Source organism: Zea mays, chromosome 4, assembly GCF_902167145.1.
Source record: "Zea mays cultivar B73 chromosome 4, Zm-B73-REFERENCE-NAM-5.0, whole genome shotgun sequence".
NCBI classification, from domain to species: domain Eukaryota; kingdom Viridiplantae; phylum Streptophyta; class Magnoliopsida; order Poales; family Poaceae; genus Zea; species Zea mays.
Genome location: NC_050099.1, coordinates 85,728,216 through 85,800,304, shown reverse-complemented (window position 1 = coordinate 85,800,304; position 72,089 = coordinate 85,728,216).

Below are 72,089 nucleotides of genomic sequence, written 5' to 3'. Positions count from 1 at the left end.
TTGGTAGGAGGCATCTCATCGCATTGGCTTGCCCCACCATCATCATCGCCGTCATCGTCGCCACTGTCGTTGCTGTCCTCGTCACTTCTGTCGTAGTCACTGCTGCCGTCGTCGTTCTCGTCATCTTCGTTGTCGGAGGAGACCATGCCCATCCAATGTCCAGACATCGAGTCATCATCGTTGTCCAAGGACTCCACATCTTATGATTCTCCGTCGTACGTCCAAGACCACTCAGTGCTGGTGTCGGAGTTCAGCTCCCCGTCAATGAGGAACTAGAGGTCATCCCCATCGGTGAGGTCGCCGTCGAGTTACGATGCAACTACAAAGTCCCATCCATCTGCATCCCAGTGCAAAGATGCCTGTTTTTCATATGCCGCTATAGGATCCCACTCTGGGTTGGTTCACGCCTAGAGGAATTGGAGACAAAAGAAGCAGAGGAATCACTCGGTGATGTCGACATGGGTAAAGCTAGGCACCACAGTTTTTTCTGAGTTGCGATGAATGGAAATGTGGCCAATGACCATTTAAATATATTAAAATCGAGAACTGGATCGACGTTTACTCGAACTTTGAGGAGCAAAGAGGTGTCAAAAGTCGCCGCTTCGTGTTCGGCGACATAATTGCCATTTCAATTATACAAGGACAGTTGGAAAGACACAACTGTTCAACATGAAACGGTTTCCACAAGCGGCTGAGTTAAGGTGCCGCCAGTGGAAAGAAGATTTCCACTGGCGGTTCCGTAAGACAACCGCCAGTGATATTTTTTTCACTGACGGTTTCTTAAGCAAGCCGCCTGTGAACTTTGTATTATAAATACCCTTCACCCCCGACAAGAAAGGTTGGTTTTATGTTTCTTTGTCAATTTTTGTTCATATTATTTATCATTTTAGCCAAATTTTGTATCTAGGCTTTTATACCATGTGAGAGAGCAGTGTGTAGCCACGTTTCATGTCTAAGGTTACGTTTCACCATGTTTGGGATAGAGGGATAATGTTTGGTAAAATTACGCGTTATTAATTATTGGATATTAATAAGATTTTTTTGTTTATTAGTTGCTAGGAATTTATTACGTACGTTCGGCTTATGTTAGAAATATATGTCAATTTTAAGTTTCGTTCCTTGGTTGTTAGGAAATGTTAGCTTTTTTCTCTTGCCAATTTACAAGTGTTCTGGTGTGTTTTCTATTACTTTTTACCGGTAGTGACGGAGAGGACATCGTGGATGTATAACTTATCAAGGCTAGATCCGTCATACATATCCGAGGTCCATAGGTTTATTGATGTCGCTACGGAACATGCTTGGAGAACAAAGACAAAGCACATATATTGTCTATGCATGGAATGCAAAAATGTTGTTGTATTTGATGACACAAACCAAATCATATCTCATCTGGTATGCCGAGGATTTGTGAAGGATTACACGGTTTGGACAAAGCATGGAGAGGGTAGTGCGCCTTATACGACTGAAGCCGCTGAGGACAAAAGATTTCAGTTTGTTCACGGGACACACCAACCTCTTCCATAGAGCGAACATGTAATGCCAAATGTTACTGATCATGGTTATTGTGGAGGAAGTGAACATGATAGAACTCATGTTCTGTCGAATGTTATGGATGAGGAAGATGTAGAATTGTTAGAGGCAATGTTGCGTCGTCATACGGATCCATCGATGTTCTTCAAGAAAGGTATGGAGTCCCTGAAGAAGGCAACAGAAGAGCCTTTGTACGATGAGTCTAAGAGTTGTATCAAAGATTTCACGACGCTCCGGTCTGTGTTAAAGCTGTTGATGTTAAAAGCTAGATATGGTCTGTCTGATGCTGGCTTTGATGCGTTCTTGAATATCATCATAGACATGCTTCCAAAGGAGAACAAAGTGCCTGCTAACACATACTATGCAAAGAAACTAATCAGTCCACTCGCTATGGATGTGGAGAAGATCCACACGTGTAGAAATCGTTGTATCCTTTATCGAGGCGATGATTATAAGGACTTGGAGAGCTAGCCAAAGTGCAATGCAAGTAGGTACAAGACGAATAAAGACTATCGAGAGGATGAGTGTGTTGCATCTGTGTCTAAGGGCAAGAAACAAAAGAAAGCCCAAAAGAAGACTTCAAAATCCACGAGCAAAGAAAAAGAAGTAGACTATTATGCGCTTAAAAAGATTCCTACTTTGGTGATGTGGTACCTCCCCGTCGTCGATCGATTGAGGTGTTTGTTCGCTAACCCCGAGGATGCCAAACTTATGAGCTGGCATGCTTCTGATGAGCACAAAAACGATGGGAAGCTTCCACATCCACCCGATGGGAAGCAGTGGCAAGATTTCAATGACAACCATCGAGACTTTGCTGATGAACCAAGAAATGTTAGGTTCACACTAAGTACTGATGGAATGAATCCATTTGCTGAAAGGAGCAGTAAGCATAGCACATGGCCGGTGATCCTCACCGTATACAACCTTCCTCCATGGTTGATGCAGAAACGAAAGTACATTTTGCTAACCATTCTTATTTCTGGACCTACACAATCTGGAGTTGACATGGATGTATTTTTGGAGCCCTTAATGGAGGATATGAAAATACTGTGGGAAAAATGTGTTCAAATGTTGGATGAGTATCGTAAAGATTCGTTCACACTAAGAGCAATTATTTTTGTTACGATCAACGATTACCCTGCTCTCTTCACATTATCAGGCTAGTTTAAGGGTGTGGGAGACAGATATCCCCCGGGTCCACCAGAAGGATAAAAGACCTCACGAAAGGCCCGTGGGCCCAATAATTCGTGAGGTCATCCCTTCGTGGGCCTGGGAGGAACGTCCAATAAGGCGGATTGGCACAAGACTAGATCGACGCAGGCCCAGACGGCCCGATAGATTTGAGCAGTGATCGCAACAGTGACCCGACCTTCCCGCGCAGGGGCCCCGTACATCGGAACTGAGCGAGGATGAGTCGGCTAAATTATAGGAAGATAGACTCAGTTAGTTCACTATTACTTCGGCACATGTTGTTATCATATCCACATGTAATGCCCCACGGTCGAGTATATAAGGCCTAGGGGGCACCCCTTCAAGACGATCGACCTCATTACTTAGCCACCCACACCAGCTCTCTACGTTTCCAATACTAGAGAATCTCTTTGTAACCCACCACATAAAGTGCTCACACCAGGACATAGGGTATTACGCATCTCAAAGCGGCCAGAACCTGTACACAACTGTCCACTGTCTCTCGTGCATTTAGCACGAACCATTGAGCTACAGTTGATAACACCGTCCTACTCCAAAAAGCACCTCGAGGGGCAACCCCGGGTGCACGGTCGGACCCAAAACACCGACAGCTGGCGCGCCAGGTAGGGGGTGTGTCATCAATCCAAGCTAGCTCAATGGTCGTCACCTTCCAGCACAAGATCATCCTCTGTCCCGGGTCCGTGTTTTGCTTTGGAACTATCTCATCTGTAGCGGATGAGGAAGGAACTCTACATCGCATCGCGGATCCACCGGAGAGAAAGTCGTCCTCAAAGATCTCCGAGAAAATCGGAGCAAAGCAGGGAAAAGCGCAACCTCCAGCGCTCCGAGAAAAGATCACCTTCAACAAGCTAGGAGCCGAGGGTCTGTCTACATGGAGAACCCCACTGTCCACCTCTCTGACAGAAAAATGGACACGGATCGCAAGGAGGAAAGAAGCGAATGAAGCCAAGGGTCGTCAAGCTGCTCTTTCTGTGCCTCCGTCCTCAAAGGAGGACATAAAGAAGATCGTCGCGACAGCTGCTCCATTCTACCCCGACGTCCTCTTCATCGGGGGAAGAGTGGAATCGAATCCTATCTCCGACGATGAACCAACTGCACCAGGAGTGGAACCTCTTCATCGGAGTCTCGCCGACGGAGGAACCAACTGCGATACTTGATGAAGCCGTGGCACAATACCAAGACGCACCGGGGCTGAACCAAGACGAAGACACACCAGTACCGACCGATACAACCACCGAGAGATCAAGGAAAAGGACGCAGAGCGACCGGAAAAGAGGTGACAGTGGACTGAGCAAGTTTCCTGACAAAACATATGAAATCTCTGATGTGAGCCCGAAAGGTCAGTCCCTAGCTCCAGAAGAGGCACTCCCTAAGTTCTGGAATGCACTTGGGTTCTTAGTTAGGGATAATCTTGACATCACAATCCGATATTGGAAAGATGTGTCAGATGATGTCAAGAATCAAATATGGAATAAGCTATTAACGAGGTTTGTTCTACCTCGGGGTTCAGAAGAACTCGTGAAGGAATACACAATGAAACAGCTTGCAATCAATTTTCGAAACTGGAGGTCTGAGATGAATACAAAATTGGCAGAGAAAGGCCTAGACCCGACAAAAAATATAAAATCTCAGAAGGTCAGTGGGCAGTATTTCTAGAGCAGAGGAGCAACCCTGAATTCATATCTCTAAGCGAGGCAAATTCAGAACTATCTAAGAAGAACAAGTACCACCACCACTTAGGCACAGGTGGTTACAAGCGTCAAGTTTCTAAATGGAGACATGAAGACGCCGAGAAGAAGGCCACAGGTTTGCCGACGCTTTTCGAGCAACTTGGTGAAAGAACGGCTAATTGGATCCGTGCTAGAAAACCCAGGGAAACTGAGGCGGGTGTATCTTTTGATGATCCAAATGTCGAAGAAGTTGCGAAAAACATATATGCAATGGCAGCTAAGTAGAGCCAAGGATCATTTAAGCCACAAAGGGAGAGAGACATTCTAACGGCTGGTCTCGGTAACCCTGAGCATCCAGGCCGCTGTAACACTATAAAAATCATCAAATAAAAATAGTACAGTTAGTTTATTAATGGTAATTATGATAATAAAATTTCTTTTAAGTGTTTGATTTTTAATTACATTTAGAATAATTTTTGATCGCTCATGATTGATTTTTGGATATTTAATAACATTTCTTCTTAAATGAAATCCAAATAAATAATATAATAATTATTAGTCCAAAAATAAATATTTTATTTATAAATAATTTTGTTATAATTATTATAAATTTTAGGGTTATTTAAAAATATATGTTAAAATTAGAAAAAGGAAAAAAAAGAAAAAGAAAACCTAACTAAACCCTAAAAGCCCATTAGGCCCAACAAGGGCAGCCGCCACCGCCCTCTGCTTATCCTCACTTCTCTCCTTGCACAGCCGCTGCCGCCCCTCTGTTCTCTCCTCCCCTGCTCTCTCCCAACGCGCGCCGCCAGAAACTCTCCCTCGCGCCCTGAGCCAGCAGGACTGTGCCAAGGACTAGCACCGACCCTGGCCACCTCGGCGCCCACGCCAGCCACGCCCGAGGCCCACGCCCAGCTCCACCGTGCACCCGCGCCCCTGCACACGAGCAGACCGAGCACGCGCCCAGGCAACCAGCCGCGATCGCGTGACCCAGGCTATCGAGTGCCCAGCCGACCCCGACTCCAGCCAGCCAGACCCGACGCAGCCCACGACGCGCCGTGCCTAGCCGCGAACGTTTCTTCCCTCGGTGTAAAGAAACTTCAATGCTGCTATTTCTCCTCCCATTACCTCCCTCCATTGATGGCGCCTTGAAGCCATGGCCGACCGTTTCTCCCTCTCCCCGGCTCTCTCTCCCCCTCTCCCTTCCTATAAAGCCGAGGTCGGGCCCACGGAGCTCTCCCTCCCACATCCGAGCTTGCTCCCTCTTCTCGTGTTCTCTCTCCCTCGCCATTCGTCGCTGGAGGTCGTCGTCCGTCATCGGAACTCACCCCCGCCAGAGCCACCCGACATCGAGGACCCCTGCCCCGCTTCCCTGCTCGACCCAAAACCCCTGTCCCTTCCCTGCCCGGTCGAACCCCCCCCCCCCCCGTCGAGCTCCCCCTACACACGAGCAAGTCCAAGGTAGAAGAAGATGATTTTTCAGTTTAGTCCCTGTTTTGTAAATTGAATTAATTTTGGGATTTTTAGTTTATAGATTGTGAAAAGAAATTCCGATGTATACGTGTAGCCAAAATCGAACCCCACGACACCAACATCCTGCTCTGCTCACGCAGCCTCCTCGCCTTCGTCTCCGCTGAAGCTGCTGCCCTCATCATCATTCATCACTCGCGCGCATGTTATCCACATCGTCGTCGTGCTACACTCTGCTGCTGCCGCACCATCACCAGATCTTGAGCCGTTGTCATGCCACACCTCGCCGAGTGCCCCGTCGTTGCCATGGCATACTCGCCACTGCTGTTGTCGCACTCATCGTTGTTCTATGCCACGATGTCGTCTGTCCATGTTCACCGGTCGTCGTCTGTTTGTTGCCATTGACTTCGATGAAGCCCCATCGCCGGTGCCCAGCCGTCTCTGCTCTGTGACGACCAAAGGTAGAAGACGACGTCAAATTACTTGCTACTTTCTAGCTTCTACAAATAATAGTGTATATGACTCTGTGACCATTTTTCTATTTTGAAATGCATATTTGAGATCTAAATAAATTAAATAATAATTTGCTAGCTTTGTGTTAGTACGCTAAACAATTTAAATTTATAGTTGCAACAATTTACATGATTTTGAAAATTCATCTGTATTACGTTTGTTGTAATTTATAGTTTTCAAATTCTTAATCTACTTTTATTTATGTGTAGGTCCTTGTTACAATTTTTATTATAAAAAGTATATTAGAAACCCAAATAAAATAGAAACGGTTTTGTTAGTTTCACAATCATATGATAAGCAATTTTAATTAGTGTTTCCAACTGTTCACACGTTTTCATAATTTAAATCTGATTTGTGACTGTTATAGTAAATTTACGCATAGTTTCTAATTATGAAGTTAAAAATATTTGTAGATCACCTTTTCTTAATCAAATGTACTAAATAAACAACAATATGATTACCTTTTTATGATTTAGATTTATATTCAAGTATGTCATATTTAGATATGAATATGCCTGATAGGGATTTCTAATAATATTAATATAGCTTAATTCACCCACATAACGAAAATAACAGATTAAATTTTGTTGAACATAGTTTTTTAATGAATTGGACCAATTGTTCCTAATTTAGAACTAAATATAATTAATAGATTAATTATCCTTATCATAACTTATTAATCAAACCTATAGTCAATTTTTTCTTAACTAGATTTATGGCATGATTAATGATTTCATAGAATTTAGTCTACATTATATACGAATCACTTAGCTTTTCCTAAAGGATAAAATAAAGTAATAAGAGTTTAAGTTCTTTTATTACTTAAAATGTTACTTTATATATTGACTTCAAAAATAAGATTATAGGCTATGTGTTTTCTAATGACATTAAAAGATAGTTATTTGTTCATTTTCTCTTGCATGAAAATCCACTTAAAGGCCTATAACCTAGATTTTAATAAAATAGGTTTTTAATAATAATGATCTTTTCACATAAAGCCTATTTAGACTTATATCTTAGTTTAACATAAGTGAATGTTTAACAATGATTTATAATATGTTCCATAATGCTTCTAAAATTAATAACGTGTTTCGTAGCCCAATAACCTTAGATATATAACTTATAACTTTTCTAAAAGGTTAAAAATGTTTAATATTGTTATAACGTGTTTTATCATCTTATAAACCCTTAATCTTAGACATATCACATATGACATGTTATAAAATATTAAATGGGTGAACTTAATATTGGTAGGTTTTAATTAAGATATTTTTAAGCTCATGTCTTGTTTTATAAAATATAGATCATACATTTTTGAAAAGAATACCCTCTTATTATAGCCATTACTTGCGATGTTTCTGAAAAGAGAACGCTATTTTCGTTGGGCTTTCTTTTAGCTTTACGTATGGTGAATGTTGTATGTTATTGAGTGGTGTTTGTTCTTCTTGTTTGTTTGTGTGATATTTAGTGGTTGATCTAGTAGTTAAGAATCAAGATCTATTCCTATCCGTGGAAGAACCTCATGTTTTCAATAAGCAAGGCAAGTGGACTTCTCGCTCTGCATACTCTGTTTGATCCCAAACAATACATTTAATAAAGTTTATTCTTGGATATATATGCATAATTTGACGAGTTACCTATTCGGATACACCTAACCTTTTCTACCATATTTCTTGATCAAACTTGGGTATTATACTTTACCTTAGTAGCTATGCTATTGCTACAATTTAACTTTATGTAGTCACTCCGGTTTGTGATATTAATGTTCCAAATTGTAAGTTTACATTATTGTTGCTAATCCGACGATTAAGCAAGATCATATGATTTAATTGGAACATGGAGTGACCACGCGGGAAAACAGTGCTACCATGAGGGTGGTATGGGACGCCCTTGGCTAAATAACTAGGGAAGTCTTATGTTGGGTGCTGGTCGTGGTCGACCGGAACGGGGCATCTGGCAAGCGCTTGTAGTTCCGGCTCAGGCATATTGGATACGGGCATAGTTCCCATAGCTTTAGCCTACAGACAGGACTATAAGTTGGTTACGTTAGATGTGCTCTATTTAGTTTGACCATTTCCAGCATTTGCATAATGAGGACTCTCGGGAAAAGCCTCGTAGTGAGACCCTAGCCATTCACCTCGGAAGTGAATATGGGTCTAGCTAACCCGGGCTAGAAGGGAATCGTGACTCATGGGTAAAGATGCACCACCTCTGCAGAGTGTAAAATTGGTATATCAGCCGTGCTCACGGTTATGAGCAGCCTAGACTCCTCACATGATAATTGAACTTGAAGATGGAAATAAATCGAGATCTGATGATCTGTCAATGGTTTTCTTAAGTGGTTTCACTTAAGTGTTTTTATATACTCTTATACCTTTATTTAATGGGAATACTTAGGATTCACACTTATTAGAAAGACAGATGTTGTTAATAAAATGTTGACCAACTAAAATGCTTACTGCTCAACCTTGGCCTCACCTTGTCAAACTTGCATTAATTTCCCCCACTTGCTGAGCCCCGACCATAAGTGAGCTCACCCTTGCTTAAATTTTGATCTGAAGTTTGCAGATGAAGTTATGATGTTGAGCTCCATGGATGCTAGTCTAGTGATAACCCCGGTCATCAACCTGTGGATGGATGTCCATGTTTCGCTGTACTTTGATGAATAAAGGTTAAGACATTATGTCTGTTCGAAGTATAGTATGTTACTATAACCTTTATTACACTTTTTTGCATTGTTCTTTTGATATATTACCCTTGTGACGTCAACATATGTGTGGAAATAGATCTTGGCACACATATGCGATGCACCCGGCTCTGCCCCTTAGAAACGGGTGTGACAGAAGTGGTATCAAAGCAATGTGACCGTAGGTCGCTAGATTAGTTAGAAATAGAAAGCCCAGTCAGCCTTTCAAAACTTGACTTATTTGTCTCCATAGAAGCTTACTTTATATCAAAACTCGTCTCTTTTATCTTCAACTCTTCTAGTCTGAATTTTGGTCTATCAAAAGGTTCTAATGAGAAACATTGCAAGATGATCAAGTAAGATTATGGAACTTGAAGCGAAACTTGCCAGAAGTAACCCTTTTCAAGCTATTGAAGATGCCTCATTCTCTGTCTTATCCCCACCCTGCAAGAAGATTCGTTATGGATCCCTTGGATCTATTACCAGACTTCTTGGTTAGGTTGATAGGATAGTTCTATAGTGTTAAGTTTTCGTCTAGATCGGTAAGGACGATGTTATTTTGTAGTTGTTTTCTAATCCATAATATTGCTATATAACCCTTGACTTTATCTACTCTTGTTTTCTTACCAATGAATTGTCATCTTTGGGCAATATCTACCTTGATATATTAAACCTTTGCCTCTCTACTTTTCTCCTTGATAATGCTTTCTCCCTAACCCACTTCATATCCTTGGTTGTATCATTTATCCTCACTTTAATAGTTCATGGTTATCTTATTTCACTATTAGCCACAAACAAATATGTCTTGTCTAACTTCTTGATAATTCTTACCGAACTCCTTGATGTTATAATATCTTTCTTATTCCAAACCTTGTCTCACCGTTTGTTTTGGTTGAATGAGTAGAATTGGATTGTGTTGTGCTGGTATGCTTGAGTTCATTATCCTTTGTGTTCATGTTTGATTTGCTTCTTTGAAATGATTGTTGGTGTATTGTGTGACTTTTGTCCACAATGACATCAGTTAGCTAGGTAAAACCTTAGATAGATGGGTTTTCTCTGCTCTCTATAATCTGTCTGTGCTCAACCCTTTTGTCTCTTCCATTCTTCCACACCCATACAGATGTCAGACCTTGGAATGTCAACTACAAGTGATGTCACTAAATGCAAAGAATGTGGTGTGTTGGCAAGTCAAAACAACACTATAAATAAAACAGTTGATGAACAGACATTCAAGACACAAAAGAATGCACAACCAAACCAACCGACAAGTGACCTTGGAACATGTTGTTGTGAGTACTATGGAATTCCTTGTCGCCAGATCAGTACAAACGAAAGTGAAACTACAAAACAGAAGAACCAGATTTTATTTTCTGGCATTAAAAGACAGATGTCTCCCCCTGAACAACTAATAGCAGAGTCTCTCATACCTAATGCACTGTCATTCGATGAATTGCAAAGTATTCCAAAAAGGAAACATCACAAGGATGCCCAGCCCCATGAAGAAACACATGAGTGTTACATTGATGGATGGACTATTACTTGCACACAGTTTCAGCCTCGTCGTCGCATCAGGTCCAAGAAACAAAAAGGGAAACATGAAAAAAGTCAAGAAATAACTTCAAGAAAAGCTTGCTATCAATGTGGATGTGAAGGTCATTACTTCCGTAACTGTCCTGAGAAGAGTTCAATGTGAACTAAGAACCTACAAATAACCATGTATCTCCTTTGCTTTCGTGCTAGCCTTCCTTAATCTCGAGGACGAGATTCTTTTAAGAGGGGTAGGTTTGTAATACTATAAAAATCATCAAATAAAAATAATACAGTTAGTTTATTAATGGTAATTATGATAATAAATTTTCTTTTAAGTGTTTGATTTTTAATTGCATTTAGAATAATTTTTGATTGCTCATGATTGATTTTTGGATATTTAATAACATTTCTTCTTAAATGAAATCCAAATAAATAATATAATAATTATTAGTCCAAAAATAAATATTTTATTTATAAATAATTTTGTTATAATTATTATGAATTTTAGGGTTATTAAAAAATATATGTTGAATTTAGAAAAAGGAAAAAAAGAAAAAGAAAACCTAACTAAACCATAAAAGCCCATTAGGCCCAACAAGGGCAGCCGCCGCCGCCCTCTGCTCATCCTCCCTTCTCTCCTTGCACAACCGTCGCCGCCCCTCTGTTCTCTCCTCCCCTGCTCTCTCCCAACGCGCACCGCCAGGAACTCTCCCTCGCGCCTCCAGCCGACAGGACCGCGCCAAGGACCAGCACCAACCCCGGCCGCCTCGGCGCCCACACCAGCCGCGCCCGAGCCCCACGCCCAGCTCCACCCTACACCCGTGCCCCTGCACGCGAGCAGACCGAGCACGCGCCCAGGCAACCGGCCACGACCTCGTGACCCAGGCCGCTGAGCGCCCAGCCGACCCCGACTCCAGTCGGCCGGACCCGACGCAGTCCGCGACGCGCCGTGCCCAGCCGCGAACGTTTCTTCCCTCGGCATAAAGAAACTTCAATGTCGTCGTTTCTCCTCCCATTAGCTCCCTCCATTGATGGCGTCTTGAAGCCATGGCCGGCCGTTTCTCCCTCTCCCCGGCTCTCTCTCTCTCCCTTTCCCTTCCTATAAAGCCGAGGTCGCGCCCACGAAGCTCTCCCTCCCACAGCCGAGCTCGCTCCCTCTTCTCGTGTTCTCTCTGCCTTGCCATTCGTCGCCGGAGGTCGGATATATACGTGTAGCCAAAATCGAACCCCGCGACACCAACATCCTGCTCTGCTCACGCAGCCTCCTCGCCTTTGTCTCCGCCGAAGCTGCTGCCCTCATCATCATTCGTCACTCGCGCGCCTGTTATCCACATCGTCCTCGTGCTACACTCTGCTGCTGCCGCACCATCACCGGAGCTTGAGCCGTTGTCATGCCACACCTCGCCGAGTGCCCTGTCGTTGCCATGGCGTACTCGCCACTACTGATGTCGCACTCGTCGTTGTTCTACGCCACGATGTCGTCTGTTCATGTTCGTCGGTCATCGTCTATTTGTTGCCATCGACCTCGATGAAGCCCCATCACTGGTGCCCAGCCGTCTCTGCTCTGTGACGACCAAAGGTAGAAGACGACGCCAAATTACTTGCTACTTTCTAGCTTCTACAAATAATAGTGTATATGATTCAGCGACAATTTTCCTATTTTGAAATGCATATTTGAGATCTAAATAAATTAAATAATACTTTGCTAGCTTTGTGTTAGTGCGCTAAACAATTTAAATTTATAGTTGCAACAATTTACATGATTTTGAAAATTCATGTGTATTATGTTTGTTATAATTTATAGTGTTCAAATTCTTAATCTACTTTTATTTATGTCTAGGTCCTTGTTACAGTTTTTATTATAAAATGTATATTAGAAACCCAAATAAAATAGAAACGGTTTTGTTAGTTTCACAATTATATGATAAGCAATTTTAATTAGTGTTTCCAACTGTTCACACGTTTTCATAATTTAAATCTGATTTGTGACTGTTATAATAAATTTATGCATAGTTTCTAATTATGAAGTTAAAAATATTTGTAGATCACCTTTTCTTAATCAAATGTACTAAATAAACAACTATATGATTACCTTTTTATGATTTAGATTTTTATTCAAGTATGTCATATTTAGATATGAATATGTCTGATAGGGATTTCTAATAATATTAATGTAGCTTAATTCACCCACATAACTAAAATAACAGATTAAATATTGTTGAACATAGTTTTCTTTTTAATGAATTGGATCAATTGTTCCTAATTTAGAACTAAAGAAATTAATAGATTAAATATCCTTATCATAACTTATTAATCAAACCTATAGTCAATTTGTTCTTAACTAGATTTATGGCATGATTAATGATTTCATAGAATTTAGTCCACATTATATACGAATCACTTATCTTTTCCTAAAGGATAAAATAAAGTAATAAGAGTTTAAGTTCTTTTATAACTTAAAATTTTACTTTATATATTGACTTCAAATATAAAATATAGGCTATGTGTTTTCTAATGAAATTAAAAGATAGTTATTTGTTCATTATCTCTTGCATGAAAATCCACTTAAGGGCCTATAACCTAGCTTTTCATAAAAATAGGTTTTTAATAATAATGATCTTTTCACATAAAGCCTATTTAGACTTATATCTTAGTTTATCATAAGTGAATGTTTAACAATGATTTATAATATGTTCCATAATGCTTCTAAAATTAATAACGTGTTTCATAGCGCATTAACCTTAGATATATAACTTATAACTTTTGTAAAAGGTTAGAAAGGTTTAGTATTGTTATAATGTGTTTTATCATCTTATAAACCCTTAATCTTAGACATAACACATATGTCGTGTTATAAAAGATTAAATGGGTGAACTTAATATTGGTAGATTTTAATTAAGATATTTTCAAGCTCATGTCTTGTTTTATAAAGTATAGATCACACATTTTTGAAAAGAATACCCTCTTATCATAGCCATTACTTACGATGTTTTTGAAAAGCGAACGCTCTTTTCGTTAGGCTTTCTTTTAGCTTTATGTATGGTGAATGTTGTATGTTATTGAGTGGTGTTTGTTCTTCTTGTTTGTTTGTGTGATATTCAGTGGTTGATCTAGTAGTTAAGAAACTAGATCTATCCCTAACCGTGGAAGAACCTCATGTTTTCAACAAGCAAGGCAAGTGGACTTCTCCCTCTGCATACTCTGTTTGATCCCAAACAATACATTTAATAAAGTTTATTCTTGGATATATATGCATAATTTGACGGGTTACCTATTCGGATACACCTAACCTTTTCTACCATATTCCTTGATCAAACTTGGGTATTATACTTTACCTTAGTAGCTATGCTATTGCTACAACTTAACTTTATGCAGCCACTCCGGTTTGTGATATCAATGTTCCAAATGGTAAGTTTACATTATTGTTGCTAATCCGACGATTAAGCAAGATCTTATGATTTAATTGGAACATGGAGTGACCACCCGGGAAAACAGTGCTACCATGAGGGTGGTATGGGTCGCCCTTGGCTAAATAACTAGGGTAGTCTTATGTTGGGTGCTGGTCGTGGTCGACTGAAACGGGGGCATCTGGCAAGCACTTGTAGTTCGAGCTCAGGCAGATTGGATACAATCATAGTTCCCAAAGATTTACCCTGCAGACTGGACTATAAGTTGGTTACATTAGATGTGCTCTATGCAGTTTGACCATTTCTAGCATTTTCATAATGAGGACTCTAGGGAAAAGCCTTGTAGTGAGACCCTAGTCATTCACCTCAGAAGTGAATACGGGTCTAGCTAACCCGGGCTAAAAGGAAATCGTGACTCATGGGTAGAGATGTGCCACCTCTGCAGAGTGTAAAACTGATATATCAGCCGTGCTCACGGTTATGAGTAGCCTGGACTCCTCACATGATAATTGAACTTGAAGATGGAAATAAATCGAGATTCGATGATCTGCCAATGGTTTGCTTAAGTGGTTTCACTTAAGTGTTTTTGATATACTCTTATACCTTTGTTTAATGGGAATACTTGGGATTCACACTTATTAGTAAGACAAGTGTTGTTAATAAAATGTTGACCAACTAAAATGCTTACTGCTCAACCTTGGCCTCACCTTGTTAAACTTGCATTAATTTTCCCCCACTTGCTGAGCCCCGACCATAAGTGAGCTCACCCTTGCTTAAATTTTGATCTGAAGTTTGCAGATGAAGTTATGATGCTGAGCTCCATGGATGCTAGTCTAGTGATACCCCCAGTCATCTTCCTGTGGATGGATGTCCATGTTTCGCTGTACTTTGATGAATAAAGGTTAAGACATTATGTCTGTTCGAAGTGTAATATGTTAATATAATATTTATTACGCTTTTATGCATTGTTCTTTTGATATATTACACTTGTGATGTCAACATATGTGTGGAAATAGATCCTATCACACATATGCGATGCACCCGGCTCTGCCCCTTAGAAACGGGTGTGACAGCCGTGTACGAGGAATCTCGTCTAAGGAAGGATGGAAGGAAGGATTCAGACCACAGTGGGAAGGTTTGTACAAGAAACGTGATCGATACAAAGGAGATTTGTCGGATTATTTTAAGCAAGAGGCAAAGAAAGAGTTCAAAGACCTGATGTATCAAATGCTATCAAATCCTTCACCAGAATTGATGCAGCAGTTGGCAAGTGCGATGTCTGATCAATAGATGACCACTCCATAGCTACAAATAATTCCAACAGCTCAACCGCCGGCTTCCACTGATTGTACAACCGTCCCAAGCTCTATCGCGTCAATGGGAAATAAGGTCTGTTATCCAGTTGATGACATAACAAGGCCAGTGACATGCACACTGGTTATAAGATATGATATTAATAATAATCGCACGAAGAAAGTAGGAACAGACATTGCGATCCCAGGACGCAAGTTTCATGGAAGCGACATACCAGATGATTATTGCAGGATAGAAGTGACGATGGTCGTCCAAGGATCTAAGGACGACATGCTAGACATCCATGGGCCCAAAGGAATCGAGAAACTTGGACAAGCCATAAAAAATTTCATCCTTTAGCCTCGAAGGGATGTCGAATTGGTTGATACACCAACGCCGTCGTCGTCTCATCCCCAACCATCTCCGCCTCCTCAAACTTTAGTACCTTTACATCCATCATCAACTCCACAATCTTCCCTTGCTGCTCCTCATCCTCTTTCTAATCCACCGTCTCCGCCACAAGCATCAACATTTAGGACACCACCACCTTCTCCACATCCATCAAGGGATTCACGACAATCAAAGAAATCTAAATTTCCTCTACCAAAATTGGTGTCTACATTCGAGAAAAAGAAGAGTAAAGCTACTACTGCTGGCATAACTCGATTTTTTAAAGGGATTGGACGGGACCTCACGTCACGTACTGTTGATTTGGCCGAGCACGAGGAGTCTGTAGAAAAGGCTAAGGAAATGGCCGCAAAGATAAAGATCCCAACTAAGGCAGATTATAAAAATGTGCCTAAACAATATGTGTCGTCCAGACCTCTACTAACTCTTGAAAACTGAGGAAGGTCCCTGCTGGTATTAAAAGGTTGCATGACTGGTACATGCATGCATCATCAGTTGGCATTGACGCCATTAGTGTTATCGGTGTTTTGGGTCCGACCGCGCACCCGGGGTTGCCCCTCGAGGTGCTTTTTGGAGTAGGACGGTGTTATCAACTGTAGCTCGATGGTTCGTGCTAAATGCACGAGAGACAGTGGACAGTTGTGTACAGGTTCGGGCCGCTTTGAGATGCGTAATACCCTACGTCCTGGTGTGAGCACTTTATGTGGTGGGTTACAAAGAGGTTCTCTAGTATTGGAAACGTAGAGAGCTGGTGTGGGTGTCTAAGTAATGAGGTCGATCGTCTTAAAGGGGTGCCCCCTAGGCCTTATATACTCGACCGTGGGGCATTACATGTGGATATGATAACAACGTGTGCCGATGTAATAGTGAACTAACTGAGTCTATCTTCCTATAATTCAGCTGAATCATCCTCGCTCAGTTCCGATGTACGGGGCCCCTGCGCGGGAAGGTCGGGTCACTATTGCGATCACTGCTCAAATCCATCGGGTCGTTTGGGCCTGCGTCGATCTAGTCTTGTGCCAATCCGCTTATTGGACGTTCCTCCTAGGCCCATGAAGGGATGACCTCGCGAATTATTGGGCCCACGGGCCTTTCGTGAGGTCTTTTATCCTTCTGGTGGACCCGAGGGATATCTGTCCCCCACAAGCCCCCAATCTTTGGGTTGATTTTGAAATAACCGGCCCAAAGATCCTAGGTCCAGCTTGCAGTCTTTGATTTTAACAAGAAATGCCTTGGAAATAAGCCTGCCGGGTCACTACTTCTGAACTCTGAGTGACTCGGTAAAAACGATCTTTTACTGTCTTCTTCCACTATTACTCCTCGAAATTTGGTGTTCTGTCTCAGGTTCATGCTTCAGAGGTCAGCATTTTTGCACTGTAGTACTTTGAAGTTCATTGGGTGTAGCCCCCGAGTTTCGAGTGGATTTTTGCAGATAATCCACTCGAAAGTCTTCATTTCAAGTCTTCTCAGAAATCACTTTTATCTTCCACTTGTGCTTTTTCAGAGGTCAGCCTTACCTTAGTTTTGCTGTATGCTTTAGAGGTCAGCATTTTGTCTTTCGGGGATGACTATTCATTGGGTGCACTGGGTGTAGCCCCCGAGCTTTGAGTGGATTTTTGAAAATAATCCACTCGAAGGTCTTCGTTTCGTGCTGTTTTTAGAAATCATCTTTTCTTTTGTCGAATGCCTCAAAGATCAGCATTATATCATCAATGTTATGCTTTAGAGGCCAGCACACATTTTTGTCTTTGAAGCCGAGTACGCGATCTGCCCATATCTTGCTAGGTCTGGTAATTTATTTGATCTGCGATTGATTGGACGTTCAATAGATGGCCTTTGGCTAGTCTTCACATCACTTCGTGCTTCAATGCTTCTGCCGATTAGACTTGTACCTCATCGGCTATATTTGGCTTTCCTCTAATATCTTTTGATATCCTCCTTTTGTCTTGAGGTATTCATTGAGTATACTGTATGGATGTGACTTCCTAGACGTCCCCCCAATGGGTGTAGGCAAGGGACGACTTGGTGCACTGAGCGTTTAGCAAACTGCTTCTGAGTAGTAACTTGACGTGACCGCGGGTGTAATCATATCGCCCAAGCAGTTGACTGAAGTCCCAATGGGTGTCGTGTTACGTGGAACGGCGTCAGCCGCCTGACGTGTCTCCAGACGGTTTGAATTGCATATTGAATTTTTGCGACTGTTCGGTGGCGGTGGTAGGAGGTGAGCGGTTGCCTTCTTCTATAAATAGTGTTCTTGCTTCTCCGGCATTTTCACATCTCTTACCGCTGCTTGCTGTTTATTTTCTTCTCTTTCCTTCTACTCCACCATGGGCAAGAGCAAGAAGGGTGGTAGTTCTTCGCATCACTCCGGTGACAAACGGAAGCGTGAGCCGACTCCTCCCTTGGAGGACTTCGGCGACTCGGAGTACTCGAAGGAGGAGTTCTCCTCTGAGTCCGAGGGCTCACCGGCCCCTGCCTCTCCCCCGGCGTCGTCTGATGACTCGGACGACTCCTAGAGGATCGCCGCAGAGGTGTGGACCTACATCCGGGCCATCGAGAGCGCCGGGCTCGAGGGCTCGGATGAATCGGAGTACTCCTCGGACGAGGAGAACTCCTCAGACTCGTCCGAGGAGGGCGGCGGCGGTGATGGCGGTGATGGCGACGACGACGGAGGCGATGGTGATGGTGATGGCGGCAAAGGTGACGGCAAGGGCGGTGACGGCGGCGGCAAAGGTGGCAGCGGCAACGACGGCGACGGCAGGAAGGGCAGCAGTAGGGGCAGCAACAAGGGCAACAACAAGGGTAGCAACAGGGCCAGTGGCTAGATGCCACTGGTTTTAAATGTTAGTATAGATTAGTAGTAGAAGTAGTATTAGTGAAATAATGTAGTAGTAGCTAGTAGTATAGTGTAGTGAAATATGATTTAGTAATGGGGAGGACATCAACTCATAATGAGTTGATTTGAAAGTTCGGTAGTGCTTCCCTTATAATGAAGAATGATTTCGCCCCATCCTGTGTGTACCATTTTGCCTTCCTGTCGATCGTCGATCGTGTTAATGCTTACTGCAGATGTTGTTTCTAAATGTAATGCTTGAGTAGTGACTTAGAATCATTGAGTCACGCTTCAGACTGCCTTCTTAGCGATGTCAGCGCTTTAGTAGTAGCGGCCGAGTGATTATCAGCGATGTTGGCGCTTTTAGAAGTGATAGCCGAGTGACAGCGGTCCACGTCGGTGTTTTAGAAATAACGACCAAGCGGTTACTGGTGATGTCGGCGTTTTAGAGGTAACTGTCGAATCCTTTGAAGCCACGTCACTGCTTTAGGAATAACAGCCGAGTGACTGCTGGTGACATCGGCGTTTTAGAAGTAACAGCTGAGTGATAACAGACCACGTCGGCCGCTTTGGAAATAGTGGCCAAGTGAAGTCTGGTAATGCCAGCGTTTTTAGAAATAACAGCTGAGTTAAATTGGGTCGCGTTGGCCGTTTTGGAAATAACGGTCGAGTGATGACATGGCACGCCAGCGTTTTAGAAATACAGCTGGGTGATGACATGGCATGCCAGCGTTTTAGAAATAACAGCTGGGTGATGACTGGGCGCTTTTTAGAAATGGCATCTGGCCCGGGAAAACCCCATATGTACTGCATTGTCGCACACCTCTGCATTCTGTGCCCTAGTTTTGCTTTTCTGCATCCAGGTCTTTTCGGCTCTCTTGCAATATTGCCTCCACTGTGCCCGCCAGCAAGGTTGAGATGGCGCCCAAGCGGAAAGCCCAGAGTTCGTCTGCCGCAATCATTCCTCCTATCGATCCCAACAGTCAGTTGCCCTTCGCAGGTAACCACATGTCTGTCGTCTCTGAATCCGACCTCTTCCATCTCGTCTCCATCGGAGTTCTTCCTCCGAAGGAGCTCTGTTCTTGGCGGATCTGCCGCGGGGTCACTGTTCCGATAGAAGACACCCACGAATCTGTCATTTACGTTCCTTTTCTCATCCGCGACCTTACTCTTCTCATTTCTCCTTTCTTCCGCGGTCTCCTTGATTTCTATCACTTGAATCTGACCCATCTGAATCCCAATTCCATTCTGCAAGTTTCCGTTTTTGTTCATTTATGCGAAGCTTTCCTTGGTATTCTGCCACATTTTGGCCTATGGAAGTACTTGTACCACTGTCGGCCTGGGATGGCCGGAGGGCAGCACCAGCTTGTGGGGGGCGCGAGTTTGGAGATGCGCCGTGGGAGGAAGACCGACTACCTCGACATCCCACTCAAGGACAGCATTAAAGGATGGCGCCTGGAATGGTTTATCGTGGACAACTTCTCTCCCCCTACGGTCAGCGAGACAGCCAGATGTTCGCACTCCGAGCTGGACCGAATCCCCCACAGACCTAGAGGTGGCTGAGGCAGGGGCTCTACTTGCTGAGGTTGGATTGTTGAAAGAGAGGGGTCTGACTGTAGAAGCTGTGGTCGCCGATTTCATTTTCAAGAACATTCAGCCATTAAAGGACAGAGCATACCCGACTTATCTGTATCGAGGCCTCGCTGATTCGACCCGGGTTACCAACAGAAGAATTCCTGCTGTGGATTTGGTCAGCCGACTCGAGATGACACTCAGAGGCAAGGTGTCGAACATTGGTGCTCCTGTTGCATACTCAGCCTGGAATCTGCCTCCTTTCAAGGCTTTTATCAGTTTTGTGTCAAATCCTCCTGCTGGTGATAGCGGTTTGGGCCTTAGAGTGCGACCCTCTCCCGAAGAGGTTAGTGCTTTGGTTGCCTCACTTGGTGAAATCCCTGACGACGAGAAGCAGGTTCATTTTGAGGTACCTTTGAATCCAAGTGATGCAGAGATAAGTGCCATGTTGGATATGTGGGACAAGATTCTTCTGATGCAGCCCCTGCTGAAACACTAGATGCAGCGCCCATCCCAGAGGCTGGCAAAGCTTTGGATACTCAGAGGTCTGATAGTGTTCGCCCAAAACATCCTCGCTGAGCCAATCAACCAACTTCTCCTGCTGAGGGGAAGAAAAAGAAAAAGAGACGTCTTCACCGAGTGTCATGCTTGGATCAGGATGCTGGTCCTTCTGCTCCTGCTGCTGAGGAAGTGCCAGTGCCAGTTTTTGCTGAAGCTGACCCCAATGGGTGTGACCCGACTGATGCTGACCCCAATGGGTGTGACTTAGATGATGCTGACCCCAATGGGTGTGATCCGGCCAAAGCTGACCCCAATGGGTGTACCGTCCACATTGTTGATGAAGAGGAAGAGGAGGATGAAATCCCTCTAGTTCGGAAGAACAGCCGACGCTACATAGCCAGCGGGGAAAGTAGTGGTGTTCCTTCTCCAGCTTTGTCTGCCCTCATTGGTCTACAAGAATTGTCTCTGGCAAACTTTGATCAAACTCTTGAAGACATGGTCCCAGAAGATCTGTTATCAGAGCCTGCAGATGGTGGAATGATGGATATTTGTGCTGATGTGCCTGATGCCGGGCTGGAGTTATCTCGAGCAGCGTCTCGTGCCTCATCGACCTTAGAGCACGGTCTTAAGGGTCCGGAGGCTGGTCTGGATTGTTTTGCTCCCATGGAAGTGGGTGAAGGTCCTTCAGCCCTAGAGATGGCTGTTACAGAGAGTTCGGCCCTCAAGGATGGCGCTAGCGCTTACCCAGCCCCTAAGGGTGTCGCCGGGGATGATCCGGCTCGGATGGGTAGCGCGAGCTATGACCCAGCCCCCGAGGGTGTCCGAGTTGGTTCTCCTTCTTACACTTCCATGGATGTTCATGTAGGATCTTCTCCTCCGCATTCTGGTTGCATGGCAGCAGCTCAAGCTTCGGGTCAGGAAGTCGCCTTAGAGGTCGACACTCCTGATGATAGAGTTTTGATTTCTGCTGTTGACACTGACTTGGTCGCCATTGATGCATTGTGGGTTGCTCTGGGTGTTGATCCTTCATCGAGCCATCAACTGATTTCCCACGACTTGGGAGTTCCTTCGTTCTTCTCCAACCTCCAGGTAACTTGGTTTTTCCTGACCTGGTTGTACCTCGGGTGTGATATTGTTCTTACCCTCATTTGTTTTTAATGTTAGGCATTGGTTGATGAAATGGCTGGTCAGCTGAGGTCGCAGGGTGCTTCTGTCCCGGAAAGGGCTCTATCTCTAACGCATTGGAATCCAGTGCTGCTTCAGCGGCGAGTATCTGATTTGGAAATGGCAAATGCTGTTTAGTGCCCTTTGTTTCTTTTTTTGACTACTTGATTAATCTGTTTTGTAGCTGAACACCCTTGCTTGACTATTTCTTGACAGATATGGGTCGGCGGTACTCTGATCTTGAAGAGAAATATTCTCAAGGTTAGACTGAACTGGCCCGGGTTTCTGCTTCTCTGAATGATGCTAACACGCTAAACTCCACTCTCCATGCTCAGCTCGACTCTGAAAAGGTGACCAGTGAATTAAGCTTTATTTGGCTTTGTCTGTTGTGTTCTTAGTGCTTGCTTGTCATTGGAGAAACTGATTCTTGTCTGCAGGAGGAAAAACATGCTCTTGCCACTTCTCGTGACAACCTTGACAAGCTATATCGCGACGCCAGCAACTCGTTGACCATCTTGGAGAGGAGTCATCGCTTCACCATGGAAGATTTGGATAATCATCGTTATAAGCTGCAAGAGTCCTTGGATGATATGATTCGCCTCAGGCAAGTGGTGTCGAACAAGGATGCTATCATCAAGGATCTGCGTGCTTCCAAGAAATCAGTCGTCCAGGAGCTTGAAACTGCTCGGTTGGCTGTCAAGGCTGCTGAAGAGACTTCCGCTACTCTGAGGGCCCAGCGTGATAAAGCTATGGACAAAGCTATTCGCGCGAGGCAGATCCTGATGAGGAGACCTGGCGTGGTTGTTCCTGACGACATAGTGGCGGATGTGAATGCCGCTCCTGATTCCTCGAGTCGTCCCTCTTCGTCGGTCGCTCCTGAGAAGAACATTACCAAATAGAAAGACTGAATGCTTTGAATATGTGGTTAGTGTGCCCGGATATTTTGCTAGAAAACACTTTTTAGTACTGAATGCCGCTATTGTTTTCCCGTTGTTAGAATACAACAGTATCTACAATCGCAGAAGTAAATGCAGTATGAAATTTTCTTCGTGGGGCATAGAGGTCGCCCTAAGATGGGTAATTGCAAACATGCTTGTGTTGGATTAAGTAGGCGCGAATGTGCTGTGCCGATTTAAGTCATTACCAACTTAAATCAACCGCTCCGTTAGTAGGGTATAGTGGTCACCCCGAGTTAAGTGAGCGTGAGCATGTCGCACCTCCTTAAATCATTGCCGACTTAAGCCGATTGCTCCGTTAGTAGGGTATAGTGGTCACTCCGAGTTAAGTAAGCGTGAGCATGTCCCACCACCTTAAGTCGTAGCCGACTTATGCCGATTGCTCCGTTAGTAGGGTATAGTGGTCACCCCGAGTTAAGTAAGCGCGAGCATGTCGCACCGCCTTAAGTAGTTGCCGACTTAAGTCGATTGCTCCATTAGTAGGGTATAGTGGTCACCCTAAGTTAAGTAAGCGTGAGTATGTCGCACCGCCTTAAGTCGTGGCCGACTTAAGCCGATTGCTCCGTTAGTAGGGTATAGTGGTCACCCTGAGTTAAGTAAGCATACAGGTTGGCAGTGAACAATTCGAGTGCCTTTGAAGTCTTTTTATTGATGATATATTTCCCAGCTTATAGAGTACATTGTCGTCCCAATAGCTTTTGAGATATAGCTAGGGGTAAAACTTCCTAAGATGTTCTATGTTCCATGAGTTCCCAATTTCCGTGTCGTCCATCTGAGCGAGACGATATGATCCAGGCCGAGTGACTTCTGCTACTATGAATGGTCCTTCCCATATAGGCGACAGTTTGTTCCGTCCCTCCCCCGTTAGAATTCGGCGGAGGACGAGGTCTCCCACTGCAAAGGATCGATGCCGTATGGCCTTGTCATGATAGCGCCTCAGAGTTTGCTGATATCGGGCTGACTGAATCACCGTATTCAATCGTTCTTCTTCTAGTACATCGACATCCTCCAGTCTAGTAGCTTTAGCTTCTGCTATGTTTTCAAAGATTAACCTTGGTGCCCCAAACTTGAGATCAGCAGGTAGCACTGCTTCCGAACCATAGACCATAAAGAATGGTGTGTTTCCATGCAAAGCGCGACTAGGTTGAGTTCTCAGGCTCCAAACAACATATGGCAGCTCTCTGATCCACTTTCCTGCGAACTTTTCATTCTTGTCGAAGACTTTCTTTCTGAGCGCCTCCAATATCATCCTGTTGGCTCTTTCTACCTGCCCGTTGGCTCTTGGGTGTGCCACCGAGGCATATTTGATCTAAATGCTCTTTTGCTCGCAGAAATCGAAGAACTCTGAGCTTGTGAAATTGGATCCTAGGTCGGTTATGATGTTATTCAGTATTCCAAACCTGAATATTATGTCTTGTATGAATTCCACTGCCCTAGCTGAAGTTAGAGAAGCAATGGGTTTGAACTCTATCCATTTAGTGAATTTGTCGATAGCAACCAGTACATGAGTGTATCCTCCTTGAGCCTTCTTGAAAGGTCCAATCATATCCAATCCCCAGCATGCGAACGACCAAGTTACGGGTATGGTTTGCAGTTGCTGTGCTGGTAGATGTTGTTGTTTTGACAAGTACTGGCTGGCTTCGCACCTCTGGACTAACTCGGCTGTATCACTCTTTGTTGTTGGCCAGTAGAAACCCGACCTAAAGACCTTCCCAACCAGGGTCCTGGATGCTGCGTGTATCCCGCATTGCCCAGCATGAACCTCTTCTAGCAGTTGCATTCTGGTGGCTGAGAGAATGCATTTCATGAGGACTCCTGATGCGCCCCTTCTGTACAGCGTTTCCCCAATGAGAGTATAATGAGCTGACTGCCTTGCAACTCGTTCCGCTGCATTTTTGTCATCTGGTTCCTCCTCATTTTTATGTACTTGATGATCGACTCCCTCCAGTCATCAGAATTTGACTCTGGTTGGCTCAGAGCATTGCATTCCTCCACCCGATCTAGTGAAATGCTTGGATGCAGTATTTCTTGTACGAAAACTCCAGGTGGGACCTGATTCCGACTGGATCCGAGCTTTGACAATGTATCAGCTGCCGTGTTGCGATCTCTCTCCACATGATGAAATTCCAGTCCTTCAAATTTGTCTTCTAGTTTCCGGACAGCAGTACAATATTTTCCCATGGAATCATTCGAGCAATCCCATTCTTTGTTTATATGACTTATGACCACCAGAGAATCTCCATATACCATCAGTCTCTTGATACCCAGTGATATGGCAATGTTCAGTCCATGAATCAGAGCTTCGTATTCTGCTGCGTTGTTGGATGCTGGAAATAACAATTGAAGAGCATATTTGAGTTGTTCACCTCCAGGTGCAATAAAGAGGATCCCTGCGCCTGCTCCCTGCAGCTTCAACGAGCCATCAAAATACATTTGCCATACTTCTGTAGTTTCCGGGTTATCCGGCACCTGTTGTTTGGTCCATTCTGATACGAAGTCGACCAGTGCTTGAGTTTTGATTGCGGTGCGAGGTCGAAACTCAATGTCATGAGATCCCAGTTCACAGGCCCACTTGGCTATTCTTCCAATGGCTTCTTTATTGTGGAGAATATCCCCTATTGGAAATCTAGTGACTACTATGACTTTGTGGTCGTCGAAGTAGTGACGGAGCTTGCGTGCAGTTAGAAGTACTGCATATAATAACTTCTGAACTTGAGGGTATTTCTTCTTCGAGGGGCCCAGAACTTCACTGATGAAATAAACAGGATGATGTACTGGGTATGCATTTCCCTCTTCTGCTCGCTCGACTACTAACGCGGTGCTCACCACGTGACTCGTGCAAGAGATGTATAATAGCAGATCTTCAGCTGGTTGAGTCGGCGTGGCTCGGCACGGTGGTTTTAGCACTGGTGGTGTTGTCAAGAATTTTTTCAGCGCATCTAGAGCTTCTTGTGCTTCTGAAGTCCACTGGAATTTGTCTACCTTCTCGAGCAACTTATAGAATGGTAAGTGTTTCTCTCCCAGCCTTGATATGAATCTGCTCAGAGCTGCCATACATTTGGTAAGTCTTTGTACTTTCTTCTGTGATCGTGGTGCTTCAATCCTCATGATAGCCTCGATCTTTTCTGGATTGGCTTCAATTCCCCGGTGGCTGACAATAAATCCGAGCAACTTTCCTGCTGGTACTCCGAAAACACATTTTTCGGGATTAAGCTTCCATCGATATCGTCGTAGACTGTTGAAGACCAGCTGTAAATCTTCAATGAAATTTTCTGAGTTCTCTGTCTTGATTACCACATCATCCACATAAGCTTCCACATGCTTGCCCTAGTGGTCGGCTAAGCATGTCTGAATAGCTCTCTGATAAGTCGCTCCAGCATTTTTTAGGCCGAATGGCATGGAGGTATAGCAGAAGGCTCCGAACGGGGTGATGAATGCTGTTTTTTCCTCGTCTTCTTTTGCAAGACTAATCTGATGATACCCAGAGTAGCAATCCAAGAAAGACAACACAGAACATCCGACGGTTGAATCCACTATCTGGTATATCCTAGGAAGCCCGAAGGGATCCTTTGGACAGTGTTTGTTGAGATCCGTATAGTCAACGCACATGCGCCAATCCACTTTATTCTTTTTGAGTACAAGAATAGGATTAGCTAGCCACTCAGGATGTAACACCTCTCTAATGAACCCTGCCGCGACCAAGCGAGCCAGCTCAGCACGGATGGCTTCTCTCTTGTCGGGCGTGAAACGACGTAATTTCTGTCAGATCGGCCTCGCCTGGGGGTAGACCTTCAATTTGTGCTCGGCGAGTTCTCTCGGGACTCCCGGCATATCCGCAGGTTGCCATGCGAATACGTCTCGGTTATCTTGCAGAAACTAGACGAGCGCGCCTTCCTATTTGTCATCCAGACTAGAACTGATGATAGCAGTTTTGCGCTCATCGGCGAACCCAAGATTGATTCTCTTGGTTTCTTCAGTCGGCCGCATAGAGGTCACGACTTGAGCTTCATTCGCGGGTACCGCAAGGTCTTCCTCAGGCTTTGAGTTCGCCTACGCAGAAGAAGTCGTCGATGGTTTGGTAGTGAGGGCCGCCTGAATGGCCACTCGGAAACACTCTGCGGTGCCTTGGAAGTCAGCGTGCACGTTATGATTCCTTGTGGTCCTGGAATCTTTAATATCATGTATGTATAATGCGGAATGGCCATGAACTTTGCCAACCCAGGCCTCCCGATGATGGCGTTGTATCCGCAGTCGAAGTTTGCCACCTCAAACCTCAGGAACTCGGTTCTGTAGTTTTCCGGAGTTCCGAAGGTGACCGGCATGTAGATGTGGCCCAGCGGATATTCTCCTTCAGTCGGCACGATGCCGAAGAAAGAAGTGTCCGACTCGTGGAGCTCTTTGAGGTGAACTCCCAAGCCTTGGAGCGTCTGAGGGAAGGTGACGTTGATGCTGCTCCCCCCGTCCACTAATACCTTCTTTACCCTGCTCTCTCGGATCACCGGATCGACGAGGAGCAGGTACTTGCCTGGGTGGTCGAAGTTGAGCCACTGGTCTACCCGGGTGAAGGTGATGGGATGCTCAGACCATCAGTATCGGGCGGGTGGACCTGTAGCCGCCACCAGTATCTGACGATCGTTGAGCTTTTGTTGACTCTTGCTTTCCTGCGACCCGTGTCCGCCGAAGATGACATTGACTTCTCTGTCGACGCGCGGGAAGGCTCCACCTCCTCCCTCCTTCTGTTGCTGGGGTTGTCGTGGTTCTCCTGGTCCTCCTCGCGGCGGGGGAGGAGGTAGAGGTTGGAAGGGTCGGCCGTTTCCCATGGAGTGCTTGAAGTCTCTGCAGTTCCGGAGGGTGTGGCGCATGTCCTTGTGGTACGGGCATTGGGCGTCGAGGATGTCGTCCAGCGTGCGTTCGCCTCTGCGAGGTCCTCCTCGGGCGTGAGAGGCGGGCGGTCCGGCGGTGTGGACCTCTTCACGAGGCCTCTTCTCCCAGCGTTTGTCGTGTTGCTGGTTCGTGTCGCGTCACGGTGCTGTCGGTGCAGGCTTTGCTCCTCCGATGAGGTCTAGAGCTCGTTCATCGGCGGTGATGTAGAGGTCGGCTTCCCGGAATAGCTGCTCCGAAGTGGTTGGCGCCTTTTGTAGTATGGCTCGGACGAAGGCCGAGTCATTGGATCCCCGGTAGAAGTCCTCGATCGTTGCTGCTTCCGCGACCTCGGGGATACGATTTCTCATGGTTTGGAATCTTTTGAGGTACGACCGGAGAGTTTTGTCCCCTCGGCGCTTGATGGATTTGAGGTCCCATGGTTGTGCCGGTTTGTCAGAGAGAGACTGGAAGTTGGCGGTGAAACACCGACTGAAGTCGCTCCAGTCGTCAATGCAGTATCGGGGTAAGTGTCACAGCCATTGCAGCGCGTCTTGCCTAAGGACGATAGGCAAGTATGCGGTCATCACATCCTCGGTTGCCCCAGCGGCTCGGGCGGCGGTGGTGTAGACGGCCAGCCAGCCTCCCGGATCCTGCTTAGGTTCATATTTGTCGACGTTGGAGACCTTAAAGTTAGGGGCCATTGAATGGCCTTGAGGCGTGGAGTAAGCGCCGATACTCCACAACTGTCTTCTTGTCGTCGGTGATGATGTCTTTCCCGGGGAGGGGAGTAGTTATCGTGGTGCCTTGACCGTCCCCGGGTGGTGCCACCAGTCGAAGCCGTGGCCGACTCGGTCCTGGTAGCCTGACTCCGTGCCGGGATGCCGTGATCCCGGTCGTACTCTTCCCGGCGACGGATCTCGTTCTCGTGTCGTCATTCATGCGAAGCGTTGATGGAGCTCCATGCGTCCCGCCGACTGTTGATGGCGTGTCGTAGATCGTTCGGCGGATGAGCGAGGGGTAGAAGGTGGTTGGCTGCTTGAGTGAATAGCCGCCGATAGCCCTCAACATCGGGAGTCCGAGGGAGGCTATCAGCTATTTGAACCAACACTCCACCGACTTCACTCGGCATGTTCATGGCTCGGGCAAAATCGGGGTTCAGGTTGCGTCCAAATAGTGGATTTTCCCGACGTTGCCTCGTTTTCTGCTCGGCCTGTTCTTGAGCCTGCCGATGGTCACGTCGTCAAGAGTTCCTTCTTTCTCTGAGGACCCATTCTTCCGGAGTTTCTCCTACTTCTAAGACCTCGTCTCGTTATACAGGCTGCACCGGATCCCGTTCTCCGGCTTCATGATGTCGCCGAATATTTCGGCGTCGATTCCTCCGTCGGTGAGACTCCCGATGAAGAGGTTCCTCTCCTGGTGCAGTTGGTTCATCGTCGGAGATAGGATTCGATTCCACTCTTCCCCCGATGAAGAGGACGTCGAGGTAGAATGGAGAAGCTGTCACGACGATCTTCTTTCTATCCTCCTTTGAGGACAGAGGCACAGAAAGAGTAGCTTGACGACCCTTGGCTTCATTTGCTTCTTTCCTCCTTGCGATCTGTGTCCATTTTTCTGTCGGAGAGGTGGACAGCGGGGTTCTCCGGGTAGACGGACCCTCGGCTCCTAGCTTGTTGAAGGTGATCTTTTCTCGGAGCACTGGAGGTTGCGCTTTTCCCTACTTTGCTCCGATTTTCTCGGAGATCTTTGAGGACGACTTTCTCTCCGGTGGATCCGCGATGCGATGCAGAGTCCCTTCCTCATCCGCTACAGATGAGATAGTTCCATAGCAAAACACGGACCCGGGATGGAGGATGATCTTGTGCCGGAAGGTGACGGCCATTGAGCTAGCTTTGATTGATGACACACCCCCTACCTGGCGCGCCAACTGTCGGTGTTTTGGGTCCGACCGCGCACCCGGGGTTGCCCCTCGAGGGGCTTTTTGGAGTAGGACGGTGTTATCAACTGTAGCTCGATGGTTCGTGCTAAATGCACGAGAGACAGTGGACAATTGTGTATAGGTTCGGGCCGCTTTGAGATGCGTAATACCCTACGTCCTGGTGTGAGCACTTTATGTGGTGGGTTACAAAGAGGTTCTCTAGTATTGGAAACGTAGAAAGCTGGTGTGGGTGGCTAAGTAATGAGGTCGATCGTCTTGAAGGGGTGCCCCCTAGGCCTTATATACTCGACCGTGGGGCATTACATGTGGATATGATAACAACGTGTGCCGAAGTAATAGTGAACTAACTGGGTCTATCTTCCTATAATTCAGCCGACTCATCCTCGCTCAGTTCCGATGTACGGGGCCCCTGCGCGAGAAGGTCGGGTCACTGTTGCGATCACTGCTCAAATTCATCAGGCCGTATGGGCCTACGTGGATCTAGTATTGTGCCAATCTGCCTTATTGGACGTTCCTCCTAGGCCCACGAAGGGATGACCTCGCGAATTATTGGGCCCACAGGCCTTTCGTGAGGTCTTTTATCCTTCTGGTGGACCCGGGGGATATATGTCCCCCACAAGTGTGCATATACCAGACCATGCTTTTATTGGTTCAGACTAAAAGGCCTTTCTTGCATTCGAGGATATGTGGTTAATGATGAACCTTCAGAAACTCGACATGCAACTTGTGACTCTGTTTGCACTGTAAGTGTCGCTCATATTTCCACATATATGTGATATTATTATTAGTGAGTCGTATAAATTTTCAATATCTGACACATGCATGTGTGACTTGTAGAATGCAACATGATCAACAAGAGATCCTTCACGGTACCAAGCCCGATGGTAGTGCCGGTAAATGGATTGGGTATCTGAACCCAATACTGATATGTGAGGAAAGCCACACTTTCAGAATCGGCAAAGACAATGAAGAGTTAAGGGGAAAGACGGACAAAGAAGTTGAGCATCGTATAAATACTATGAAGAAGGATTTTGAAGCAAGATACGCCACCTACATAGGAAATGCATTGTTTAAATTTCAAGACAGGGAAGCCGTAATGGCCCCATACAACTTAAAGTAAGTGTGATTTTGCATAAGAAAATAATTTCAATACACATGCATGACAAATTAATTTGATTCGTACAGGGACCACTGGATATGCTTCGTAATCGATAGCACAAGCCCTTATTATAGCTTCAAGAATTTGATTTACCCTTTTGGTCTGACCATCAGTGTGGGGGTGGTAAGCTGAACTTCTTATTAGCTTGGTCCCCAAAGACTCTTGCAATTGCTCCCAAAATCTGGCTATGAATTGGGCTCCTCGGTCAGATACAATCGTCCGAGGTAATCCGTGCAAACACACAATTCGGTCAATGTACAACTCTGCATACTTATGAGCCTTATCGGTGGTGTGCACTGGAAGAAAATGTGCCACTTTTGTCAATTGGTCCACAATGACTCAGATTGAATCATGATGTCGAGAGGTGTTGGGCAGACCCAAAATGAAAACCATGCTAATGTCATCCCATTTCCATGTTGGGCAGACCAGCTGATTTAAGTGCCTTGCCTTTATTCTCTCGCAGGTGTCACATTCCGATACATACTGGGCTATCTCTCTCTTCATTCTAGTCCACCAATATAGGGGCTTCAGATCATGGTACATCTTGGTGCTTCCTGGGTGCATGGAGAATTTGGGGAGATGAGCCTCATCCAAGATTCTCTTCTTGAGGTCTCTATTTTTAGGAACAACCAATCTGTCTTCAAACCATAGTATCCCCTTGCGGTCTTAGCGAAAGCACTTATACTTCTCCACTTTCTGATGAAGATTCTCCTTGATAATTTGCACTCCCTTGTCACTGAGTTGGGCCATAACAACCTGGTCTAGCAAGGTTGGCTCGATGGAGATGTAAGACAAGGTGCCAGAAGGAATCACTTTGATCCTCATCTTGTTCAACTCATCACACAGGGCATTGATGCGAGAATCCATCACCATAAAGTTGCATTGTGACTTTTAGCTTAGGGCATATGCTACCACATTAGCTTTCCCTAGGTGGTAATGCACTTCCAAGTCATAGTCCTTGATCAATTCTAGACATCTTCTCTGCCTCATGTTGAGATCAATCTGAGTAAAGATGTACTTGAGGCTCTTGTGATCTGTATAGATGTTGCAATGGGTTCCCATCAAGTAGTGCCTCCACATTTTTAATGCATGAACCACAGCTGCTAACTCCAAGTCATGAGTAGGATAATTTTGCTCATGCGGTCTGAGTGCCCTGGATGCATAGGCAATGACTCGGTTGCCTTGCATTAAAACACAACCTAGTCTAGTGCCAGAGGCATCACAATACACATCAAACGACTTGTTGTTGTCAGGCTGCGCTAACACAGGTGTTGTGGTCAGATGTTGCCTCAGGGTATGGAAGGCATCTTCACATTTCTGACCCCATTCGAGTTTTGCTCCCTTCTTCAACAATTCTGTCATAGGTTTAACAATTCGAGAGAAATCTGGAATGAATCGACGATAATACCCGGCCAATCCCAGAAAACTCCAAATCTAACGAACAGTCGTGGGTGGTTTCAAATTCATCACCTCTTGCACTTTATCTGAATCAACAACTACACCATTTTGAGAGATAGTATGACCCAAGAATTTAATCTCCTTTAGCTAGAAATCACATTTTGACAATTTGGCATAAAGGCAGTGTTCTCTTAGACGTTGGAGCACTACATGCAAATGACCGACATGCTCTTCTTCGTTCCTTGAGTACACCAAGATATCATTAATGAAAACCACCACAAATTTGTCCAGTTCAGGCATGAAGACTGAATTCATCAGATACATGAAGTGTGCGGGTGCATTTGTCAACCCAAACGACATCACCAGGTACTCATACAACCCATATCTGGTTAAGAAGGCAGTCTTTGGAATATCACTTGCTCGTATCTTGATCTGATGATAGCTGGAGCAAAGATCTATTTTGGAAAACACCTTGGCTCTGACCACTTGATCGAAAAGAACATCAATACGAGGCAAAGGATACTTTTTTTTGATAGTCACCGCATTGAGTGGGCGGTAATCTATACATAATCTCAAGCTTTCATCCTTCTTCTTCACGAACAAGGTTGGACATCCCCAAGATGAAGTACTTGGGCGGATGAAGCCCTTGACCAGCAATTCTTACAACTACTTCTTCAGTTCTGCCAACTCAGCGAGTGGCATCCGGTAGGGCCTCTTAGAGATAGGTGTCGTTCCCTGTTGCAATTTGATGGCAAACTCGATATCCTGATCTGGCGGCATTCCTGGCAACTCATCAGGAAGAACATCTGCATAATCATAGACCACTGGAATTTTCTTCAAGGGTAGTTCTATCATGGAAAAAGCACATGATCGAGCGGTCTCTTGGCTAGGCAGGTACAACGTAAGGTCTCTGAAGGTAGGAGAACGGATTTCCAGAGCTCTAGCAGCTACATCCAACACCACCCAGTGTTGAGTCATCTAGTCAGCTCCGAGAATGATGTCCATGCCCTCTAATCCCAAAATCAGGAGTGTAGTTTTGAAGATTTTACTTCCTAGTGAGATAGGCACGTTTCGATTTAATTGGTTTGTTGCAATTTTGCCCCTAGGCATTGCTATCATGAAGGACCCTTGGGTATGATAGAAAGGTAGTTGGCATTTAACGCTGAATTTCTGGCTAATGAAGCTATGTGATGCACCAAAGTCAAATAGAACCAATGTAGGTTGATTAAAAATTGAAAAGGTACCAGTCATGATAGGTGGTCCTTCAGGTAGCTCCTCTAGAGTAGTGAAGTTGAGCTTCCCTTATCTGACTTGCACTTTCTGCTTCCTCCCTTTGTTTTGGTCTGGTGCTGGTATCTGCCTTGGCTGATTTCGTGGGCAATTCTTGGCATAGTGGCTTGTATTACCACACGTGAAGCATTTGTTTCCATTCCCTTGGTGGAACTGTTGCTGCTGCTGAGGTTGATTGTTCCTTGGAGCGGGAGCGGAGAAACGGTTGGGTGTTTGCTGCTGCTGTTGAGGCGGCCTGATAACCCATCTTCCTACCTGCTGCTGGAATCCTCTGCTCTGACTGTTGGAGATAATCTAGAATCTCTGGGGTGGAGCTGAGGGTCCTGACATTGGTGCCTTCCTCTTCTTTTCTGCCCGGTGAGCTACAATACAGTCCTCTTGTGATATGGCAAGGTTGACCAGTTCATTGAAGTTGTCAGCCTGAACAGTGTTGAGGCGCTCACGTAGCTTGGTGCTGAGTCCCCTGCGGAAACAATCTCTTTTCTTTTCGTCTGAATCTGCATGATAGCCCCCATACTGGCACAGGTCGTTGAAGGCTTGGGCATACTGCAGCACAATGCGGGTCCCCTGAGTTAATGCCAAGAACTCATTGAGCTTGCGGTCCAGAATCCCTGCTGGAATATGGTGTCCCCTAAAAGCCGTCTTGAACTCCTCCCATGTCACCTCGTGGTCAGCATGTAACATCGCGCGGAAATGGTCCCACCATGTTCTAGCAGGTCCGCGAAGCTGCTGTGTGGCAAAACGGGTCTTCGTGACGCTAGGGCAAGCTCCCGTGAGGAGTGGGAACTTGGACTCCACAACCCTTAGCCACATGTCGGCGTCTAACGGATCCTCTGCCTTGGTGAACAAGGGTGGTTGAGTGCTCAGGAACTCTTGATAGGTTGCCGCGGCCGGTGGACGTTGCGGTTGTGTAACACCCCCACTGATCCCACACAATGGATGTTACAAAATACCCTTCCCACTAAACTTATGCAACACAAGAAATGAAATAAAGAGAGAAAGTATTGCAAAATCCGGCAGCACCTCCCTTGAAAGAAGCATAACAAGGGGGGAACATAGAGTTCATACAGGATATAAAAGACAGATAATTCACGTAGTATAATCAAAATGCAAAAGTAGTAAAGCACATTCATGACCAATTAAAAAATGGGTAACTCAGCCCACCCCAAAAAAATCAGCTCAACTACCATGAAAGGCTAGAGCATAATTATTCCCTAGACTTGACCCTCCCGGATTAACAACATTATTAAGCAGTGGTTCCTTTATTAAAGGTGTAGTGGCCGTGCTGCTACATCCCTTCTTTCCCAAAGCAGAAATCAGGTGCCTGCATCAGACAATGCAAGAGTGAGATGACACATCTCAGCAAGTAAACAGAGCAAACAACAATTGGATAATGTAAACCAACCGTGCTTAAACAACCACGTAGTTCAAAACTTCCTTCTTGAATATTAATTTGCAGCAAGTAAGCAAGTAACTGATTACTTAATGCCAAGATGAATCACAATGTAAAGATCCACACTATCCACATCCACATAACAGATTACACACCTCTCCCATGAATGCACATGGCTACAGATGCAGTAATGACTTCTGCCTTCATATCTCTAAGGATATGAAGCTGCAACATACCCCTTCTCGGGCAACATATGATGCTCATTGTACCGGTACGGTCGGACCATAAGATCGCGACGAAACTTCAATGCAATGGATGATGAATGCATTATGCAATTCAACAACATGAGTTCTTCCCAAACAAAATGTGCTAGACATATACTTCCACCCATTCCACATAATAAACCACATGGGTAACATGATCAAACCACAAACTCAACATATGTAATCAATAAAACATGAATATCTTCCAACGATGGTACTCAATTAGAAATATGAATACGAACACAAATAGCACAAACATAATCAAGTATAAGACTCTTCATTCGACAGACGGAATAACCATCACTGTTTTACTTGCCTTCACCGGAAGTTTGGGAAAATCCCTAAGTATGATCCGGAAGTCCACCACCTGTTTTTGACACACAACTTAGTGCACCAATTTCACATAATAAGCCTCATAAACGACGCTGCACCTACGCACAATCTCAAACCCCGCCACGGGTAACAATTCTCCCCGCACCCACCAAACTGCAGCGGCGCTGCTTAATAATTTCATAACTTTAAAATTATGACAGCAGTGGTGACAACCAAAAACTCCAGAGGCATCTACATCAAATTCCCCACAAGTTTTGTATACAATTTATAATTAAATTCCAATATCTAATTAGCCCAAAACAGTCCACAAGATAAACCCTGTAATCTGTTTTTTTCTCTTTTGGACAGCGACATATCCGGATTCAAACAACGATATCTTTTAAAATATAATTCCAAATCAAGCGCATAAGTACTCATTGGAAAGATAAGACAAAGCCCTACATGATTATCATACTGGTTATCACTAATTACCCACGAAAAATTCCCAAAAACTGCTAATACTACTGCTGTTCACCCACCTGAAAAATCTGTTTTTTTTGGACAGCAACATATCCGGATTCAAACAATGATATCTCCTATATTATAACTCCGAATCGAGCGCATAAGTACTCGTTGGAAAGGTATGACAAAGCTCTACATGATTATCCCACTGATTCCCACTAATTAACCCACGAAAATTCCCAGAAATCCCTAAAACTACTGCTGTCCACCCACTCACAAAATTCCTGGACAGCACCTCTACCAATTCGCAAAGATAAACGCATAATCCAGTTGATTGCAGCACAAAAACAACAAAAGGTAAACATGAATTCACCTTGGGTTCTTACCTTCCTCCTTCCTTCTTCCTCCCTCCAAACTCCAATTGAGATCGCAGCCACACGACGGAGAACACGCGGGAGGGCTGCACCTTGGAGGGGGGGGGAAAGAGAAATGGGGGGGGGTAGGGTTTTGGGTGGTGACGGCTGCAAAGGTTTGAGGAGGAAGAAGATGGGAGAGGGGGGAGGGGTGACGTCCAAGAGGAAGGGGAGGGAAAGGGGGCGGCTGCAAAAATCCCAAGGGGAAAGGGGCGGCGGCTAGGGTTAGGGGAGACTAATGGGCCGGATCAAGGTTCAAGGCCCAACTCGCCCATGTGACAGCTCCCGACCCCGTCGCAAATAACTAACCAAAGAAATTCTACTATATTACAGGTGAATATTTTCCACAAATTCCAAATTCCCAAAGCGCATCACCCGAATGAGGAAAAAGAACAAAAAGAATAACCTCCACTTCTCCTCTTTGCAAACTGGGTATCACACTCTACCCCCCTTAAAAAGAATTCGACCTCGAATTCTGACGCTTCTATCGGAACGACAAAAGGGGAAAATTAATGAATCAACAACACTTACCCTCAACAAAAAGTTTCGGATATTTCTACCGCATCAGCTCCTCAAGTTCCCACGTAGCCTCGCGCTCAGACTAATTAGTCCATAAGACCTTGACATACTTAATTGACCTCTTCCTCAAAACACGCCCCGAGGATTCCAAGATACGCACCAGACGACACTCCAAGGTCAGATCCTGCTGCACCGCAATTGGTTCTATCTCAATCTGATGGTTCGGATCCCGCAAGAACTTCCTCAGCATAGAGACATGAAAAACTGGGTGTACCCCTACCATGGAATCCGGCAATTGCTAGCGATAAGCCAAGCTATCCACCCGGGCCAAGATAGTGAACGGTCCAATATATCTCGGGCTAAGCTTTCCGGAGACACCGAACCGAACAACTCCTTTAGTGGGTGATACCCTGAGAAGGACTTTGTCACCCACTGCAAATTCCAAATCCTGCCTCCTCACACCAGCATAACTCTTCTGACGGCTCTGAGCAGCCAAAATATTCTGACGAATTTCCCGAACCTTTTCAAAAGTCTGCTTTACCCAATCATGACTAACCAGGTATCTCTCTCCCAAGGTCTCCCAGCACAGAGGGGAGACACACCGCCTGCCATACAAAGCCTCAAATGGTGCCATCTTGATGCTAGCCTGGTAGCTGTTGTTATAAGCAAACTCTGCCAATGCAAGATGATCTTCCCAGCTACCCTTCCAAGACAGAACACAAGCGCGCAACATATCTTCCAAGGTTTGTATCGTTCGCTCCGACTGACCATCAGTCTGAGGATGAAAAGCGACACTAAGAGAAAGCTTGGTGCCCAATGCACTGTGAAGACTCTCCCAGAATTTGGATACAAATTTGGAGTCTCGATCAGAAACAATGGACTTAGGTACCCCGTGAAGCCTGATTACTTCCTTCATATACAAGGGGACCAAATCTGAAGCTGAATTTGTGGTCTTCATGGGAATAAAATGCGCAGACTTAGTCAGCGATCCACTACCACCCATATAGCATCTCTGCCCCGAGGAGAACGAGGTAAACCCACAACAAAATCCATGGTGATATGCTCCCATTTCCCTCCAGAATTTCCAATGGCTTCAGTAAACCTGCAGGCCGTGCTGACATACTTCACAGGCGGCCACATACTTAGAAACGTCAACCTTCATTCGCTTCCACTAGAAGTTTTGCTTCAGATCTCGGTACATCTTGGTTTCGCCAGGGTGAACGGTGTAAGGCGTGTTATGAGCTTCTCTCAATATATCCATCTTCACCTCTGATTTCTGAGGCACACAAAGGCGACCCCTGAAACGAACCAAATCATTCTCATCGATGGAGAACTCCCGAGGTTTACCATTGCCAACCCTCTTTCGAGCTTCATGCAATAAACGATCCTGCTACTGAGCCGCACGCACTCTCTCCATGAGGGAAGATTGAATAAGCATACGAGTCTCCTCACTAGCGGTGCCAACATAGCACAAAGCGATCCCCAAACGGTCCAGATCAGCAATCAACTGCAAGGCCACTTTTGGAATCCCGAACCTGCTAAGGGCATCAGCCACCACATTTGCCTTCCCCGGGTGATAATGAATAGACAAATCATAATCTTTAATCAATTCGAGCCACCGACGCTGCCTCAAATTCAGCTCCTTCTGAGTAAAAATATACTTGAGACTTTTATGATCGGTGTAAATGTCACAAGCCTCGCCATAAAGATAATGCCACCACGACTTTAGAGCAAAAACCACCGCGACCAATTCAAGATCATGAGTTGGGTAATTCCCCTCATGCTTCCCCAACTGCCTTGAGCCATAAGCAATCACTCTGCCTTCCTGCATCAACACACAGCCAAGACCAATATGTGAAGCATCCGTATAAACTGTGAAACGCTTACCGCTCTCAGGCAAAGCTAGGATAGGGGCGTCCACCAACTTGCTCTTCAATTTCTGATAACTGACCTCGCAATCGCTGGACCAGATGAAGAGAACACCCTTCTCCAAGAGTCTAGCCAAGGGCTTAGCAATGCTAGAAAAATTTGGTACGAAACGCCGATAATATCCAGCGAGCCCCAAGAAACTTCGAATTTCAGAGACACTAGAGGGTCTCTTCCACTCCACCATAGCCGCAACATTCTTGGGATCAACCGCAATGCCCTGCTGATTAATCACATGCCCCAGGAAAGCCACTTCGGACAACCAAAATGCACACTTCTTCAACTTGCCATAGAACTGATTCTCCCTTAGGGCACCTAGAACGAGACGGAGATGCTGCTCAAGCTCAGCCTCGGTCTAAGAATAAATCAGAATGTCATCCAGGAACACGACCAAAAAGTCGTCCAAGAAATCATGCAACATCCTATTCATTGCTTCCATAAAAGTAGCAGGGACATTAGTTAAGCCAAAAGACATGACTATGAACTCATAATGCCCATACCTGGTGCAAAAAGCGATCTTTTCAATATCCTCCTCATGAATCCAAAGTTGATGATAACCAGAGTTCAAATCAATTTTGGAGAACACCTGGGCACCCCTCAACTGTTCAAAGAGAACCTCAATACGGGGGAGTGGATATTTATTCTTGATAGTCACTTGATTCAAAGCGCGATAATCCACACATAGCCGCTTGCTTTTATCCTTCTTCTCAACAAACAATACTGCAGAAGCCCATGGAGACCTGCTAGGCCTAATGAAACCCTTAGCCAGCAGATCATCCAAGTGCCGCTTCAATTCAACCTGCTCCTTTGGGGTCATTCGATACGGAGCCTTATGAATGGGCTGCGTACCCGGAATCAGCTTAATCTCAAAAGCTGCATCGCGCTCCGGAGGAATGCCTAGAAGCTCTGCCGGAAACACGTCAACAAAGTCACACACCACCCAGATGTTCTGCACCCGCAAGGCAGCCTCACCCTCCACCACCATGGAGAAAAAGATTCCCGACTTCCTGGACCGGCGATCCGGAAGCAATTGCGCCAACAAGGATAACGTGAACTTAGGGGAACTTCCCAAGAATACCACCTCCCTACCTGACGGCGCCTGCAATAACACTGTCTTCCAGAAACAAGATATAACTGCGCGATACTGGGATAACCAATCCATACCCAAGATAACATCGAAGGCCCCCTAGGAAATCACAACCAGATTGGCCGAAAAGACCTCCTCAGCAAGAATGACGGAACACCCCTGACAAACTGAACATTTACTAATGAAGCCATTAGCAAAACTAACCAAAATTGGGTGACCCAACCTCTGCACCGAAAGACCAGCCCACGACACAAAATCCTCCGAAACAAACGAATAGCTAGCGCCAGAGTCAAAAAGAGCATGGGCCACAAACGAATCAACTGAAATCGTACCTATCACCACATCTCCTTGCTCTCTGCCATCCTCAGTGGGTAGCACATAAGCCCCAGAAATACCCGCATAAGAGGAAGCTCCCGGAGTGAAATTAACAGAAGAACCCCACTGAGCCGCCGGGTGAGGTAGACGCGGAGCTCCAAACTGAGACGACATAGGAGTAGTCGGTGCAGGAGTAGGCGCAGCCAGATATTGAGGAAAACCCTGCATCGGCACGAACTGAGAAGTCCCAGACACATAAAACTGCTGCAGAGGAAGTGGAACTGAAAACGACTGCTCAGCACTTGACATCATGTTTATAGTGCCCTGAGAAGAGGAGGAAGTCACCGGCTCCCATCTGAGCTTCCCATTAGGATTCCTCCTACACACCACATCCTTGTGGTCCTAACTGCAGATAGAACACCTGACACTCCACTGGCACTCTGCACGGCGATGCGCATCACCACAACGGAAACACACCAGCCCCAGCCCGGGCTTAGGAACAGCCTGAAACCTCTGAGTACTTCCTCCCGAAGTACCCGAGTCAGAAGATTTGCCACGGTAAGGATGGTGGCGCTAATGCTGAGACTTGCCCCTCTTGTGGGCTGGACCTCCAGTGTTGCCCCTCCTCGCGTCCTAGCCATGAGGCTGATCAACACCCGAAGACTTCTGCGACTCCATGATATACTAATGCTGCATCTCCACACCCAGTGCCTGCTCCACTGTAGTACGGAAGTCCACCAACGAAAAGGCTTCCAAGGCATGCCTGATAGAAGGTTTCAGGCCCTGACGGAACTAGCTCGCCTTCTCCATCTCATTAAAAGCCACATGAGGAACAAAGCGGACCATCTTGTTGAAGCCCACTTGATACTCTGTGACAGACTTCTTCTCTTGCTTGAAAGACTGCAAATCAATCTTCATTTTCTCCAGGAAGGTGACCGGGTAGAACCTCCTTTCAAACTGCCTGATGAAGACATCCCAAGTCAGGACTCCTTGTGAGGAGGAGTGCGCTGCCTGCACGCCTCTCCACCAAATTTGAGCCTCTCCCTTCAGCAGCTGTGTGCCAAAGCGAACACGATCACCATACACAATCTCAAAGACATTCATCTTATCCTCCATGTAAGTTAGCCAATCTGCCGCCTCGACCGGAGTACCACTGCCATCAAAAGCATCCAACTTCATGCCCATCCACTGCATCAGAGAAAGACCACTGACTGGAAGAGGCACCTCAGCCTCGCCACCTGGAGAAGCACCCGCAGGGACAGCGCCCCCGGGCACTCCTCCACCAGCACCCTGAGCAAAACCCGTAGGGGCAGCATGAATAGCTTGCCTCAAAATGGCCAACTCCTGCTGCATGGCCTGCATCGCGGCTAACATTGCCGCCGGACTCATCGAGTCCCCACTAGGAACTTGCGGACTATCCCAAGCCCTACGAGGCGGCATAGCTGCTGCCACAGGGGTGAGAATAATAAGTAAATAAGATTGGCATAGCATCACTTCAGATAATGTCAAACTAGCATAGACAATAACATAACATATCAAAAGTAAAGCAGAAAACCCATCCTACATGTGCAGTGTGTCAATTTATGGTTATTCCACTTGCTAGGACCTACAGCCTATTCCTCTGATACCAACTGTAACACCCCCACTGATCCCACACAATGGATGTTACAAAATACCCTTCCCACTAAACTTATGCAACACAAGAAATGAAATAAAGAGAGAAAGTATTGCAAAATCCGGCAGCACCTCCCTTGAAAGAAGCATAACAAGGGGGGAACATAGAGTTCATACAGGATATAAAAGACAGATAATTCACGTAGTATAATCAAAATGCAAAAGTAGTAAAGCACATTCATGACCAATTAAAAAATGGGTAACTCAGCCCACCCCAAAAAAATCAGCTCAACTACCATGAAAGGCTAGAGCATAATTATTCCCTAGACTTGACCCTCCCGGATTAACAACATTATTAAGCAGTGGTTCCTTTATTAAAGGTGTAGTGGCCGTGCTGCTACATCCCTTCTTTCCCAAAGCAGAAATCAGGTGCCTGCATCAGACAATGCAAGAGTGAGATGACACATCTCAGCAAGTAAACAGAGCAAACAACAATTGGATAATGTAAACCAACCGTGCTTAAACAACCACGTAGTTCAAAACTTCCTTCTTGAATATTAATTTGCAGCAAGTAAGCAAGTAACTGATTACTTAATGCCAAGATGAATCACAATGTAAAGATCCACACTATCCACATCCACATAACAGATTACACACCTCTCCCATGAATGCACATGGCTACAGATGCAGTAATGACTTCTGCCTTCATATCTCTAAGGATATGAAGCTGCAACATACCCCTTCTCGGGCAACATATGATGCTCATTGTACCGGTACGGTCGGACCATAAGATCGCGACGAAACTTCAATGCAATGGATGATGAATGCATTATGCAAGTCAACAACATGAGTTCTTCCCAAACAAAATGTGCTAGACATATACTTCCACCCATTCCACATAATAAACCACATGGGTAACATGATCAAACCACAAACTCAACATATGTAATCAATAAAACATGAATATCTTCCAACGATGGTACTCAATTAGAAATATGAATACGAACACAAATAGCACAAACATAATCAAGTATAAGACTCTTCATTCGACAGACGGAATAACCATCACTGTTTTACTTGCCTTCACCGGAAGTTTGGGAAAATCCCTAAGTATGATCCGGAAGTCCACCACCTGTTTTTGACACACAACTTAGTGCACCAATTTCACATAATAAGCCTCATAAACGACGCTGCACCTACGCACAATCTCAAACCCCGCCACGGGTAACAATTCTCCCCGCACCCACCAAACTGCAGCGGCGCTGCTTAATAATTTCATAACTTTAAAATTATGACAGCAGTGGTGACAACCAAAAACTCCAGAGGCATCTACATCAAATTCCCCACAAGTTTTGTATACAATTTATAATTAAATTCCAATATCTAATTAGCCCAAAACAGTCCACAAGATAAACCCTGTAATCTGTTTTTTTCTCTTTTGGACAGCGACATATCCGGATTCAAACAACGATATCTTTTAAAATATAATTCCAAATCAAGCGCATAAGTACTCATTGGAAAGATAAGACAAAGCCCTACATGATTATCATACTGGTTATCACTAATTACCCACGAAAAATTCCCAAAAACTGCTAATACTACTGCTGTTCACCCACCTGAAAAATCTGTTTTTTTGGACAGCAACATATCCGGATTCAAACAATGATATCTCCTATATTATAACTCCGAATCGAGCGCATAAGTACTCGTTGGAAAGGTATGACAAAGCTCTACATGATTATCCCACTGATTCCCACTAATTAACCCACGAAAATTCCCAGAAATCCCTAAAACTACTGCTGTCCACCCACTCACAAAATTCCTGGACAGCACCTCTACCAATTCGCAAAGATAAACGCATAATCCAGTTGATTGCAGCACAAAAACAACAAAAGGTAAACATGAATTCACCTTGGGTTCTTACCTTCCTCCTTCCTTCTTCCTCCCTCCAAACTCCAATTGAGATCGCAGCCACACGACGGAGAACATGCGGGAGGGCTGCACCTTGGAGGGGGGGGGGGAAAGAGAAATGGGGGGGGGGTAGGGTTTTGGGTGGTGACGGCTGCAAAGGTTTGAGGAGGAAGAAGATGGGAGAGGGGGGAGGGGTGACGTCCAAGAGGAAGGGGAGGGAAAGGGGGCGGCTGCAAAAATCCCAAGGGGAAAGGGGCGGCGGCTAGGGTTAGGGGAGACTAATGGGCCGGATCAAGGTTCAAGGCCCAACTCGCCCATGTGACAGCTCCCGACCCCGTCGCAAATAACTAACCAAAGAAATTCTACTATCTTACAGGTGAATATTTTCCACAAATTCCAAATTCCCAAAGCGCATCACCCGAATGAGGAAAAAGAACAAAAAGAATAACCTCCACATCTCCTCTTTGCAAACTGGGTATCACACTCTACCCCCCTTAAAAAGAATTCGACCTCGAATTCTGACGCTTCTATCGGAACGACAAAAGGGGAAAATTAATGAATCAACAACACTTACCCTCAACAAAAAGTTTCGGATATTTCTACCGCATCAGCTCCTCAAGTTCCCACGTAGCCTCGCGCTCAGACTAATTAGTCCATAAGACCTTGACATACTTAATTGACCTCTTCCTCAAAACACGCCCCGAGGATTCCAAGATACGCACCAGACGACACTCCAAGGTCAGATCCTGCTGCACCGCAATTGGTTCTATCTCAATCTGATGGTTCGGATCCCGCAAGAACTTCCTCAGCATAGAGACATGAAAAACTGGGTGTACCCCTACCATGGAATCCGGCAATTGCTAGCGATAAGCCAAGCTATCCACCCGGGCCAAGATAGTGAACGGTCCAATATATCTCGGGCTAAGCTTTCCGGAGACACCGAACCGAACAACTCCTTTAGTGGGTGATACCCTGAGAAGGACTTTGTCACCCACTGCAAATTCCAAATCCTGCCTCCTCACACCAGCATAACTCTTCTGACGGCTCTGAGCAGCCAAAATATTCTGACGAATTTCCCGAACCTTTTCAGAAGTCTGCTTTACCCAATCATGACTAACCAGGTATCTCTCTCCCAAGGTCTCCCAGCACAGAGGGGAGACACACCGCCTGCCATACAAAGCCTCAAATGGTGCCATCTTGATGCTAGCCTGGTAGCTGTTGTTATAAGCAAACTCTGCCAATGCAAGATGATCTTCCCAGCTACCCTTCCAAGATAGAACACAAGCGCGCAACATATCTTCCAAGGTTTGTATCGTTCGCTCCGACTGACCATCAGTCTGAGGATGAAAAGCGACACTAAGAGAAAGCTTGGTGCCCAATGCACTGTGAAGACTCTCCCAGAATTTGGATACAAATTTGGAGTCTCGATCAGAAACAATGGACTTAGGTACCCCGTGAAGCCTGATTACTTCCTTCATATACAAGGGGACCAAATCTGAAGCTGAATTTGTGGTCTTCATGGGAATAAAATGCGCAGACTTAGTCAGCGATCCACTACCACCCATATAGCATCTCTGCCCCGAGGAGAACGAGGTAAACCCACAACAAAATCCATGGTGATATGCTCCCATTTCCACTCCAGAATTTCCAATGGCTTCAGTAAACCTGCAGGCCGTGCTGACATACTTCACAGGTGGCCACATACTTAGAAACGTCAACCTTCATTCGCTTCCACTAGAAGTTTTGCTTCAGATCTCGGTACATCTTGGTTTCGCCTGGGTGAACGGTGTAAGGCGTGTTATGAGCTTCTCTCAATATATCCATCTTCACCTCTGATTTCTGAGGCACACAAAGGCGACCCCTGAAACGAACCAAATCATTCTCATCGATGGAGAACTCCCGAGGTTTACCATTGCCAACCCTCTTTCGAGCTTCATGCAATAAACGATCCTGCTACTGAGCCGCACGCACTCTCTCCATGAGGGAAGATTGAATAAGCATACGAGTCTCCTCACTAGCGGTGCCAACATAGCACAAAGCGATCCCCAAACGGTCCAGATCAGCAATCAACTGCAAGGCCACTTTTGGAATCCCGAACCTGCTAAGGGCATCAGCCACCACATTTGCCTTCCCCGGGTGATAATGAATAGACAAATCATAATCTTTAATCAATTCGAGCCACCGACGCTGCCTCAAATTCAGCTCCTTCTGAGTAAAAATATACTTGAGACTTTTATGATCGGTGTAAATGTCACAAGCCTCGCCATAAAGATAATGCCACCACGACTTTAGAGCAAAAACCACCGCGACCAATTCAAGATCATGAGTTGGGTAATTCCCCTCATGCTTCCCCAACTGCCTTGAGCCATAAGCAATCACTCTGCCTTCCTGCATCAACACACAGCCAAGACCAATATGTGAAGCATCCGTATAAACTGTGAAACGCTTACCGCTCTCAGGCAAAGCTAGGATAGGGGCGTCCACCAACTTGCTCTTCAATTTCTGATAACTGACCTCGCAATCGCTGGACCAGATGAAGAGAACACCCTTCTCCAAGAGTCTAGCCAAGGGCTTAGCAATGCTAGAAAAATTTGGTACGAAACGCCGATAATATCCAGCGAGCCCCAAGAAACTTCGAATTTCAGAGACACTAGAGGGTCTCTTCCACTCCACCACAGCCGCAACATTCTTGGGATCAACCGCAATGCCCTGCTGATTAATCACATGCCCCAGGAAAGCCACTTCGGACAACCAAAATGCACACTTCTTCAACTTGCCATAGAACTGATTCTCCCTTAGGGCACCTAGAACGAGACGGAGATGCTGCTCAAGCTCAGCCTCGGTCTAAGAATAAATCAGAATGTCATCCAGGAACACGACCAAAAAGTCGTCCAAGAAATCATGCAACATCCTATTCATTGCTTCCATAAAAGTAGCAGGGACATTAGTTAAGCCAAAAGACATGACTATGAACTCATAATGCCCATACCTGGTGCAAAAAGCGATCTTTTCAATATCCTCCTCATGAATCCAAAGTTGATGATAACCAGAGTTCAAATCAATTTTGGAGAACACCTGGGCACCCCTCAACTGTTCAAAGAGAACCTCAATACGGGGGAGTGGATATTTATTCTTGATAGTCACTTGATTCAAAGCGCGATAATCCACACATAGCCGCTTGCTTTTATCCTTCTTCTCAACAAACAATACTGCAGAAGCCCATGGAGACCTGCTAGGCCTAATGAAACCCTTAGCCAGCAGATCATCCAAGTGCCGCTTCAATTCAACCTGCTCCTTTGGGGTCATTCGATACGGAGCCTTATGAATGGGCTGCGTACCCGGAATCAGCTTAATCTCAAAAGCTGCATCGCGCTCCGGAGGAATGCCTAGAAGCTCTGCCGGAAACACGTCAACAAAGTCACACACCACCCAGATGTTCTGCACCCGCAAGGCAGCCTCACCCTCCACCACCATGGAGAAAAAGATTCCCGACTTCCTGGACCGGCGATCCGGAAGCAATTGCGCCAACAAGGATAACGTGAACTTAGGGGAACTTCCCAAGAATACCACCTCCCTACCTGACGGCGCCTGCAATAACACTGTCTTCCAGAAACAAGATATAACTGCGCGATACTGGGATAACCAATCCATACCCAAGATAACATCGAAGGCCCCCTAGGAAATCACAACCAGATTGGCCGAAAAGACCTCCTCAGCAAGAATGACGGAACACCCCTGACAAACTGAACATTTACTAATGAAGCCATTAGCAAAACTAACCAAAATTGGGTGACCCAACCTCTGCACCGAAAGACCAGCCCACGACACAAAATCCTCCGAAACAAACGAATAGCTAGCGCCAGAGTCAAAAAGAGCATGGGCCACAAACGAATCAACTGAAATCGTACCTATCACCACATCTCCTTGCTCTCTGCCATCCTCAGTGGGTAGCACATAAGCCCCAGAAATACCCGCATAAGAGGAAGCTCCCGGAGTGAAATTAACAGAAGAACCCCACTGAGCCGCCGGGTGAGGTAGACGCGGAGCTCCAAACTGAGACGGCATAGGAGTAGTCGGTGCAGGAGTAGGCGCAGCCAGATATTGAGGAAAACCCTGCATCGGCACGAACTGAGAAGTCCCAGACACATAAAACTGCTGCAGAGGAAGTGGAACTGAAAACGACTGCTCAGCACTTGACATCATGTTTATAGTGCCCTGAGAAGAGGAGGAAGTCACCGGCTCCCATCTGAGCTTCCCATTAGGATTCCTCCTACACACCACATCCTTGTGGTCCTAACTGCAAATAGAACACCTGACACTCCACTGGCACTCTGCACGGCGATGCGCATCACCGCAACGGAAACACACCAGCCCCAGCCCGGGCTTAGGAACAGCCCGAAACCTCTGAGTACTTCCTCCCGAAGTACCCGAGTCAGAAGATTTGCCACGGTAAGGATGGTGGCGCTGATGCTGAGACTTGCCCCTCTTGTGGGCTGGACCTCCAGTGTTGCCCCTCCTCGCGTCCTAGCCATGAGGCTGATCAACACCCGAAGACTTCTGCGACTCCATGATATACTAATGCTGCATCTCCACACCCAGTGCCTGCTCCACTGTAGTACGGAAGTCCACCAACGAAAAGGCTTCCAAGGCATGCCTGATAGAAGGTTTCAGGCCCTGACGGAACTAGCTCGCCTTCTCCATCTCATTAAAAGCCACATGAGGAACAAAGCGGACCATCTTGTTGAAGCCCACTTGATACTCTGTGACAGACTTCTTCTCTTGCTTGAAAGACTGCAAATCAATCTTCATTTTCTCCAGGAAGGTGACCGGGTAGAACCTCCTTTCAAACTGCCTGATGAAGACATCCCAAGTCAGGACTCCTTGTGAGGAGGAGTGCGCTGCCTGCACGCCTCTCCACCAAATTTGAGCCTCTCCCTTCAGCAGCTGTGTGCCAAAGCGAACACGATCACCATACACAATCTCAAAGACATTCATTTTATCCTCCATGTAAGTTAGCCAATCTGCCGCCTCGACCGGAGTACCACTGCCATCAAAAGCATCCAACTTCATGCCCATCCACTGCATCAGAGAAAGACCACTGACTGGAAGAGGCACCTCAGCCTCGCCACCTGGAGAAGCACCCGCAGGGACAGCGCCCCCGGGCACTCCTCCTCCACCAGCACCCTGAGCAAAACCCGCAGGGGCAGCATGAATAGCTTGCCTCAAAATGGCCAACTCCTGCTGCATGGCCTGCATCGCGGCTAACATTGCCGCCGGACTCATCGAGTCCCCACTAGGAACTTGCGGACTATCCCAAGCCCTACGAGGCGGCATAGCTGCTGCCACAGGGGTGAGAATAACAGGCGGCATAGCTGCTGCCACAGAGGCGGCATACCTGTGAACTTGGGTATCACAGGTTGGCCTCCACCATACTATTGAGGGTGGGGCTGGTGCTGCAATAGCTATCGTAGAATCTCATTCTACTGAGCCATTAGCTCCTACACTGTGGGAGCTGGAAGAGGTGGCGGGGGAACCTGCTTGTTCTGCCTGCGACGCTGCCTAGCTGCCATCTAAAAACAGAAATTTTTGCCATTGTTATCTGGACTCATGGTTCCAACAGATTTATATTATGAGAGGAAAATGTCATAACATAGTACTAAAACCAAACGAGAATAACATGCTGCATTCATTTCATTTCTCATAAAAGTTTTCCCTCGGTTACAACATTTTAGGGGAATTTGCCCATAAGCCTAGTCCAAAATCTGATGACAACTAAGTCCGTGTGGGTTCCTGTCCTCCTAATATGTCAAACTAACACGTCAACCCTCAGTGGTAGAGGCAACGCTGGATGTGGGTGAAGGGGGCATTCCGGAGGGAGTCACATTTTGACCGGGAGCTGGCTCTTATTCCTCGGGAGCCTCCTCTCCCTCGCTTCCTGCCTCGTTTGCCTCCATGTCCTGGTGGTGCATCTCTAGGTGGTCATTGGCTTCCTCAAGTTCCTCCTGCACATCGTGGAGCTGCATTTCCAGGATATCGATAGTGTTATCCCAGATTTCCATCTGCTGCTCTAAGGTCGCGATGCGCTGGCTTAACTGTTCCACCTGTAGGTCGTTCTCCACCAATTCTGAAGACAAGTCGACCACTAAGTCATCTAGACTGTCGAGGGTGATCTTAGTGGTTTGAGCAAAGTTAGTGAGGTGTGCCACGGCGTCTCTCTGCAGGGCCTGTAGGCGGTACAGTGCGCTCATACACTGCACGGTGATCCTCCCAACTTGGTCGGGATGCATCGCCCATATGTCTTTCACGTGGCTAACTCTGTTGCACCACATGGGATCATCCCTCTTCTCAGCGGGGAAGAGTCCTAGTGGGTGCATTACCATCTCCAAGGGATGGTATCCGTAGAAGGTCGTCAGGGTCTTCATAGCTGCGGCCTCGGTGGTGTCGTCCGCCCTGAACCCAATAGTCTCGGAGTCAAGGAAACGCCAACCCGGCTACAGAGGGTGAGCCTCCAGAGTCAACCAAACCCTACAACGTGGCACCCGATGCTCCTCGTATAGCTACACCGTATACAAAGGGGTGTAGAGTAACCAGCTAAGCAGAGCACCTCCCACAAAATGGAGGGAAAGCCCTCGTGGGAAAGGTAGTCGGAACTGAAACGAGTGTCTCCTCCATTGATGGGGTGGGTGAAGTCATCTGTGAAAGAGGGTTAGACGTAAACGTTATGGTAGTGGAAAGGAAAAACATGTGCCCGGGTTGATTAAAAGGAGGTGGGTTGAATTAGATTCATCTACTCATCCCGCTATTTATTATTAACCCTATTTGTTACCTTCACGCTTAGATGCATATTTCCTTAGTTTCTAGTTTCCTCATATTTTATAATGCATGCATGCTGAAAAGAACATCTCCTCACCGATCAGAGGGGTGCTTCAAAGGCATCCCTACAACTCTAAGACTGGCCTATGTGGCCTACTTATATAGCCACCTGTTTTCCCCACTATTCCTAAGGCCTTTCGTCCAAGGTCTAGCGTTCTAGTCCTGACGATTCCAACACTAGTTTCTAAGCAAATTTATTTTTGAAAAGTTGGTATTCACGACTTATTGGTTTCTTCGTAGTGGTACTCGCTTCGATACCAGATGTGGCGGAACCGCCCGAATTATTCCATCTTAAGTGCCCCTGTCACGCCTTAGAGGCAGCAACACACTTAAATCGGAATAACTCGTCAGTCCCTCAGATCTAGTCTGATAAAGCCACTTACCAAGGATCGAATACCACGAGCTCACGCGAAGGTGAGGCACAGAGAGAATACAATAAACATGAAACCACAAATTAAAGTACCTGAGTTATTACATAAATCGGAGTTTTAAATAAAGAGAACAAGTTCATAATTGAAATGCAGCGGATAATCGATAACGACGATAAGGAGGACTAGGGCAAGGCCTAGCCCACTACTCCTCCTGGTCCTCTCCTGTCGAGGTAGCATCCCACTTAACTGTACAACCCAGTGGTAGGGTGGAAGGCCAAGTCACACCGTCAAACATATCATGTAGCGTACCTGAAAAAAATATGCCACAAGCAAGGCTGAGTATACTAATACTCAGCTAGACTTACCCGGTGTGAGGAGTCTACTCTTCTACCTCTAGACCATGCAACTGTTTGGCTGAGGGGTTTGGTTTGCCAAAAGCACTAGCTGAGTCTAAAATCAATTTTTAGCTTTTCTAGTTTTAGCATAATTAATTTAGCTAGGTTCGCTCCTTTCTAAGCATACATGGTAACAATCATTTAGTACAATCAATATGTCATCTCAGTAAAACCTCAATTCACTTTTTACTCAATGCAGTACAAGGGGACAATCAATCTCATTAGCTGCGAGAAGCAGACGATTCGAATCGAGTTTCTAACCTTGCAAGGTAAGCCTAAACACACGACATGTAGGGGCACTCCGTCCCCACACACGTCAACCGTCCCCATCGATTCCTCATTCGTGGCCAGGGCTCACTGCCTTGGCATACAATGCTCCACTGACCCCGGCTGCCGCCGTGCAGTGACCGCACTTGTACCCACCATAGCTAGCATGGGAGACCCAGTCTCAGGACAAGTGAGGAGGAAAGTCCGTGCCCGGCTTCACTCAGATACTAGGCTTACCGGTTACCATATTTCCCGACATGTGTTTAGTACATTCAAACGCTTGACTCAGGTATCCACACATTAATCCTTAATTTCATTTCCATCTCATGGATAAGGCATCCACCCTGGATCCATGTCCATAGACCATCATAGATCCCGTTATCAAGATGAATACAATCAATGCCTGACCTCGCGCGAGTGCTAGAAAAATCACTCGACTTCTACCGAGATCCTGATTAGCAAAGCAGCTACTCGACCTAGCATACTAGTATCCATCTCAAAAAAGAATCATGAGTTCATGCAACTAAGGGTTTCCAGCAACTCCTACACTTAAGTGCAAATTACAAGCCTACAAACATTAAGTGTAGTAAAGTAGCATATATAAACGGTTATGCATAAAACCAGGGCTTGCCTTTAAAAGCTGAGCCTCCGGGGAGATCCTCGGTGCAGGCTCTTGGGTTGGCTCCTGGGCTTCCTCTTGGGTAGCTCCTTGCTCGGGGATGAGCATGTACTCTCCGTCAGCGAGGTTGCAATCTAAATGAATGCAATGAATAAGAGATAGGCATGCCATGTATGTAAATTAAATATGTGAAATGTGAGGTGAAGTGCCCAAGTTAGCAGGGTAGGTCTTAGCTCCCTTAATGATGCGTCACGATGCCCGATCTTCACGACGTAGGATCAATCTTCAGATAACTAGCTTCAAAGAAGCCAAGATAACTTGCTGCAAGCAGCGATAACTAGTGCAACCTGACAAATAAAACTCGAAGTCAACCACCGTCTTTAACCGGCAGCCTGAATCGAGGATTCGCCCAACCACACTATCAAAGAACCAACTAACACAACCGACAATCAATCGAGAAGACCTCGAAGGGAGTAGGAGCACCACTTGGGAGCGGATGAAGCCACCGCTTCTACAATCCCGTGAAGGAATTCACAAGAGCAAAGGGGTAGAGATCACTCTCAATATTTGTTAGCACACAGGTGAACAAAGGGGTTCTGTTTTAGATTATCAAAAGTTGTATTACATCATAGACATAGGGGGGTATTTATACTAGTAACAACCAGGCTTAGAGAGGTATAAACATGAAACAAAAGTATTTTCACGTGCTAATGTGAAGGAGCCTCTTCGGGAGATCTGCAGAACTGAATTATGTGTGTCTGTTTGACTTCTGCGCAGTCTTCAGTATTTTGATAATAACTTCTCCTACGAATCTCCAAATGACGTGGGACTGGTTTCGTTGGAAAGCTGACTTGATACACTTTCTCACCATATATAGCATGTTTAATAAAACTTCATAGAATGATGCAGTTTAATACAAAAACTTGGTCATCAAGCAGACTGTTGACCTTCTGACCAGTCAACACTAAAGTAGGTCGGCTGCCTTTCTGGTAGATTTGATTAAGTCGGCTTTAGAAGCATTGGAAACTAGACTTTAAGGGCTTTCCAAAAAGTACTTATGGGCCTTCATAGCTTTTGGGAATCAAAAGATATGACTGTTTCTTCTAGACGGTTCTGTTGCGCTGGACTGACTCGGACATAGCTCTTCTTGCTGATTCGTCTTTGATATGTTTTGTCCTTCCTCTTTGGTGAACCTAAGTAATATCAACATACATGACTTAGGTAGCATAAAGTTCTCATTAGTGTTTAATTGAAATTCATAAAGTAGCGCGTGCACCTCTTGTTGTAGCTTCTTAGCTCGGCTACGTGTAATTGGTCCATCAAAGACTTGGGTTGGTGATGATGTTAGTTGTACTTGAGTTGATGTAGTATGACTTGGGGGTTGTAATGTATTGCTTAATGGCGTGGTCATATCATCCTCCTCCCGTTGAAAAGGAGTCGTCCTCGACTTTGAAGTGTCTTCACTTGTATATGGTAAGAGGTCAGCAACATTGAACATGTTGCTCATGCTATAGCTTGGTGGAAGATTTATCTTGTATGCATTATCATTGATCTTGGTAAGAACACGAAATAGACCATCCCCTCGTGGCATCAATTTGGATTTGCGCTGATCAGGAAAACGCTCCTTGGGCAAGTGAATCCAAACCAAGTCACCCGGTTCAAATAACACTTTCTTCCTATGCTTGTTCATGCTTGCTGCCTTGCGCACTGCTTTGAGCTCAATTGCTTCCTTAGTCTTCTCATGTATCTTTTTTATGTATGCAACACGCTTGGAAGCTTCCATATTAGTTCTTTCCTGCAATGGAAGAGGCAACAAATCTATCGGAGCAATAGGTTTGAACCCATATACAATTTCGAAGGGGCATAAATTAGTTGTAGAATGTACTGCCCTGTTATAAGCAAACTCCACGTGTGGCAAACATTCCTCCCAATCCTTAAGTTCTTCTTTACCATTGTTCGCAGCAGCATTGACAATGTACGATTCACCACTTCAGTTTGGCCATCAGTTTGGGGGTGGCATGTGGTGGAGAACAAAAGTTTAGTCCCAAGCTTTGCCTATAATGTTTTCCAAAAATAGCTCACAAACTTCACATCACGGTCAGATACGATGGTCTTGGGCACTCCATGTAGCCTCAAGATTTCTCTGAAAAATAAATTGGCAGCATGTGAAGCATCGTCGCTCTTGTTGCATGGGATAAAATGAGCCATTTTTGAAAATCTATCAACCACAACAAAAATAGAATCTCTCTTTTTTCGAGTCATCGGCAGCCCTAAAATAAAATCCATGCTTATGTCTTCCCAAGGAATTTTAGGAGCGGGTAAAGGAGTATATAAACCATGAGGGTTCAGTTTTGACTTAGCTTTGTGACAGGTGACACAACGCTCCACAAATCTGATGACGTCTCTCCTCATCTTGGGCCAATAGAAATGATCACTGAGCAGTTCATAAGTCTTCTTTTGTCCAAAATGACCTGTTAGACCTCCTCCATGTGACTCCTGCAATAAAAGCAATCTAACCGAAGAATTTGGTACACAAAGTTTGTTAGCTCTAAACAAAAATTCATCATGTATATGATATTTTTCCCAACCTTTTCCATCTTTACAATGATTGTATGGTTCTGAAAATTCAGGATCATCATTATACATTTCTTTCAAATTTTCAAGACCCAAAACTTTTACCTCTAGTTGATTCAACAACACATTCCTTCGAGACAAGGCATCAGCGACCACATTGTCCTTACCTTTCTTATATTTCACAATGTATGGAAATGTTTCGATAAACTCAACCCATTTGGCATGGCGACGGTTCAGTTTGGCTTGCCCTTTCAAATACTTCAAAGCTTCATGATCGGAATGAATAACTAACTCTTTTGGCCATAAGTAGTGCTGCTATGTTTCAAGCGCTCGGGCCAAAGCATACAATTCTTTGTCATACATAGAATAATTTAATTGAGCACCTCCCAATTTTTCACTAAAATATGCTATAGGTTTTCCTTGTTGCATTAAACTCCTCCTATCCCAATCCCACTAGCATCACATTCTACTTCAAAAGTTTTAGTGAAATCAGGAAGAATAAGTACAGGTGCTTCAGTCAAACGTTTCTTCAATTCTTGAAAAGCATCTTCTTGTGAGTTTCCCCATTTAAATTCAACATCTTTCTTTGTCAATTCATTTAAAGGGGAAGCGATGGTACTGAAATCTCGCACAAATCTTCTATAAAAACTAGCAAGACCATGAAAACTTCTTACTTGACTTACATTCGTTGGAGCTGGCCAATCCTTGATGGCTTTCACCTTGGATTCATCCACCTCTATTCCTTTTATTGAAACAACAAAGCCAAGAAACACAACATGGTCTGTGCAAAAACTGCACTTCTCAAGATTAGCAAATAATTTCTCCTTTCTAAGCTCATCTAAAACTTATCGAATGTGTTTCACATGTTCATCAAAAGACTTGCTGTAAATTAGAATATCATCGAAGTAGACAACAACAAATTTTCCAATAAAAGTTCTTAATACATGGTTCATTAATCTCATAAAAGTACTAGGAGCATTAGTCAACCCAAAGGGCATCACTAACCATTCATACAACCCAAATTTTGTTTTAAATGCAGTCTTCCATTCATCTCCGGTTTTCATTCTTATTTGATGGTATCCACTTCTCAAATCAATTTTAGTAAAAATTGTGGAACCACTTAATTCATCAAGCATATCATCTAGCCGTGGAATAGGATGGCGATAGCGAACGGTAATATTATTTATAGCTCTACAATCAACACACATTCTCCCAGATCCATCTTTCTTAGGTACTAAAATCACAGGAACAGCACAAGGGCTTAAGCTTTCACGAACAAAACCTTTATCAAGAAGTTCTTGCACTTGCCTTTGTATTTCCTTAGTTTCTTCAGGATTGGTTTGATATGGTGGACGGTTAGGAAGTGCAGCCCCTGGAATAAGATCGATTTGATGCTCAATCCCTCGAATTGGAGGTAGTCCAGGTGGTGTTTCTTGTGGAAACACGTCTTCAAAGTCCTGCAAAAGATCAGCCACAACACTAGGAAGAGATGTTATGTTGTTAGGAGAAATCAAAACATCTTGGTTCACAAGTACAAAGAGTACTTGATATGGGTTGTTCCTCACTTCTCTCAGCTCAGATTTTGTGGCTAGCATAATTAGATGTTCTCCCTCTTCCTTCCTTTTATCTCTTGAATTTGGCTTGTAGCACTCGCTCACCGAATTGTGGATGGCACTCAATTTCTTTTGCTCTTCTCCTCCTCTACTTCCTGCACTAATTTCAGTTTTTTTGTAAATGTTCAACCATGATTTGTGAGGGATCATAGGCTTGAGTACAAACTTTCTCCCATTCAGATCTAGCGTGTATTGATTTGTTCATATTGCCAAGGTCTTCCTAGCAGCATGTGACACACAGACATGGGTGCAACATCGCACTCCACTGTGTCAACATACTCTCTAATCTTGAACGGAACTTTCACCTTATAACCAATCTTGATATCTCCCGATTCATTCAACCATTGGACATGATATGGATGAGGGTGTCGCTGCAACTTCAAACCAAGCTTTTCAACCATCTCACGACTTGCAAGATTATGGCAGCTCCCTCCATCAATGATCACCTTTACTACTTTGTCTTGCACTTTTGCTCGCGTTTGAAAAAGATTATGTCGCTGTCCAATTTCAGCTTCTTTCATTTGAACACTCAAGATTTGTGTAACCACAAGAGTAGTACCATGCTCAAATTCACATCCCGTATGTTCTTCAGATTTATCAATGTCATCTTCATTTCCTGCTTCAGCTTCCTCTTCCCTAGCTGATGTATATTCTCCATCATCAGTCACAAGGATCACACAATTATTTGGACACTCCTTTATGACATGACCATGACCTCCACACTTGAAGCACTGAATACCACTACTCTTGGCTATTGAACCCACTGATGTTGAATTGGATGCTGCTGGTTTATAACTCGTGTTTGGAGCAGCACCATTCTTTCCACTAGAATTGCCTTGAATATTGGATCGCAAGCCTCCAGTTGAACCTTTTGTCGCTGAGGATGCAGCAGTAAACCTTGAGATCGATTTGCTTCCTCCAGTCATGGTTCGTGCACCATATGACAAGGGCTTGCTGCTCCTAGCATCTTGTTGCAGCTGGTGTTCAGCTTTGGTGGCTTGATGTACCAAATCAATAAGACTTTGGTACAGCTGAAACTCAACAATACGCTGAATGTTGCGGTGTAACCCAGCCATGAAACGTGCAATGGTTTGCTCTTCGTCTTCATACACATTGGCTCTAATCATGGCCTTCTCCATCTCCTTATAATACTCCTCAATAGAGAAACTTCCTTGCCTCAAATTCTGCAATTTATCAAAAAGATCATACCGATAATGCTTCGACACAAAATGAATTATCATTTCTTGCTTCATCTCTTGCCAAGTAATAATAGGGTCCTCTCCATCTTCTTCACGATCACGAAGAAGTTGCTCCCACCAAATCAGGGCATATCCTTCAAACTCAAGAGATGTCATTGCATGTTTCTTCTCCTCTGAATAATTATGTAGGTGGAAGATTTTCTCCACCTTTAATTCCCATGTGAAATAATCTTTAGGATCAGATCTACCATCAAATTTTGGCATGGTAAACTTAAGTTTCCCAAATCTCTCTTCTTGGTTGACGCCTCTATGATGACGACGACCATAGCGATGTTGGGACTGATCATCATCATACCCAAATTCAGATTCCTCATTGTCATCATTTCTTCGATTCCGACCTCTTCCTCTACCATGTGCAGCACCTTGATTTCTCCTCCCATGTTCACTTGTCCTATTAGAATAATTTCATTCACCTTCTTCCCCATCTTCATCATGGTTTCTTACACCGTCAGGTAGTCGATGACGACCTCTGATTTCAGCCATAAGTGTCTAAAGATCTTGTGCCAACAGATCTTGCTTGGCTTCTATGCTTTGTTTGAGCCCATTGAATTGTATCATGGTGACACATTCTTCAATCTCAATGTTTGGATCCATCTTCCTGCGAAATTAGTGGCGACAAGGCAACAAATATAGGTGGAATATGAAGCTATATAGAATCTCACAACCTGACCACTCTTATCAACAAGGCTCTTATGAGTTCCCTGCGGGTTGCAAGAAAATGTGTGGTGGTAACAAGAAAGTGGTGGTTAAGCGAATACAAGACCATAGTACCAATTATGATGGCTTATATGTGGAGCTTGGTGGGGAATAATAAATAAGGGATGCAATCTGAATCCTAGTTGTTGTAAAGTTAAATAACCATCCAACTAGAAGTTTCCTGCTTAGTGCTGACCACAAGATACGAGTGATGTAAATAGATCAAACACACGCGCAAGAAATTTCAGATTTGATGAGACAAGGAGTATGATTGGAATGCAAGTGTTGCAATCGGATCCAACCAAAATTTTGCACCAAATGACAATAGCAAACTGATTGAACAACTTGATAAAACTTTTAGCACTTGTGCACATAAACAAATTGATTGTTCTACTTTTCTTTCACAATCTTGTTCAACACTTTTTTTGGCACTCTTTTTTTTGATACTCTTTTTTATAGAACTAAACACAGAGGTCTGATATGATATTGCACACCTTATAATAATCAACAAAGAACTCAACCAGCAGTTATAACTTAAATAGGATCAAAGTTAACGCGAAGGAAATGATGAGGGTTTTCAGATTTTTCTTTTTGTGGATATTTTCAGATATATATAAGAGGCTCAAAGGAAACACAAAGGATAGAGTGACCAGCGACAAAACAAAGACTCTAAGGACTAAAACTTAACAAAACTTACTGGAACAACAGATTGAAACAAAGGGCTATGGCAAAAATATTTTATGGCTTTTTAGTGGATAGGACGAACACAAAATATATGTAGCTAAGGGTAAAGAATCCTACCGTGGCAACTGAAGCTTTGATACCAGATGATGCGTCACGATGCCCGATCTTCACGACGTAGGATCAATCTTCAGATAACTAGCTTCAAAGAAGCCAAGATAACTTGCTGCAAGCAGCGATAACTAGTGCAACCTGACAAATAAAACTCGAAGCCAACCACCGTCTTTAACCGGCAGCCTGAATCGAGGATTCACCCAACCACACTCTCAAAGAACCAACCAACACAACCTACAATCAATCGAGGAGACCTCGAAGGGAGTAGGAGCACCACTTGGGAGCAAATGAAGCCGCCGCTTCTGCAATCCCGCGAAGGAATTCACAAGAGCAAAGGGGTAGAGATCACTCTCAATATTTGTTAGCACATAGCTGAACAAAGGGGATCTGTTTTAGATTATCAAAAGCTGCCTTACATCATAGACATAGGGGGGTATTTATACTAGTAACAACCATCCTTAGAGAGGTATAAACACGAAACAAAAAGTATTTTCACGTGCTAATGTGAAGGAGCCTCTTCGTGAGATCTGCAGAACTGAATTCCGTGTGTCTGTTTGACTTCTGGGCAGTCTTCAGTATTTTTATAATAACTTCTCCTAGGAATCTCCAAATGATGTGGGACTGGTTGGGTTGGAAAGCTGACTTGATACGCTTTCTCACCATATATAGCATGCTTAATGAAACTTCGTAGAATGATGCAGTTTAATACGAAAACTTGGTCATCAAGCAGATTGTTGACCTTCTGACCATTCAGCACTAAAGTAGGTCGGCTGCCTTTCTGGTAGATTTGATTAAGTCAGCTTCAGAAGCATTTGAAACTAGACTTCAAGAGCTTTCCAAAAAGTACTTATGGGCCTTCATAGCTTTTGGGAATCAAAAGATATGACTGTTTCTTCTGGACGGTTCTGTTGCGCTGGACTGACTCGGACATAGCTCTTCTTGCTGATTCGCCTTTGATATGTTTTGTCCTTCCTCTTTGGTGAACCTAAGTAATATCAACATACACGACTTAGGTACCATAAAGTTCTCATTAGTGTTTAATTGAAATTCATAAAGTAGCGCGTGCACCTCTTGTTGTAGCTTCTTAGCTCGGCTACGTGTAATTGGTCCATCAAAGACTTGGGTTGGTGATGATGTTGGTTATACTTGAGTTGATGTAGTATGACTTGGGGGTTGTAACGTATTTCTTAATGGCATGATCATATCACTTAATTAAGGTTCTTAGGGTATACTTGGCAATTAGAAGTAAGTGTGGTCAATCTAGGAAGTTGGATTAAGGTTGTACTAAATAATCCCTCTATGTTTTAGTGATGAGAAAATAAGGTTCTTGGCTGAAGCATTTATGACTTAGTACTTTTTGTTTATGCTTCTTAGAGTAGTTTTGAACTATAACATAGTTCCAAAAATTTCCAAAACATCTGTAAAAATTACAGTGGCTTCTCACTGGTTTGCATAGCTCAGTATAAAAAATTTAGGCCTAAAATGATAATGGTTTCCTCTGTACAAAAATATTAAAATTTAGGGCAGGGGGTGCTTTGAACTACAACTCTCTTCTAACAGTGGGTTTTTTTCCTAAAGTTTATTTTTGCTGGCATCTAGGGGTAATAATAAGACTTTGTACCAAATTTTAGCCAATGATACCCACTGGTCATTTTATTGTGATTTTCTAAAGTTTTAGGGCCTAGTGGTGCTTTCTACTACTATTATATTTGAAAAATGTCAAACAACAGATTTCCTAATTTTTCTATCTTCTTTTTTGCGCAAGAGCAATCATTTTAGAAGTTGGCTAATTTTGCTCAAAGGGAAGGGGTGGTAGAATTTCTTGGGATATATGGCCTTTTTCATGGGGTAGGGAGTGAGGTGTATTATATCATATTTTTATCTTAGTTTCATATTTTTCTCTGGTGGCTTACATCATAAGTAATTGGGTAAAAATTGGTTTGCTCACTGTTTTACATTTGAAGCCCTTCTTTTGATTTATTTGAAGTATTGGCTAAATCCAAGTTCTATTTGTTTAACTCACTTATTGTGATGGTTTGGGGTGTTCACCATTTTTGTAGTGGTATACTAGTAGTTAGAGGTCTACTGAATTTTTCTTGCCATTATTGTATTTGACCTTATATTTTTAATCATGGCTTTTCTTGATTTCTTAGTGCCTAATAAAATTATAGCCTTAGATTAGCACTAGACTAGGATTCCATACATTTTTCCTAGGTTCTATATAACTTAGGTATACTAGAAAAATATTGGCATCCTCTGGTTTTTATTTTCTATCACCTTTTTTATTTTTCATAAGTTTGGTCAGAAACAGTCTTTAATAGACATTTCTGATTTATTTTTGTATACTAGGGTGTTCATTATTTTTAAACAATGCATATGCTAGATAAGTATCTCCACAAATTTTCTCCAGACCAATATAGAAGTATTTCTATTTTTCACTATATTAATAAGGATTGGGTAATTTCCTGATTTAAATTAAAACTCTAAAAATTAGTACAGAAGACATGAGGTTCACTATTTTTGTTTGATAGTGGATAAATCACAGAGCCTAACAAAATTTGTTTGACTAAATTTGGATGAGTATTCCTTAAGTTATGCATTTAACTCATTTGCTGCAGATTTAAAGAATTGAATTTCAAATGGAAAAGGAAAATCTACTTTGCGCTAGGGTCCCTCGTATATTTTTCCTGCGTCTCTTACAAACGGTCCTCGGGCTACTATTCCACCGAGTCTCTGACAATGCAGAAACCCCCCCCTGGGGTAACCCTAAATCTAACCCGCGGTCCTTCCCCTATTGGAATAGTACCCACAGCGGAGAAAAGGGCGGCAGGGCTTACCGGCCGCGAGATAGCTCCAGCGAAGTGTCCAGGGAGGTCGAGGAGGTTACGGTGGTCACATCGAGGTACGGGTCAACATCGGAGATGGCCGGAGTTGGTCAGTCCTCGTGCACAGGCGGGGTAGTTCGTCGGCGGTGAGTGATCCGGCCTGCTCACGGCGGGATGGTTCAATCGGTTGGCTCAGAAAGCTTTACCAAGTGACGCAGAGGTGATCTACGCGAGGAATTGGAAAATGGTGCAGTGACTTACCCGGTCCACGGACGCCGGTGAGCGGAAGGAGTCCAGCGAGGGTGATTCGGGTTTTTCGATGAGGCAGGGTCTCGGTTCTTGCTTGGAGAAGCTTCACGGCTCCACGGGGAAGCTATCCAGGGGCTCGGGCGAGACTAGGTGCCTACGGAAATGGTTGGCCGCTATGGCCGGTGCTCGGGTGGCTCGGGCGGGCGGCGTAGAGCTCGCCGGAGCTAAGAGCTGGGTCTGGACAGTGAGGGCAAGTGCGGAGTGGAGTGTTACGCATTTGGGGTGGCTTTATAGGCGCGGGCGCAGTGCACGGTCATGCCTGGACCGGCGTGCAGACGCACGGGCGCGCACGGCTCGGCGCGGGCGCGCGGGCTGGCGTGCACCGGCGCATCAACCGCGGTCGAGCACGTGGCACATTGCTTCTGCTCCTGTTCTAACGCCAATAGGCTTCATATCTTCGCGAATTTGGTCAAGATCGCCGTGTAAGATTTGTTACCTGATGTAAGCTTTGTCATTTATGTGTGGGAGCCGAGGGTTTTCGGCCATGTACAGTGAGTTGTCGTGTCCTCAAGTTGCTAGTGTCTCACTGCTACGTCCCGAGGCAAAACCATGTCAAACGGCTGAGATTTGCCTCCAAACTTTTCCAGGACGTGCCTAAGGTAATTTGGCACCACTTTTATATTTGGGTTTTGTGGATTTGAGTTTTGGAAAACAGAGAACACGGCTGAACTTTATGAAGAGGTCAAAATTCAGGTTCTGAATTTTCTGAATTTCCCATTGAGTTTTCACTTGAGGGGTTATTTTGAGAATTTTGCAAAACCCTTTTGATTAAACTTCCTTACTACATTTTGTAGCTTATTTAGTGTACTATAACTTTTTATTTGGTCCTCCTCATGATTTTATTATTTTCATAATTTTTTACAAATTTTTCCCTTTGCACTTAATGGCTTAATTAGGGTTATTTTAGGTTTTGGGCATTTTTCTCACTTTGTGGTGCATGATATGGTTAAGGTATGATCCTTAAGATGAAAAGACTTAATCAAATCTTTACTTCTCAAGTTTTGGGGTCTTTTTCTCAATTATGTTTACATGTGATGATGGCCACCAGTTGGGTACTGAGAAGAAACCTTAGTAACACTGGGGTGTTACAACTGTTCGGGCTGGTAGCTAGTGGTCAGCCACGGACACCCAGCTCCATGGCAGAGCCGGCTAATTCCATGGTAGTTGAAGCGAGCAGGCGCATGGCACCTCTGTAGCTCTAAACAGCAGTAGGGCACAGCAGCACCGCGGGGCGGTGTCCACCCGGGGAATTTGCATGGCAAGGATTTGCCTCCCCGGTGCTGGCTCCCCTAGGGTTCCTCTAGCGGGGCTGCCAAAGGAGGCCTTAAAGGTGCAATCCTATAAAAGCAGACCCCCAACATCCCCTACTCACCTCACAGAGAGATCTACCATTCCCCAAAACGGCCCTAAGCCCTCACATAGTGCCACTTTCTCCATTGACAAGCTCCCCGGGTTTGTTCTGCTTACATTGGAGCCTATCATCCTCGACATTGGTGTCATAAGCTCCACTAGCATTCAGAACACCCACGAAGCACCTCAAAGTGAAATCTACCACCTTCCACACCTCAGACCATGGTGAACCAAGACCCACTATGTTGTCTCATTGTCGTCTTGTGGTCTTTGATCACACGTCAGGCTTTTGTTCGCTACCAGAACTTCCTTTGAAGGTATACATTCTATTGTGACCATCGTCTCGTTTGTTTGCTCCTTGCAATTATGTCAACTACTCATTGTAGTTTTTTGGCCGCCACAAGTTCTCACCACACTCCAAGCACTCATGTTTACTCTTCCACCTCCTTTTCATGCTCAGTGGGTTCGTCGTGCTCGATAATGGCTTGGCAGCAAACCTAGGCCCTAGCCGAACCATTGATAGCTTAGTCTAACCACACTAGCAAACTTGCCATCGTGTTTTTCAACTCCCCTGGAATGTATTATTTAATCTCAAGCGTTGTGATGTGATCCGACAACTAAAAACCCTTAAGGTCTTGTTCGGTTCTACCTCAATCCATATGGATTGAGGGGGTTTTAATCCCTAGTAAGTCAAAATCTCTCTCAATCTGTATCAATCCCCTCCAATCCATATGGATTGAAAATGACCGAACAAGCCCTAATATCGGTATGCAGATGGTAAATTGGGCATTGATAGTGACACTTTCAAAAGAACCCCTCTATTTCTTGAGAATTAACTCGCAATTCACCGTAGTTCTGTCTAGGGACTACATTTATACTTTAGACTCTAAACTCTATTGATAAAAGAAATGTAACACCATCTATCTATAAATGAATTAAATTCATAAAAAAAAATTTAATCCAAATTAAATGATTTTGCTCTCAAGTAAATTGTAATTTACATAGAATAATTCTAAAACTACTAGCAACGTTTTTGTGCTTGATGTACTATTTCTTATTTTTGTACCCATGATTGTTGTATGTTTATAGATATAATCAAGGTTCTGCAACTACACCAAGGGGCCCAGCTTGAAGGACCTCGCGAATCTTGGAGAAGGCAAGTATTCCACAACCCTATCACCCATTACATTACACATTAATCATTGTTATGGCTAAAGTATTGCTCCTAATAAAAGTAGAGACCTTCATCCATGAAGTGTTACCTCTTTGGGGTGTCAACTCAAGGACGAAGGTAGAGTGTAATCGAATGGAATACATTAAGTATGATGAAGATATAAGAACTCATCTCATGTGCCTTAGCATTTTATTTCTCCTCTCGTACAAGTTTACAATTGTACCTTCGGCTCCTTGATGCAAGATAGCACGAAGGTGTTTTGCAGGCTGAGCTATATGAAGCTATAACACCTGCTAAAAGGTACTTTATGCAGGGTACTGTTCATCTATTTATAAGGGAGACAAAACGACTTAGTATAAGATTACAATCGTGTCCTTCATTGTTACAAATGCCATGAGGGCAGTGATGTATTTTCTCCATCCTCGGTCGCGAGGGTTCAGGCCTTCGTCGCCTTCTCCTTTGGCTTACACCCGAAGTTCCTTCGTCGTCGTCAAAGTTGTTGACTTCGGCTAGGATCTTTTTCTCCAGCATGCATGTGCGAAGTTTCTTTGCACGCTTTTCTTGACTGAAGATTCACTTCGTCCATTAGTTAGGAGCACTCCTAAAATACACTTGATTGTGCCGAAGTAAAAGGTTAAATGAGTGATCTTCAACATAGTTTTTCCTTACACCCTTGAGGCAATCATGTGACATAACTAGTCGAAGGACCTTCAACATTCGCCTCCAACATGCAGTCTCATCTAATGTAACCCCACAAGTCTCCATGGAACAGTTAGTCTCCAAGTTTGAACACGATAAGCATGAGAATGTAATGCATAACTCAGAAAAACCCTATAATAAGATCAAGACTCAAATTTATTCAAATTGCCCTGTTTTAGCAGAGAGCATCTGTAGCCAAACACCCTGAAATGACTAACCTTGGGTGGCCATCCAGATCATAACTCATAAGAAGTCATGTTCAAGAAAGCTCAAAGAAAGATGTGGTTCGACACATGGTAACTAGTGTTGATTGCTTTGGCCCAAAATGCCTAGGAGTCCTATGCTCATCAAGCATCGTCCTGGCCATCTCAACAAGGGTCTGATTCTTGCTCTCAACATGCCATTCTACTAAGGCACATATGAAGAGAAAAACTAACGCTCAAGTCCCAAAGAAGCACAAAAGGTCTCAAAATGAGTATTTTTGAATTTTGTGCAATTGTCACTGCGTATAGCTCTCATGGCATTCTTGGGTAACTCATTTTGCAACCTAAAAATCAAATCTCGAGCATGAGTGAAAGCCTCATCCTTCTCCTTCATGAATAACACCCAAGAGTAGTGAGAAAAATAGTAAACGACCACAAGAACATACCACATCCCCCGAAAGAGCAAACTAGAGCTGGACCAACAATGTCCATATGAAGCAATTCGTCGGGCTATGAGATCATCACCTTGGTGACCGGGGAATGGGAAGCAGCAACCATCTTTGCATGATGACAAGTGTGATAGACAAGATCATTCTCAAATTTCAACTTGGGCCATCCTTGGATCAGACCAAGTGAACTTAGTCTACACAAAAGATCAAAGCTCAAGTGTCCTAGTCTCCTATGCCACTTCCAAATCAAAGAAGATGATCCTGCCAGCAAACATCGAAAACGGCCAGAAGAATGTGAAAATCCACACTGAAAACTCGACCAAAAGGGGAAATCTGACTAACAAGATCCCCATGGGCATCCAAAATATGAGACAAGCCATTTTTAAAGCGCACTTCGTAGTCATCCTCAAGGAGTTGCGAAACAGAAAGCAGATTGAAATGCAAATTCGAAACCAAAGCAACACCCTCGAGAACAAAACTCTTGTTCACTCGAACGGAGCCACGAGAGACTACCTTACCTCTCGACTTATCCCCGAATGTGATGTATTCCTTACCAGTCATGGGGTCACAACTAGAAAACCATTTTTTGCTTCCGGTCATGTGGCACGAACAACCGGAATCCATGAGCCATATGTTCTCTAGGCCTCCATCCTGTATCAATAGAAAGACACGGGGTGAGCAACTGACACAACATTAGGGTTAGGATACTAAGAAAAATACTAGTGTTGCGACATCTGCCAATAAAAAGAATTAGGAAAAACACCACCCATCCCCCATCCAGAAGGGAAGCAATAACCACAAGAAGGAAACTATGGTCCGCTGGGGAAGTAAGAACCAAAGCCACTACCACGGGGTCCTTGACAATATGGCACACGACCAGAACCCCGCTGAGCATGACCAGTTGACCACCACGTGGACTCACTGCCTAAGGCCTAGCAGCAAGAGGCAAAGTACCTCTAGGCCTTGCAAGACGTCTCTGAACAGGAGGATCATGAACACCATTAGAAGGGTGATTCATGTCCCCCCTGCTCGACTCAGAAACCCGCCACTCATCTCTCTTCCTCTTAAAGCAAAAATCAGCCAAATGCCCATCCTTCTCACAATACTCACAATGGAACCCCACCTCTCTCTTAGGTGGAATTTGTTTGTGGGAGGGAACTCTCCTTTTGGACGGCTGAGGGGATCTAGGAAGGGAATCAATAGACATTTCAGGAAGGGTATCAAGTGTGTTCCTGAGATGGTTAGGTTTTGGAACCCACACTTGTTTCTGAGGAGGGGCTCTCATAAGCTCCTTGATGACACCATCTCTCACAGGGGTGGTAGCTTAGGTGGGGTGGTTTTGATGAGCTTGGGAGTGGCTGAAGGTTTCTTTGATGGTTTCAATCCACTCCACTCACCAACATTTCCAAAACACACAACACTCCCATCCTTAGCAGCAAAGCCTAACCTCGGTCCACCACTTCACCTCTTGAACTGACTAACAACCATGCCCAACTGGGGCTCACTGCACGACATCCAGCTCAAGACTAACCGAAGGTATGTGTGTTCTTCCTCGATCCAGGACTTGTCATGTCTGTAGGACTCAAGAGCAAACTGCAAACCCTCACAAGTGCACACTATGCAGGTACAAGGGACACTCACTGAGTTAGCCTTCTCAAGCAAGGCTATCCTAGCATCTCCCTCTTCTAGCTTAGTCTGCAAGCCAGGCCAAGCAATACACGCACCTAAGAAGCTAGACCTAGATCTTAACTCGTCACGCTTATCTAGAAAGGTGGCATACTTGGTCTACAAAGTTGTGATGTTCAACATGTGTAGAGTGCACTCATGACATTCAGTCACGTCAGTCACCACAACTGAGGCTCTAGCGGACTCAAGCTCATTAAACATGCTGTCATACTTGAATTTAAAATCTTTCCTCTCATGAGCAGTGAGCCTAAGCAGCTTATCCTGACTAGCCAAAGCAGTCATTAGCTCCTCTACCTCAGCGGCGAGATCATTGGCATAATGTGATACCTTAGAAGCAGAGATGTCGTCGATGTCCTGGCAGTCGCTGCTCACCGCATCATCTCCAATGTCCATGGTGCAAAGACTGCCTACGGTGTCGGTGATGAAGCAGAGTCCGTTCAGCTTGTCCTCGACTTTCCTATCAGTCTCCTCGTCGCTCGAGGAAGATGCTGCATCATCGGAGTCGTGGTTGAGGTCGCTAAGGGAGGCAAGAAAGGTGTGCTCCTTGATCTTAGCCTTCTGGAGGTACTTCTTCTCGAGTGCCTGCTTGTCGAATCCTCCCTTAGACTTGTGCTTGCCGGAGGTGTACTCCCGCTTCCCCTTGCGGCGATCAGAGTGGTGGTCACATGGGTCAGCCTCCTGTGGCCCTTCTTGGGGCAACTGGTGACAAAGTGGTCGGGGTTGCCAAAGTTGAAGCATCCATCCTTCGACCTGCCACATCGCTGCAGTGGAACTGCATGAACCAAATGGTCACCAATAGCAGCTCCTCATCCCTAAGGCTCTCCACCTATTCCTCTGTGATAGACAATAAAGAGGAGAAAGCAAACATAGCAGGTGAGGGGTTAGAGGAGGGACCACCTCCAGATTCTAGGGCCATGGTGGGTGCACCAGGGTTTTCAATCTTGGCTCGAGCCTAGTGGTCAATCTCGATAGATTTGATCTTTCTAAACAACTCATCTGTGGTGAGGGTCTCGTAGTTGGGCGACTTGTTGATCGTCGAGACCTTTACCTCCCAAATGCTCTGATCCAGAGCATGAAGTAGTTTGAGCGCTCTCTCATGATCATCATAGGGTAACTATGCCTTGTTGGCACGCATCTTGTTCACGATAGACTAGAACCAAGAAAACATAGTGTCTATGGTCTCTCCCATCACCTGAACAAAGTTCTTGTACTCTCGCTGGTACATCTCAAAGAGTCTGGTTTTCACAAGATCATTGTCCTCAGAGAATTTCTCGAGGGTAGACCAGATCTCATGAGCCGTAGCCAAATGTCGAACTCGCTCAAACTCACCCAACAAGAGGCATGAGAACAAAGAATTGTGAGCTTTATTGTTCGAATCATGGAACTCCACTTGAATTGGAGTGATTAGTTCACTTGTAGCATTGAACGTAGCATAGAGGCATATCTCCCAAACTCAATATCCAATATTTTGAAGAAACATAGACATGCAAATCTTCTAGTATGGGTAGTTGGTCCCATCAAAGGGCTTGCCAACACCACGTTCCATGTCACCTACGTGGATTTCAAAATGATTAGGGAAGGAAAATCCGTAACTAGCTCCAATACCAGTTGAAGGATCGGTGAGGCGACCAGAGGGGGTGAATGGGAGCCACTAAAAACTTCTCGATCAACGAGAACACTATGACTTGATTCCCTAACCCAATCCAACCTCCAGGGACAACAAAAGCAATCCACAAAAGAACATATCAACCACAGATTGATTGACTGCTCCTACTGAGTTCCAGAGGAGATTCAGAGCTCAACCAGGACAAACATACTTGATTTGAGCCCAAACATTCACTAGAAACTCAAAGAGAACCTCAAAGATCTAGTAAAAATTTTAGGTCAAAGTCTGAGAAAAACACCGAGCGGTAGTGCCGCTCGAAGGTTCGACAGTGCCGGACTGTAAAATTTTTCTAGAATGCTCTCAAATTTTGCAGGTAGTAAGATACAAGCAAGAAAAGGTGAACCGTGAAGTTAGAGCAGAATTGGATAAAACTCCTAGTACAACAGTGCCACGCAGTTAAAACTTCACAGAATCTCCTCAAATTTTGCAAACAGTTTGCGCAGAGGGAAATATGTCTACTGGTGAAGTATCAACTCCAGCAACACAGAAAAAAGAGCAAATCGAAAATCCCATTTCAGTTGGGGTTTTGATGGGGTTTTCTATTTCGAATTCAAACTGAGTTCTTCCCAAACCAAGACAAAAAACTGCAAGAACTAAGTGTATGCAGTGGTTTGAGAAGTGCAACTCACCGCCAATCCACCACCAACTAAATCCTCTCACAAGAATCCAAGACTTCTTCACACAAACACAAGAGAGGGAAAGGGAAGAACACGAGATCAAAACAACTCCAAATTTTAGCAAGGATGCAAAACTGAGATGGAGAAGTGACAAAAACATGTGGGCCATACCGACGATCCTTCCTCGGATTAAACTTGAAGATCACAAACACAGTTGACACCCCACAGATCAACTAGTGACTACCTAGAGAGAAAACTAGGAATTCTAAACAAGTGCTCTAAACAAAATAGCAGCCAAGTGATACTAAACTAACCAGTCCTCCCTTCTATTTATAGAGGGTTATTTCTATTTCCTAAACTACCCCTATTTAAATAGAGTCTATCCACTCTTCTAGGGGCAAAATTGACAAACTCCTAGGTTTTTGATCCGACGGCCATGCACTCCACATGAAGGTGCTTCGCCTTGACACACCCTTCGTTGTGATGCCACATGCCACCATTGGTTCCCTCTGAAACCACCGCCACCAAGTTTTGAGGCCCAAACTTAGCAAAACCCGCCATCCATAGAGTAGGGTGGTTTTGAGGCCCGACCACCAAACTGCCATGAGTATCGCACCACGTGTGCGTCCTCCACGATGAGACATGTGTCCCGCCAGTCCTAGACCGCACTGGTCACACAGTCCACTTCACCATGTCCTCACGTGAGCACGTGTCCTAGGTGTCAGCCACCACAGCTGGTCACCCCGGCTGCTCCAGTCTGTCAGCCAAGACCCAACAATCATCCTTCACTACTCCCGGCCCATTAGCACAAGCCCACATTATCTTCACACAAGCCAATCGATATGGTTGCACATACATAATCTCACACTCTAGTAAGTCCACTGACTACCCCAGAGTGCTACCCGTTGACATTCACTCATCATTGGCCTATAAATGGAGAAGTTTGGCCTCATAAGACGAAGAAGGAAGAGGGACACATCGACAAGGACCAGGAGTGAAGAGCCAGAGACTGGAGCCCCAACGCTGAGCCAAGGCTTAGTTAGGACTCCAACTCTGTAGCCTTTAGGTCCACCTCCTCCGTACAAGAGACTTGGGAGCTTCTCCTCCATCTCTCGTCTGCTTATAACCCCTAATACAAGCATTGATCAACAAAGGTGTTGATAGCGCGAGCCACCGAAGACTGGATGTAGGGACATTCCACCCGAACTAGTATTAATCTTATGCCCACCGTTCCCACCGTCCATAGCCCAGAACATGCACACAAATTTACTTGTCAGAGCTAGGTTCGAAACACCGACACACACCTCAAGACACGGTGCACTAATATGCATTGCACATGCCCTTAACAGGACATCAAGGTTACAATACTCAGAACAGGAATACTGCAAATCCCCGTTGGCTACTTTAATTCTCGTCGGTTTGCACTCAAGCTGACGGGAATAAATTAATCCCCGTCGGCCAGTTGACCAAGCCGACGGGGATTATGTAATCCCCGTCGGCCACCGGACCAGGCCAATGGGCGTTATTTGTTCCAGGCAACAAGCTCGAGGCAACTTTTTAATTCTCATCGGTCTGGTCAGCTAGCCGATGGGAATTACATAATCCCCGTCGGCTTGGTCAACTGGCCGACGGGAATTACATAATCCTCGTCGGCCACCTGACCAAGTCGACAGGAGTTACTGATGTTAGGTACGCGCCCGAGAGTCAAAATCTCATTTCATCTGTCGCCCGTGTTCTGTATCGCCGCTGCCCGCCTTGTCCTCCACCGCCACCGCCGTCGGGTTCTCCCACTCCGTAGTCGTAGCCCATAGCAGCACCGGTCAGAGCCACCTGCCATGCCGCCTCCTCCCCCACCGGCGCCGCCCACCGTGCTGCCTCCTCCCCAACCGGCGGCGCCCGCCGCGCCGCCATCTCCACAACCGGCGTGGGCCGCCAACGTCTCCTCTAGCGACGACCGCCGCAGGGCGCCACGTCACCATCGCCCCAACCGACGCGAGCCACGCAAACGCCGCGTCGTCTCCTAGCTGCGGTTCCGACGTACTC